Genomic DNA, 61,004 nt, shown 5'->3' with positions numbered 1-61,004 from the left:
AGAGAGAGAGAGAGAGAGAGAGAGAGAGAGAGAGAGAGAGAGAGAGAGAGAGAGAGAGAGCAAAGTGTCCACCAAGCTACATGCAGCAACATCAGCATTATTTGAACCGACCTAGAGTAGACTCTGGGCTAAGTTTGAAGAATACACTAATCATTGAATTGATATCATGAGGGACTCCCATTCCAGGCAGAGGATGTAATGGAGGCCACTGGGGACCTTGGCAACCCAGAATTTCAAACAGCCATGTGCTGCTAAATGTTTAACAAACTGGCTCACCTTTCCACCCCCTCCCTTAAGGTACTCGCAGCACGCTTTTAAGTTTCATCAGCATTATTAACATTTTTGCAGTCACTTTCTTAAAACTGGACAATCAAACAAAACAATAAATCTAACCCTGTTTTGTAGCATTTACTGATTTCTGAGATGAAAATTTTAACAATGGCCTCAAGTGCCTGTACCAGCTGACTGGTGATTAGCACACCATTAATTTCACACTTGGGGCTCCAGTTATTCATTTGTGTGAGAAGTTTCTTCTTGGGCTCCTCTTTACCTGGATGTTCCTAATAATACCTGCTAAGTAGACAAAGGAATTTGTGAACACCTGTGGCTTCCCCTCTTAACCTCATTTTTCTAAATTGACTTTTTTATTCCCTCCTCACAGTGTCTGTAACTTTTCAGTCAATGGTTGATTCTTTCCTCAACCTATGAGCACCCCTTTCTGCAGTGAGGACATTGTTGGCTTTCCCCTTCCTGAGGGAATTTCCTATTTGCCTTGTTTTCCTTAGTTCAACTCTCTTGCTTATCCACCAGCAGTATTTCTTTTCCCTTTAGTGGTGACTAAGTTCTGTCAAATAACCCAATTCCTTTTATTTTTCTCTATTAGCTCTGGACTATAATCTTGTAGCTAATCTTCTAGAAGTGCTAGGATCATTAAGTTTTTTGTCTTGTTTTTCATAGGTATGTGTTTTGTTTTTTTAAATATCTGATCTGTAATTGTGTTACAGCCAATGCTGAAATTTAACTTCATTTTGACAAGGCTATTTATCTCTTTCGGGCAGCTAGGTGGCACAGCAGATAGAGCATGGGACCCGGAGTCAAGAAGATCTGAGTGCAAATCCAGCCTTAGACTCTTCCTAGATGTGTGACCCGGGGCAAGTCACTTAACCCTGTTTGCCTCTGTTTCCTCATCTGTAAAATGAGCTGGAAAAGAAAATCACTCCAGTATCTTTGTCAAGAAAACCCCAAAAGGGGTCACAAAGTATTAGACATGATTGAAATAACTCAATAACAGCACAATCTATCTTCTTTCTCCTTTTTAAACAAATATTTTTAACACTTAAAACTTAAAAAATATCTAATTAAAATGTCCATTTCCTATATGTCTGATAATTATAACCTAGTGTAGAGCAGTGTTGAACTTGGGAGAAGGACCCCTTAGTTAGAATCCTAGCTTTAACTTTGCTAGTTTAGTCATATTTGGACAAGTCACCTAACCTATCTCTAAGCCTCAAATTCCTCATCTGTACAATGGGGACAATGATATTTGGGCTACTTTCTTTCCAGGATTATTGTGAAGATGTCCTTTGTAAACCTTTATATATATATATTCAATATGTTATTGTTATTTATAGTAACATCATTTTGGGACATTGTGACAAGCCAGGAGATGAGCTTATACACAAGGAATAATGTGGGGAGGCAATGAGTGGGTAAGGGTTTGGGGATGGAATTTAAATAGGTAATTTAAGTTATTACTCTTACCTTTTGGCTAGAAGCAGCCTCGTAACTTGATACTTAGTACAACTAATTATTGTGGGAGCTTGAGTGTGGAAAAAAGCCAGGGAAAGGTAATAATGCGTGAGCTCACTATGTTATAAAAGGATTATCCAGTCAAATTCATGCAGCCTTCCTGCCTATTGTATGTTGTGTGTTGAGAACCCACTGAGAAAAGTATACATTCAGGGGATAATTAAATGGATTAGTTCAGAGATGTGTGTGGTTAGGACTTGGCATCTCTACTTTCAAGATACCCAACATCGTATAAATTCTGTAACATCTGCTCTGATTGGCTCCAGATTGTGTAAATAAGGGCAGTGAGTGTAAGTTGAAAAGAGACAAATGAAGAGGAGGGGGAATTTTACTGTCACTAGCTCAGCTCCTGACACCAAGTGCTTAATTAATGTTTGTCCACTAATTGACTGACTAGCCCAAGAGGAATAACCCTTGATGTTTACTAAGAGCCTTTCTTTCCAGCTCTAAAATTCCAAGACTCTAATTTCAAGAGAAAGGGTATTTTTCCACGAATAACTTAGTACTGGATTCCTGGGCTGTCACATATAGAGAATACAGGAGAGAAGGAACTGCCTTGTGGCTCATCCCCTCTCAGGCCCAAAAGTGAGTAACATTAAGTTGGCAGAATGAAACAGGAAGATTAAAGAGGTTCACCTGACTTGCCCATGGTGAAATAATTTTTTTTTCTTTTTGGCAGAATTTGAAGTAGAATTCTTAGTCCCCGAGTTTGTAAGTCTAATTAAACCAAACTTTTCTATGGAAGTTTTCTGGCCCCAGAGGATATCTGTATGAGAAAGCCTGAAGCCTTGACTCTTCTAGTCTCTTTAAAAATAAAAGTGAGATGGATAGAGCACCGACCCTGAAGTCAAGAGGACCTGAGTTCAAATACGACCTCAGACACTTGACACTAGCTGAGTGACCCTAGGCAAGTCACTTAAACCCAATTACCTCACCAAAAAATAAAAAAATAAAAGTAAGAAAAACAAAGCAAATGAAACAGAGGAGATTCTGTTTTTGAATTAATTACCAATGATTTCCTAGCAAAATGAGTCACCATGGCAACACAGCATGTTATGGCTAGGAGTCAGAAACACTGAGTTTACATCTTGTCTGAGATACTTAACAGCTATGTGACTCTGGGCAAGTCAGCCTCTCTCACCCTCATCTGTTTCCTCACATGTGAAAAAAAGGAAGTTTTACTTGGTGGCCTCTAAGGTCCTTTCCAGCTCTAAATTTATGATGCTATGATTTTCAGTCATGTTTTATGGCAGGGCTGTAACTAGAAATTATGCCTGGAGCAAATTTAGTTGAGCTTAGGTAGGGGGCAGAAGGATGAAGAATGAGACCAGTAGCCTCAAAGGAAAATACTACTTTAGGTAAAGTCAAGCCAGGAGAGGGATATAACACATTGCTTTCCCCCCCACAAGGATTGGATGGGCATGTGGCCTTAGGAAAAGGGCAATGTAATGAGAGGATAAAAAGCAAGGTGGCTCAGGGGAAGCTGCATCATGTGGCAGGGAAAAGGAAACTGGCAGAGAACTGGGACATCGATCATCGAAAGACTGCAGTGTGCCCTTTCAGCTGTTGCCACCCTGGGCAGTGTCCCATTTACCCTATGCTAGTTATGACTCAGGGCTGTGGCACCCTTTGAATCTACAGCCCAGGCCGGTGGAGGCAATAGCCTGAATTTAAAATCCTCTGGGGCAGTTTCATAATTTGGTCATTTTAATTACTGTACCTAATGCAGACTGTGAGGAGAGAGTGGAACATTTCTGTTCAGCTGTCACTCTAAACCATGGTTATAATGTGAATTTGATGTCAGAAAGTCATAACAACATTTATTTAATGTAGGATAATAGGCGTAACAATGTTCTTGAGTGACAGTTGGAGTGAAAGGAAAGTTAAAATTGATATGCTTATTTGTCTCTTGAATTGTCACTTCAGTACAAGCCCTCCCTGCCTATTCAAGGTTGCTTGTCGAGTCTTTAGGGAGCTGTCCATAACCACTAAGAAATCGCTGTTGCATTTCATTAGGAAATTAGATTTGTTCTGTTTACTTCTCTTATGACAGTCTTAGAATTCTGATTTCAGAAGTCAGTTCAATTCAACGAACATTTACTATATAATATGTCTAGGGTAGAGTACTAGGTACAAGAGGAGATAAAAAAGTCAGCAAGAAATGATCCCTGACCTAAAAGTTTACGGTCTAGTAGGTAGATATAACATATATACAAATGACTATAATACAATAATAGCAAGCATTTATGTAGCACTTCAAGGTTTGCAAAGCACTTTACAAATATTTTCTCATTTTATTCTCACAACAACTTTAGGAAATAGTTGTTATCATTATGCTTATTTTATAGATGAGGAAATTGAGGCAGAGAAAGGTTAGGTGACTTGCCCAAGGTCACACTGCTAGTAAGTGTATGCAGCTAGCTTTGAACTCAGGTCTTCTTGATTCCAGGACCACTGGGCTAGCTGCCTAAAGTAGATTATGATAAGCACATAAGAAAGGGACCAAAAAAAAATGTAATGTGACTAAAAGGCCTAAGGAGAGAAAGAGTAATTCCAACTGAGGAAATGAGGGAAGATTTTATAGATCTTAGGATCAGTATAAAGTAGAACTTCAGTTGGAAGAGACCTTAAAGGTCTTCTAGGCTTAACTCCCTCATTTTGTAAATGAGCAAATGAAGTCCAGGGAGGTTGAGCTATTTGCCCAAGGTTATACAGAGTATCAGAGATAGGATTTGAACCCAGATCTCATAACTCCAAAGTTAGTGTTCTTTCAAGCTGAACCTTAAAGGATAGGTAGGATTTCAAAGAAATCTCTGAAACCTGGAATATAAATAGATAAATCAACAGAAAAAACAGTGACAACAGAAGGAAATATGAACTCCAGATCGAGTAAATGAGTTCAGGCATCTATGCATACATACTGTAAAATAAAGGAAAACTATCCAACACTTGATGAGACAAAGGACCCTGTGGAATTTGAGGAGCGCATGGAACTACATCATGTTGTTCCTGGTTAGTTTAAAAGAGAAATGAGAATTATGAAAACAGAATTTATGAAGCAAAAAGCAAAATAGAAAAACTTAAATCTGCTGTGGCAAGCCTTGTCAAAGAAACAAAAGAGAGAGCAATAGACTGGAAATGCAAATACACAGAAATAAAGGACACTCTGGAAGAAGAGAAATAAAAAATAAGAACACTAAAGGAAGATATGTTCACTATGTGTATCTCAAAGACAAAATGAGTAGAGACAACCTAAGGATCATAGATGTCCAAGAAGAACATGACAGGACAAAAAAACTTTAACACCATAATGAAGGGTAATGAAGAGAACTGCCCAGAACTTCTGAACGTAAAACATCAAATTCCAGTAAAAAAAAAAAAAAAAAAGGCATAAATTGTCTCTAGAAAAAAAAACGGTTGCAAACTGTAAGACACATAGTTGCTAAATTTAACAATTCAATTCAGAAACAAATTCTGCAACCCACAAAGAACTTCAAATAAAAAGAAAGGGCAGGGGCAGCTAGGTGGTACAGTGGATAGAGCACTGGCTGTGGAATCAGGAGGACCTGAGTTCAAATCTGATCTTAGACACATGCTACTTACTAGCTATGTGACCCTAGGCAAGTCAGTCAACCCTGATTGCAAAATTCTTTAAAAAAGGGGGGTGGGGGCATTTGAAGACTATTCCTACCCTCATTAGAAAAGGAGGAGGGAATGGAATAACGTATTTTAATTTTTTATTAACAAATTTTTTTATTTATTTTAAATTTAATTTTATTTATTTTATTTTATTATTTTATTAATGAATCTGGTGTGGTTTGTCCTAATGTTTCTTGTTGGCAGCTGCCACTTGTCCTGCAATTCTGTCCAGTTTTCTCTGTCCCTGAGGTGTTAACTTCTGGTCCCCATCCTGGTCCTTTTCCACCATTTTGAGGCCTTTCAGGGCTTGCATAATCCTTTGGGCCATGCTCTTGGAGCCTCTGCTGAAGTGACTGGGCATTACACCATTGCACTGGTACCCCCTATAGATTTTGGTCATGGATCCCACACCTGCACCACCTCAAAGGTACAGGTGACAGACCATGGAAGCAGTCCGGGTGTAGAACCACTTCTCGTCATAGGGTGCCAGCTCTTTATGTTTGGCCAACTTGACCCATTCAGGGACTTTCAACTTCCCTGGCTTTTTCAGAAAGGTGGCCAATGCCCGGATGAACTCCTGCTGGTTCACATTCTTCACTGTGGCTCCAGGTATCTGTGGGAGGAGGGAAGTGGGGGGTAGAGCTCAGGATTCAGCCCAGGGTGAGATGACCTATCCTACAAATCCTAGCTTAACCATGCAGGAATATTTTTAGAAAGAAAACCAGAACTGAGGAGATTATTTGCTTCTTGAACACCTCGAACAATGGAATTGCAAGAGGAATAAATAAATGCAGACAGCTATAGCAACAGAGTAACAACAGAAAGACTAGTAAAAGGCTTCTTTCTAAATGTAACAAGGAAAACAGGAAAAGGTGAAAATCTTGTAGAGGTAACAGTGAAGAGGAAGACAAAAGGCATTATAGACAGAATCTGGCAACACCCTTCCTGCAAGTGAATGCTTCTTTTGTGCAACTATAATGTAACATAGGAGAAAACATGAAAGAGGAGGAGAGGAATAGGGAGATAGAGAGGAGTGAGGGATGTGTTGGAGTCAAATCAAGGACTAGTAATGAGGGAAAAATGACCTCTATGGTCTCAGAAAGAGAAGAGTTTCTGAGAAGTGGATGAGGAGAAAAGAGAAAAGACTGAAAAAAGGGAGAAAGAGAGGAAGCCTTACTTTGGAGGTGGGAGGGAGTTCCACTGATGAATGATCCTCTGAGTGAAGGGAGATGAGGACTTCACACTGAATGAGGCCTGGGAGATTTGATGCCTAAAGAGATTACTTGACATAGGTGGTGAAGAGGTGGAACCCCTTGCACCACCAGCACCTGAAGGAGTGGGAAAGCATTGATACAGTGATGAGATTTCCAGGCAAATTAAAAAAAAAAAAAAGGTCAACAAGAAAGGTTCTAGATGGGGGAGTGGGGGGAGGGGGCTGGAGAGAGGTATCCTACCATGGGGCAATGTCCTCTCTGACACCTGCAATAACTGGCATTGTTCTGAAAGTGAGGCATAATGGAAAAGGGGAATCCATGGGATAAGCCCTACAAGGCAGTGACAGAAAGTGCCTACAGGGTAGAGCTTGGAATAGATGTGCCTACAGGGTAGAGCTTGGAATAGATATACTGAGAAGAAGATTTTGAGAAGATAGCAGAGTATGTCGGAAAATTCCAAGCTCTCCAGATTCCCCTCCCCCCAAAACAAGACAAAATAGCACCTCAGGGCAAACATAGAGTGCTAAAAATAAATAAGAGTTGAGGCAGAAGTGGTCCTCCTGGGACAATAGCAGAATATCTAAAGAAAAATCCCAGGATTGAGGTGTGGTCCCTGTGAAGAGTATACACTGCCAGATCAGTTTCCCTGAAATAGTAAGCAGTGAACCCTGGGGCTAGCTGGGTTGGGAGATGGCCTCAGCCCCAGCCACAAGAACTTTCACCTCCTGGACTGTGTGGGAAGCTGGCTGAGCCAGGAAGATTAAAGGAACCTCTGCTTAGCTGTGCAGCCCAAATGCAGTCCTGGGTGAGAAGGAACCAGTACACACCCAATGAGTGCAGAAGCAGTGGGGTAGGGACACCCCTGGCTATGGGTACCTACAGGTTGGCAGAATTCTGGGTTTCAGGTCCAGGCCAGAGAGGGGAACTAAAGAAGGATCTAAGGCCAGAGGCACCATCCCCCATACCACAGGACTAGATTACAAAAAATAAGCTGCCACAAATAAAGAAGAAAAAAAAAACAGGTAAAGAAGAAAAAAAATCCAACCATAGGAAGTTACTATGGGAATAGAGAAGACTGGAGTTCATCTTCAGAGGAAAATACTGAAGCAAAAAAAAGCCTCTTTTAGCCCAAAGAAAATGTTCACCTGCCCATTAGAAGAACTTTAAAAATCAAATGAGAAGGGCAGCAAGGTGGTGCAATGGATAGAGCTCTGGCCTTGGAGTCAAGAGGACATGAGTTCAAATCTGGCCTTAGACACCTGACATTTACTAGCTGAGGGACCCTGGGCAAGTCACTTAACCCTGATTGCCTCAGCAGAAAGAAAAAAAATCAAATGAGAGTGAGGAAAATTTTTTGAAAAATAAGAACAATCCAAGAAAAATAAGGAGATTATGAAAAGAAAGTCAACCAAGTAGAAAAGCAGATCCAAATCTTAAGGAAGAAACCAACTCCTTTAAAATTAGAATTGATCAAGGAGAAGCCAGTGAAGTTATGAGACCAAGAAATAATAAAACAAAATATAAAATATGAAAAAATAGAAGACAATATGAAAGATAAGAAAAACAACTGATCTAGAGAACAGATCAAGAAGAGAAAACATAAGAATAATTGGGCTACCTGAAAGTTATGATTAAAAAAAAGAATCTTGATACAATAATATAAGAGAAAGGAATTAATAGGCAAAACCCTAAAGAGAAAAAGGTAACAAGTGAGATGGGAACAGGACCACCCTAAAAAAAAAAGATTAAAATAAAACAACCAAAGGAATATAATACTATGTTTACAGCAGAAGAGGGGGAAAATCATAACTTGAAAAAAATCCACTTTTTTTTTTAACTAGGCAATGGGGTTAAGTGACTTACCTAGGGTCATACAGCTAGTAAGTGTTATGTGTCTGAGTCCAGATTTGAACTCAGGTCCTCCTGACTGCAAGGCCAGTGCTCTATCCACTGTGCTACCTAGCTGCCCCTAAAAAACCCACATTTTAAAGACAGATGGAGAATAATATAATCTTGACTCTCATAACTTTAAATGTTAAAGGATTAAACAATCCAATAAAATAAAAAAGAGGGACAGACTGGCTAAGGAAATTAAATGCTACAATCTGTGGCTTTAAAAAACACATTTAAAAAATAAAGACATAAACAAAATAAAACTGAGAGGGTGGAAAAAATTACCATGCATCAAGTGAATTGAAGAAAAGGAAGAGTCAAAAATAAAAAATAACAGAAAACACAAAAGCAATAGAGGAATACCTTCAAAAATGTAAAACATCCAAACTATCAGAAAACCAGACAGAAATTTTAAATAATCCAATTTCAGAAAAGGAAATAGATCTAGCTATAAAGGAACTATCAAAGAAAAAAAGGGAAAATGCCTCGATTTGATGGATTCATAGGAGAATTCTGTCAAACTTTGAAAGAGCATTTAAAACACATAATTCACAAATTATTCTTGAAAATTGAGGGGAAAATTGTTCTATCACAATCCTTTTATGAGACAAATGTAGTCCTAACACCTAAATCAGGGAAAGATAAAACATGGAAAGAAAAATGTAGGTCAACAGAATTACTGAACATTAACTCAAAAATTTTAAGCAAAATTCTATCAAATTAACTACAGCAATTTATCCAGGATATCATTTGTTATGATCAAGTGGGATTTATACCAAGAATGCAATGATGGTTTGATATTAGGAAAACAATCAACATAGTTATGTTAAAAACCAAAATAACCCAAACTACATGATCATCTCAATAAATGCAGAAAAAGTTTTTGACAAAGTACAACATTCTTTTATGCTACAAAACCTATAATTTATAGGCACAGAGGGACCTTTTTCAGTATCATAAAAAGCATCTACCTAAAATCAAATGCAGGCAAATAAGTCTTAGTATTATTATTAGAATTGTTTTGACCTATTGGTAACTCCCTAAAAGATCTTGGGATTTGCTAGGCATTTATAGATGACTCTTTGAGAACCAATGCTCTATAACATACTCAACAAGTGGTCAATCAGTCTTTGCTTTGTTCAGTGAGAAGAAACTATCTAGAACTAGAAAATATCTGATATTAAATTAAGCTTGCAACTGGAATTGTTGAGGTAGCCCATTGTACTTTTAGACAATTCTAGTTGTTAGAAAGTTCCTCCTTATATCAAGCTTAAATATGTCTCTCTTTAACTTAGGATGATATTTCAGACTCTGTGATTTAAAGCTAGAAGGGAACTCAGAGATCAAACTAATCTAATTTAATATCAGATATTTTCTAGTTTATTTAAAGAATCATATATTGTTATAAAGAAATAATGAACATTCATGAATAACATAAAACCATTATTGTAACATGTTCAAGTTGTCAAAGGCTAGTTTTCATAATAAGACTTTGTTTATGAGAGTTTCGCTGGTGGACTTCCCACAAAGAAGTTATATATGCAATTGTTTTGGGACATTTATCACCATATATGAGCACAGGCATAATTTTTCCACATGAGAGTTCACTTTCTTTTTATTTTCACATTTGTTAAAACCAAGCTGAGTGATTTTTTTCTGCTCTACTTACTATTTTCATGCAAGCAAGAATGTGTACATAAAAGTGGTTGCTAGGGGGGCCACAGAGACGTTATATAATTAGGAGACTAAAATGTGCATGATGCCATTTTAGATTCATTATTCTGGATGCCATTTTTCCCTGTATGTTGTTCTACATTAATATTGCCAATTAATAATGTGATCTACAAAACATTTAGATGTATATCAGACTGACTCAAGCCTTCTGCCCTGTATAAAATAAGCTTTGGACATTTGCAAATTATTGCCCCCAACTTGAATATTATTAAGATGAAAATTCATAAGAAAGCCTTTTACCCAAATGGTGGAGTTGGGATTTTTTCCTCAGGACTTCCAACCTTGTTAGTCACTTTTGAAGGTCTCTTTTTCAAAGCTCTAGGTTTAAAAAAAGATGTTTTTTGATCAAGATGGGTAATTTCATTAGCATAGTGAACACTTGGTGTAGAAATTCCCTCTAGTGATCAGATTAGCAATTTATCTGGAACTGTCAATCTGGGAAAGTTGCCTGGGAGGACTGAGAAATTAAGTAACTTGTGGATGGTCACACATCCAGTGTAAGTCATAGGCAGAATTTGAACTCGAGTGTTTCTGACCTCAAAGCCAGCTATCTCCTATACTATGCTAATTCTTTAGATTGAAGCCTGTAGATTAAAAGTGTTAAATCAGACCTTTTTTTTCTCCCATTTCATAAATATCCCTTGTTATTTATAATCTTATTTGATGATATAAGACTTCATTTTTCTCTTCTAGAATTTGCCTAGGGATGGGAGGTGGCTGACTGAAGATGGAAAATACTACTTGAATTCTACTTTTTATGGAAATTCAAAATCCAGAAATTCTATTCATTAACAAAGTTGCAAACATTAATTCCATATTCCTGTCCTAATCTTTCACATTCCAAGAGTTGCTTCAAAAGCAGGAAAGTTTGCCTACATAATACTATTTATTGCATGAATCATTATTTTGCTTATCCCATAGGGAAAGTAGAGCATAGGTGTTGAGGTTCACCTCATTTGCTATCAGTTGTTCTGTTTTACAGTAGCTTCTAAGGTAGCTGACTGATATGGACCATATTAATATGCAACTAAATTATATCAATCCACAACTTTAAAGTTGAATTTGTTGATCAATCTGTTGCACAGGCTGGAAGTGCAGTAGCCTCTCACAGTCCAGTCCCAATACTAACTGTCATGGAAGCTTTAATGTGTTTTTCCTTTCCAACCTGGCTGGTTCATTTCTCCTTAGGCAGCTTAATGGCCTCTGCTTTTGAGGGGTTCACTATATTGGGTCTGGGCCTTAGATCTGACACCCAATCAGCTTTTGCCATATTGCAGCTCAGAACTCCCAAATTCAGATGATCTCCCAGCCCAGTCTCCCTATAAGCAAGGGCTTCAGGTATATGCCACCGTGCCTGGTTTACTCTAAACAAAACGGCACTCTGTCAAATGACTTAGAATTTAATGTTTTCAAAGTGTTTACCTTTTTGTGTGTTAAGCTTCACTAACTCAGGTTCAAATAGAATAAACATTCAAGGAAGTGGGTGAAAGAATATGAGAAGTATCTTTATCCCATCCTTCCCATTATTAATGGAAGTCTCAAGACTAGCCAAAGAAGTTGTTGAAAGTGGTGAAATCATTCATATGGCACCCAAATTTCATCCCCTGATGACAGTCTATTTTATACCCCAGTGAATGGAAAGGTTGATCCAATTAAAACCAAACCTTAATAGGTGCTCAAAACTGAATTATCTTTGAGGAGACTAGGGGAAAAAAGATAAAAAGTTAAGCTACCTTTTCAATGACACAGACTACCCATATTTTTTTTAAAACCATTTTTTCATTTTGTGAAAAATCATTTCCAAAAGACAAGGGAAAATAATCCTTTATATTTTATAGCAAAAGTGTGGTCACTTTTCCTAGACTAAGTGGTTAATTAATAATTGGGACGTGTACTTTAAAACACTCACCATACTCACTAATGAAGAATAAGAGGTCTCGGAAAGCTCTTTCTATTCCTGGCAATTTTGTCATTGAGAAGATAAACAACCAGGGTAGCTCATATAAATCACTCTTGAGGAGATAAACTGCCTGACCTTTTGGGGAACCAGTTGCATTTATATAACACCCAGTCCCTAGGACCTCAAATCACTCTTAAAAATAAATTACTTCATTGACAACCATGACAGAATCCTTAGAAGGTGGGAAATTACTATTATTATCCCCATTTTCCAGTTGAGGAAACCAAGGCAAAGAGTTGTAGAAACATTAGGCTTATACTGCAAATCAGTAACAGGTCCAGGAAGAGCATTCAAATTCTCTCCACCCCCAATCCAAGTCATTTCCCTTTTTATCAAGCACAGTTGTCCTCTGCCTCATGCACTTTGGGGCAAGAAGAGAGGAAAGGTTTCAGAAAATCTATCTAGGCTTCCTTTACAGAAGAAATAGTTCTTTTTCCAGTACGGCATATCATAGTAAGAGTAATAAATGACACTCCTGTAGGGTTTGCTCATTTGATTAAATCAGTTGATTATATCAGTCATGGCACTAGTGAAACCAAGGTCATGGGTTTGATCATTTTTTAGCCTAATTAATTTAATATGAAGAAAAAAATACCCATTTCACTCCTCCTATACACACTAGCTATCTTGCAGCTACACAGCTTAATCCAGTTCCATCATCATTTCTGGAAAAGAACTCAGAGAGAATATACCCTATGGATAAAGTAGTAAGCTCTTTATTTCTTCAGGGATCAAAAGTTCCAGGTCTAGCTTTGCCACTTATTAGTGTGACCTTTGGCAAGTAATGTAACTTCGTTGGTTCTCAATATCCTCATCTCTACAAAATGCAGATATGAATGACCACTCTGTCTACTTTATAAACTTGTTGTGAAGATCAAATAAAGTAATGTATGTGAAAACACTTTCAAGACTATAAAGTAGGATATATCTGGATTTCATCAATGCAATTAATTTCATCAATGCAGAGTAATTTTGGACAAGATGGGGGGAAAAAAGTAGAATGGATGATGTTAGAGATCATTAGCAGTTAGAGACTGGCAGAGTGCTCTTTAAGAACCAGAGAGAAGAAACAGCATGGTACAGCAGATAAAGGGTGGGACTTGGGAGGCAGGAAAACCTGTGTTCAAATGTACCGCTGCATTTTTCAGATGTGTGACCGGGGTAAAATTAATGAAAATTTTCTCAGCTTCAGTTTCCTCATCTGTAAAATTAAGACAATAATACCTGTAACACCTACCATAAGAATTATTGTGAAGCTCAAAAGTGATAATGTATGTTTAAAAAAAAACAAACAAAAAATGAGATTACAAGTCTGTCAAAAGTGTCTTATCTCTTCACATCCCTGCAAATCTTAAATATATCTCTGAACAAAGCATCTGGATAAAAAGAGAAAAGTTCAGCTGGATGTTTTGTATACAAGATGCAAAAGCATATCAGATATTTTGAAACATTAATATGATTGAAGTTTTCACTTGTCACTTTACCTCTGTATCATGTAGATACAACCTTTATCATTTCCTACAGCTTCAGTATCTCAGGTAGATAAGAGTGGGATATGGGGTAAACACAAGGCATAACATTATTCAATGTGGAACATTAATATATTTATACATGCTTAATTGGTCCCAACTCAATTTTTCTTAGAGAATGAAGTCATTTCCAGCACACTGAGTCAATGGCCCTTTTCTATCTCAACTAAGTTAATTGCCATAGAGGTAAGGAGAGGAAGGAAGAATGTAGAGGGTAGTAGATTGATCCATCCATCAATCAATAACTGTTTATTTAGTATTGGTTATGTTCCAGGCACTATGCTAGGAAACTGAGAATAAGAACACAAAACAAGAAACAGTCCATACTCTCAAGGAGCTCATTATTGTGAGGGAGGTAACACGTATACATACGTAGTCGAGCCAAGAAGCATTAATTAAGCACACTGATCTATTCACCAGGAATACAAAGGTAAAAAGAGCCTTTGTCCTCTAGGAGCTCACAATCTGTTGGGAGAGACAACATCCCAAACAAATAAGACGTATGCAAGATAAATTGGAGATAATCTCAGAGAGAAGGCACTTATGTTAAGGAGACCCAAGAAAATCTCCTCGCAAAAGCTAGAATTTTAACAGAAAATTGAAGAGTGATCCACTGAAACTTTAATATTAGTACATAATCAAGAAACAGTCAATCTATGTAGAGCCAAATGAGCTTTCCAGTACATGTCTCAGACTGGAATCCTTAGTCATATGACCATTGGATATTGCAAGTTTCTGATGACATTAAAGGCTCAATTTGAAAACAAACAGTTTTCCAGTACAGATGGAGGATTGTAAAAACAAATGTACAATACCATGTTGGAGGATCTCATGTAGATTTCAGCTGCAAGTTCATATTTGCTGGTATGCTAAGCTAAAAGAGGCTCTATACCTCTGCCACCCATCAACCCTCCAAGTTGCTCAGTTGCTTTTCCCTTCCCTCAACTTCATACTTCCTTTTCAACAGAATGAAAATATTAAAAGTATAAAGAAATCAATGGCCCACAGGGACTACCAGGAATAGTAGTCATCAACATTCCACTGGGAAAAGAGCAAGAAGTAGTCTCCAATCATACTCTGTGAACAGCTCAGCATGACTCTCTTATTAAAAATTAATCAAGGGAATAAGGTCCTATGATACAAAATAGCAAAAGAAAATTAGACATCTTCCGAGGGGAGAGTACACAAGTCATAAAAAATTGAAACATAAAACTGTTTATTTACAAATATAATTTACAAATATAAAAGTGTTGGTGATTCATCCCTTTGGCAATTCTAAAAGTCCTAAAAGATTTAAAAAATCTCCTTAGCCTATAGCTTCTTTATACGACTACATGGCAGGTTGGGTGCTCTTTTAGAGTGACAAATTGTCACTTCTAATTGTACTCCACTCTTACCTATTCAAGGACTGAATTGTCAATTGTTGATTATTCAGGTACTTTGTATCTTTCCAGATTAAAATTGGAGCACTACAGGTAGAATTTAGCTCATGGTGGCCCTTGTGGGGTATGATTCTTCCAAATTACTGTTTCCTGTCCTTTGACAAGGAGATCAGATAGTTAAGAGTTATCGACTCAAACTTTTCTAGGTTGGTTACAAAACAAGCTCCTTTCACTCTGAAAAAAAACAGCAAAACATGAAAAGCTATATTAAAAAGAGAACCATGTCTTCCTGTCAGTTTAACAATTATTTCCTGTCATAGTCATTCTTATATATAAATTCAGAAAGAAACCTGAAGCTTCACCTTCCCGTATAGTCAGAGGCTTGCTGGTAAACATTTAACATTAATAACCAGTTCTTGAAAAAACAACACACAGATTGAATGAATAAGCAGCTAAGTAGTACAGTCAATAGAGCACTGGAACAGAAGTCATGAAAACCAGAGTCCAAATCTAGCCTCAGACACTTCCTAATTGTGTGACCTTGGGCAAGTCACTTCACCTCTGTCTGCCCCCACCTTCCTAATCTGTAGAATGGGGATAATAGCACCTACTTTCAAAGCAGACAGGGCTGGTGAGGATCAAATGAGATAACATTTGTAAAGCACTTTGTAAACCTTAAAGCATTATAAAATGCTAGCTAGAATTATTATTGATAGGACTGATTCTACACTTTATAAAAAGACAATAGTATAGAAAGAATATTCAAGAACTTAACTTAGGTAGGTGCCTCATCTCCATTTGGAAATGCCCCTGTTCAGCAAGACAGGATATGGTAAGTTGTATAATCTTGGGACATCTGCTGGGTCTGAGGGCTCCAGCTCCACACAAATGAGCTTTTTGATGCCCTTAGGTGGCTAGGAATCTAAGAAACTATTTCAGACTTTTAGCCTTAGCTCTGATGGCAATCAAGTTTGTGGTCTTTCAGGTAAAAACTATCCTAATTTACATGGGGAAGGTATTAGGATTTTGGTCCCACCATACCAGAGAAGCATTCCTTGAAGTGGCCTAAAGGTGTCCAATATTTCTGACTCCCCTCCCTCTGACACACATACATTCCGGCTCATATCTTAGGTCTAAAAGTCTCTCTTCAAAGTCCCTCCCTACCCCTTAGGGTTTTGAGGTGCTTACCTCAAGCACTAGAATCACTATGATTTTTAATTATTAGAAAGTTCTTCCATGTATTGTTAGATCTGCCTTCCTATAACTTCCTCTCATTGATCCTAGTATTGTTTTCCAAAGCAACAGAAAAATTTAATACTTCCCCCACTCATTTAGAATTGATCATATACTATCATGCATTGTTAATTTTTTCCTGTAAATATGTCTTTTTCCACAATTAGATTGTGTAAGATCCTTGTCCTTTGGGATTGTTTCATTCATTGTACTTGTACCCCTAGTGGGTGGTACAGTGCCAGGTACTTAGTAGGCACTTAATTCATTGCATGCATGAGGACTGTGTCACATTTCTTTTGTAACCCCCTACATTGTCTAACACAACAATAAGTATATACTAGGCACTCAGTAAACATTTGGTCATTCATTGAAACAGAAAGGGAACAGAGAGAAATGTCCAGACAAACACACAGAGGAAAAAACAGAAAGACATGCACAAAGGCGAAAAGCCCCCAGATACAAAGAAAAGAAGCAAGACAAAGAAACTGAAAGGGTGGTGGAAATGAGCCAGATGAAAAGGGTCTTAATAATTTTTTTAGCTCCTTGAGGTTCATTGGTGTTGTCATGCATGGCTGTCCACTTGGGTCCATGTGGAAATTGCCATTTCCTTCTGAAATATTGATTAGCTGGTTAACCACTATTCACAATTCAGAACTGCATAACTACAGTAGCCATTTGGGGCTAGAAATCCTCTTGCAACAAATGTATGCTACCAAGCCAAGAGCCAGATACGGACTAGAGATCACTTTCCCTTGTTCTAGTACCTTCAGAGATGCTTTATCAACCTAAAAATGTGTCTCTTCACAACTTCTACTCATTGTTCTTACTTCTGCCTTCTGGGGCCAAGAAGACCAAGATAAATCCCTTTTCTGTATGGCAGTTTTTCCACTATTTAAAGATAACCATCATGTACCACTAAGTTTTCTCTTGTCCTAGCTAAAAATGTTCAGTTCTTTCAGTCAATTACTACATGGCATGACCTTGGGGCCCTTCAGCATCCTCTGGATGGATCCTCAACTCCAACCAGGAGATTCTTTGACATGAGGATAAAAATAGATAATGGATCTGTAATTTCATTGGTCTGGGGAGCTCCAGCGATCTACAGCTGGGTGGAAACTCAGAGGCCGTTCAGTGTAAACCCTCCAATTTACAGATAAGGAAACTAAAGCAGGGAGAGATTAAGGGATTTGCTCAGGAACACACAGCTAGTATGAAGCAGGACTTGAACCCAAACATTTAATAGCTGTGTGACCCTGGCCAAACCACTTAACCACTCCCAGCCTTAGGAAACTCTTGCTAGTTCAGGGCAGCAACTTCTCTGCAACTTAAAGTTTTAGAGAGCTGCCTAGAGGAGTGGTGTTAAACTCAAATAGAAACAGGGGCCACTAATTTAAGGGATTCACTAAGGATCTCTGAGGGTAGCATAATGACTTAGTTATAAAATGTAATATCACCTATGTTTTATTATATTTTTATTTATTCCATTACTATTTCCTAGTTCCATCTTCATCTGGTTCATGCTGAATTCAGGAGTGTTGTAGCTGTGTTTGACATTCTAGCCTATAGCACTTGGCCGTTAAGTGACCTACCCAAGGTCAACCAGTCAAGCATGAATCAGAGACGGGACTCAGTCTTAAATGTAGGTCTTTCTGGCTGGCTCTCTATACATTATGCCATACTGGCTGAACAAGGTATTCTTAAAATGTGACTGGAGCTGAACACAATATTCCATTGGTGATCTGATCAGGGAAAGCGTAGTAGTATCACTACCTCCCCTACTCTTAGCACTATGCGTCTCTTATGAAGCCTAAGAATGCATTTATTTTCTTGGCCACCATGTCACATTGGTGACTCACATTGAGCTTGCTATCTGTTAAAACCCCTAATGGGGTGCAGGAGCTAGGTGGCGCAGTGGACAGAGCACTGGCCCTGAAGTCAGGAGGACCTGAGTTCAAATCCGGCCTCAGACCGAACACTTGACACTTACTAGCTGTGTAACCCTGGGCAAGTCACTTAACCCCATTGCCTCAAAAAAACAAACAACAACAACAAAAAAACCCTAATGGGAAAATAGAGTTTGGTTTTCAGTTATAAGAGTGCTGAGTTTGTTACCCTACATGTGACGGTCCATTTATATTGTTAGCAAGCCTAGGCTATAGTGACATAATGACAAAACTGGCCCCAGGCTGAACAACTAAATCAATAAACTGGCTGTTTTTTAATAAATAATGCTAAACAAATGGTCTGGCAGATTTCTTTGTGTTTGTTTTGCATTGTATAGACACAACCTCAGGGACCTGACTACTATTTATTTCTGATTGAAAACCTTGGATCTGTTACCGATTTGACTTAAGGAATTCTTGTTGGAACCTCATCTTCTATCTGAAAAATGGTGGTAGAAAAACTTAGCTTATCTACTGTGACTCATTTGAAATAGTTAATGATAGCAGAATTTTGCAAAATTTAAAATAAATGTGGATCAATTTCCATAGTATTTTATAGTTTGCAACATTCTTTCTTCCCTATAACAAACCTGTAAGGCATATAAATAAAAAAAATTAGGGGGACCAGATCTGTGATTTCATTCATACAGGGAACTCCCTCTACCAATACAGATAGACATTTGTATAATTTAATGTCTTAGAGAGTTGCCCAGGGGGCACTTGAAGATTAAGTGACTTGCTCAAGGTCACATAGCCAGTGTGTATCAGAGACAGGGCTTGAACTCAGGTCTTTCTGCCTCCTTGAGCATTGTGTTATGTTGCCTCTCTACAGTGAAGATATTATTATCTCTTTTTTACAGATAGGGAGACTGAAGCTCAGAAAAGGCAAGTGAATGATATATAGGTACACAACTAATAAGTGACCAAGCCTATACTGAAACCCTTAAATACTGTCTATAACTTCAATGTTCTGTGAACTACAGATGTTGCCTCAGAAATAGATGAAATCTCAGTTGAAAAAGTGTAGACAGAGAAGAAAAAAATGTAGAGACCTGAACCCTGGGAAACAACCATATTTGGAGCAATGGTCAAAAGGGAAGAATCAGTACAAGAGACCAAGAAGGGAGTGGTCAGAGATGGACGACTACGATAATATAGCATCATAGAATTCAATAGAGAAAGTTTTCAAGGAAGAGATGAAATTAACTATGTCAGATACTATAGAGAAGTCAAAAAGAATGAGAACTAAAAAAAAAAAAAACCAGCTACTGGATTTGGAGATTGGGAAGTTATTGGTGAGCTTTAAGGTTATAGTTTTAATAGAGTTCTAAAGAGACTTACAAAAGATTAATGAGTAAGTAGGTAGTGGAGAATTAAATGTAGTGTCTTTATTGTCAGATAATTCAATATGTTTGACAGCGAAAGGGAAGGAAAATTGTAAGATGGTAGCTAGAATAGGCAGAAGAATGTCACTTTCTGGGTTTAGACATTTGTTTGTTTTGTTTTAACCATCTTTGGATTCTGGGTGTCCTAGACCATGGAAATAGCTGAAGTTACTTCATCTTTGGTGCATAATTTCTGTTCTGAAGAGATTTGAGAGGTCATGGCTGTGAGGGTATATAGTCTACCAACTTATTGCTCACGTGATTCAGATTTGACATTATTTGCCTATTAAAATACTTTACCCTTTTCAACTACATATCTCTATAAGAACAGACTTTCTCCATATACTTCAACCAAAACAACATGTGTACTGAATACAGAAGCAGATGTGAGAATATAACTATCTTCTTTTTAGCCAGACATTAAAGAGAACTGCAAAAATATGTAAACCAATGCCACTCTTTTCATGAGTTTTTTGTTTTAGAAAATATATTTTTCATAAAAATATTATTTATGTTAGCATGTAATGAGTTTATTGTTATTTTTAAATGAGGTCAACAAATATTTTAAAAGTATCAGTTTTAATTTCTAACATGATAAATATAAATAGATCTAACCCCCCCACACAAAAGCTTTTTGGTGTCATTAAAGAGTATAAATAGGTCTTGAGAACCAAAGAGTTTGAGAACCACTGAGGGAGAGGAAGTCATATTCAGGCAGAGATTGGATTAGACAGCTTCTGAGGTTCCTTCCAGCTATAAGATACTGTGGTAGCCTCCACACAATAACGAATCCTCAGAGAATGACTTCAGTGGACATAGATGACTTTTAAAGTACTAGATTTTTAAAGGAAAGTAAGAAATTAGCTTAACAACAAGAAGCCTGGATTGAGGATGGGGTGGGGGAAGAGGTAGTGGTAGGGGAACAAGCATCAGGGAATGTCAGAACATGAGTGAAGTAAAGAGAGAGCAATACGACTCTTGCCTCTATGGGTCTTGGGGGACAAGTGGTCCCATGAGAGATGTACTATAGAAATGGGAACTTGGCAAGTGAGAAGAACTCATAAAGGATTTCAAAGCAAAAGGTGGGGATAGAAGTTGCTGTGGAGTTGGACCTCCTCTACCATGTTGGCAGTCTGTGGCAAAATCCCTCTGGTCCCATGCTAGTTATGACTTTGCTACTATTTCAGCTGTCTTTTTGCCACGGAGATCGATTACCCTTTCATAGCAAACATTTTAAGGATGGTTTCACATTAAAAATCATCACCAGCAACTTTCCTCATATGTTAATGGTTTCCCTCTCTTTTTCTGGGTTTTGTTTGCTTATGTTTGACTGTATTAGTCTTCTAGAAGAACTCGAAGATCCTTGCTGTGTTCCCTCTGACTTGCTCCTATTCTTCCTTGCCTTGTGACAAAGCAAAGGAAGAATCCTATTACATAGTTGATTTGTATATCAGCATGATCAGCCCCCTGGTTATCTTTCTCCTATATAAAGGTAATAAATTCCTCTTCCATCCAAGTACCTTTTTTTCATTCTGTCTCTCATTGCCTGCTTCCTGTTTATCACTGATTTGTATTTTGCATACATTCCGAAAGTTTAAATTTTGAAAGGCTTAGGGACACTAGTCAACAAAATGACCAACCACAATTCCAAAGGACTCATGTTGAAATAGGCTATACACCTACTGATGGAAAGGTGATGAACTCAGAATGCATATTGGGACATGTTTTGGACACGGCCAATGTGACAATTTGTTTTCCGTGACTGTGCATATTTGTTACAGCAGTTTTGTTTTTCTTGTTTTTTCAATGGGCTTGGGAAGGAGGGGGAAAAGAAGGAGGAGCTTCATGAAAATAATATAAAATTTTATTTTAAAATTCTTAAGTTCTTTCATTTAATACCTTTCTCAGCTTTATAACCTGACTGCAACTCACAGCATATTCTTTTGACACAGGGCAGCTTCCTGAAAGAATTTAGATTTATAAAATCTAATCTATACCAGATCATAACCCTTGAAAACATTAAAAGAGAACATGAGAAAAAATACCAGAACATAATTTTTTAAATAAAGTTGTTCCTCTACAAAATCTGATAAATAAATTAATGTATCTCAAACAATGATTCCTGTTTCCCTAGATGTATCCAACCTTCTGCCAAGTATCTTAATCCATAAGCTTTTGATGTGATCGTTAAAGACTCTAATATATTTTCTTATCATTATTTGTGTCTTCAGAACTTACTTCCCAGTTGCTAACCATCATGATATGTGTGCAGATAAAGTTTTTACTCTTTGTAGAAAATGGAAAATTATTGAGCAATAGCAGATATTAACTAAGGAGGAAAGGTTCACCAAGATCTTTTTAGTATGATGAAAATTTTACCCAAGTCTGTAGGTTAGATAGAGAGGTTTGATTTTGTTTTTTAAATTTTTAAATTTTATTTTCTCCAATTAAATGTAGAAACAAATTTTAACATTCATTTCTTAAAATTTTGAGTTCCAAATTTTATCTCTCCTTCCGCTTCCCGTGTCCTTAGAAGGCAAGCAATTTGAGATTGATTATACATGTGCCGTTATGCAAAACATATTTCAATATTAGCCATGTTGTGAAAGAAAACATAGATCAAAAAGAAAAAAAAAACCTCAAGTAAAATTAAGAAAGTAAAAAAAAAACATGCTTCAATCTGCATTCAGACTCCATCAATTCTTTCTCTGGAGGTGGACAGCATTTTTCATTATAAGTCCTTCAGAATTGTCCTGAATCATTGTATTGCTGAGAATAGCTAAGTCATTCACAATAGATCTTCATACAATATTACAGTTATTGTATTCACTTGGTTTTGCTCAATTTGCTTTTAATCAGTTCATATAAGTCTTCCCAGTTTTTCTGAAAGCATCCTGCTCATCATTTCTTCTAGCACAACAGTATTCTATCACAATCATATACCCAACTTGTTCAGCCATTCCCCAATTGATAGACAGCCCTTCAATTTCCAACTCTTTGCCACCACAAAAAGAGTTGCTACAAATATCTTTGTACATATAGGTCCTTTTCCTTTTTCTTTGATCTCTTTGGAATACAGACCTAGTAGTGGTATTGCTGGATCAAAGGGTATAAACACTTTTATAGCCCTTCAGACATCATTCCAAATTGCTCTCCAGAATGGTTAGATCAGTTCACAAATCTACCAACGATGCATTAGTTTCCCTATTTTTCCACATCCTCTCCACCATTTGTCATTTCCCTTTTCTGTCATATTAGCCAACCCAATAGGTATGAGGTGGTCCCTCAGAGTTGCTTTAATGTGTATTTCTCTAATCAATAGTGATTTTGAGCATTTTCATCAATGATTACAAATAGCTTTGATTTCTTCTTTTGAAAACTGCTTGTTCATATCCCTTGACCATTTATCAACTGGGGAACAACTTGTATTCTTATAGATTTGATTCTTTATTAGAGAAATTTGCTATAAAAAAATTTCCCCAAGTTTTCTGCTTTCCTTCTAATCTTGTCAACATTTGGATTTCTATGTGCAAAACCTTTTCAATTTAATGTAATCAAAATTATCCATTTTACTTCCCATAATGCTCTCTATCTCTTGTTTTATCATAAATTCTTCCCTTATCCATAGATCTGACAGGTAAGATATTCCATGCTCCCCTAATTCCCCCTTATGTCTAAATTATGTACTAATTTTGATTTTATCTTCATATAAGGTGTGAAATGTTAGTCTGTAATTAGTTTCTGACAAACTGCTTTCCAGTTTTCCCAGTAACTTTTGTCAAATATAGTGAGTTCTTGTTCTAAAAGCTTAGATCTTTAAGTTTATCAAACACTATATTATTATGATCATTCACTACTGTGTATTGTGTACCTAATCTATTCCACTTGTCTACCACCCTATTTCTTAGTACCAGATTGTTTTGATGATTACCACTTTATAATACAGTTTGAGATCTGGTACTGCTAAGACACCTTCCTTGACATTTTTTTTTCATTGATTCCCTTGATATTCTTGATCACATGAATTTTGGTTTTTTTCTAGCTCTATAAAATTTTTTTTTATAGTTTGATTGGAATGACATTGAATAAGTAAATAAATTTCTGTAGAATTCTCACTTTTATTATATTGGCTTGGCCTACCCATGAGAAATTATTTTTTTCTAGTTGTTTAGATCTGACTTTATTTGTGTGAAAAATGTTTTGTGATGGTGTTCTTACAGTTCCTGGTTTTGTCTTGGCAGATAGACAGTATAAAATATATTGTCTGCAGTTATTTTAAATGAAATTTCTCTTTCTATCTCTTCCTGCTGCACTTTGCTGACAACATCAAGAAATGCTGATGATTTATGTGCATTTATTTTATAATCTGCAACTTTGCTGAAGTTGTTAATTATTAATTGTTTTTCAGTCAATTCTTTAGAGTTCTCTAAGTGTACCATCATGTCATCTGCAAAGAGTGATAGTTTTGTTTCCTCATTGCCAATTCTAATTCCTTCAATTTTTTTCTTCTCTAATTGCTGTAACTAGCATTTCTAGTACAGTATTGAATAATAGTGGTGATAATGGGCATCCTTGTTTTCCCCCCTGATATTATTGGGAATGCTTCTAGCTTATCCCCTTACAGATAATGATTGCTGATGATTTTATATAGATACTACTTATTATTTTAAGGAAAGATCCATTTATTTTTATGCCTTCCAGTATTTTTAAATAGAAATAAGTGTTGTATTTTGTCAAAAGTTTTTTTCTACATCTATTGAAATAATCCAGCAAGAGAGTTTTGCTGCAAAAGCAATGAAATTAGATCCTGCTGTCAAGAATATGAAGAAAGCCACAAGGGCTGTAGAGGAGACTGTCAACACCATGTCTTACTGAATACAAATGAAATCAGATTGCTATTGACTGATTGTGTTGTATGTGCTCGTTTCTTTTATTTGGCATTCAACACTCATTTTAAGTTCTGACTAGGAGCACAGCACGGTACTAGACACCTCCATAACAGCCTTGCTCTTGGTTTCTGATTTAGCTTGGGAAACAACATGTCCCCCTGAAATAATGAAGAAAGAATTACAAGCAGCAAAGGAGTGCTATAAGAGCATCCTCACCATCAAACAGATATTGAATCCCTACTACATGAAAAGTGGTTCGTCTTTAAAAACTATTTCCTAATCTAATAAATGAGTTGATGTTCTATCTGTAATAGTGATTTCTATTTCCTTGTAGCTAGGGTTGCCATTTGTTCTGACGCAAAGTTACCTGAATGAAAATCCTGAATAGATCTTGAGAATTTCTTACTCTGTCAGATAGTTATTTGGGACAAATGATTGGGATACTACCTACATAGCTAAATAGGAGTTAGAAGAAAAGATGTAATCTTGTTCTAGGAATACTTTCTTTGGCTTTTTGTCACCTGGAGATGGTGGCTCATAGTTTATGGTTGTGAATAAAAAGCTGTCAGACTGACATTATCAAGTAGAGGTTTTCTAGTCACTGTGCCCTAGAAGACTAAGTAGAACTGACACGGCCTTCAGGGAGCAATGTCCAGCAGTGACCTCAACATTAGAAAAGCCCAACAATGCAAGAGAGAAGTGGAGCAGCAGAGATACAACACCCAGTAGGGAGGAGTAGACATAATTCATATCTAGATGTAGATAAAGGTACAGGTTCAACAGAGGACATCACCTCGCAAGAAACAGACCCAGAGAGAGTACATGAGGGAAAGGAATATATAGTCAGGATAGAAAGGTAAGGCAGGGCCAGGTTAGGAAAGGCTTTAAATGACAAAGGAGTTTGTACTTGAGCCTAGAATTAGCCACTGGGGTTTGAATAGGAGAGTGACATGGTCAGAACTGATATATAGGAAAATTACTTTGCCAACTATGTGGAGGGGTAGGGTTGCCTGGTCCTGACCCTTCTTTAGTCTAGACCCTAGTCTTCTCCCATTCTGGACGTGGTAGCTAGATATGGGCCCTGTCTTTTTCCAGAAATCCCTGGATTTTGACTCAGTGGCCCCACTTAAGTTTTGATCTCAGTCCCTTCTTGCATAGTGTCCAACTAGAAGTTGGTCCCTTCCCTTGCTGTAGCCTTGACAGGCCTTTATTAGATGGCCCTGTATAAGATTAGGCTGGTGACAGGCCGGTCACAAGATGTCTGGGCTTTGTTGCTCAGATGCTGTGCTAGTCCTATCTCCTGTGGTGGCTCCAGAGCCATCTGTCTGGACACTGCGGCTTCCAACTGCCTGGACTGTCTCCACTCTAAGGACCAGCAGGCTCCTGGCACCGTCTTTGTGTAGTCCTGCACCGGATGGAACAACCTGTAGCTGTATATTTGCCTTTGCCTTATATTATTGTTCTTGGTGGTGCATTCTTAGAACTTAACTGACTCCGTTATGGGGTGAGATACACTCCTCTGAGACCTTTCATGTCACCATCTTCTACTAATAGCTAATACTAATAATAGCTAACATTTTTATATAGCACCTACTATGTGCTAAGCACCATGCTGAGCACTTTACAGACGTCTCATTTGAATCTCACAATCTTGGGAGGTAGGTGCTATTTGAGAGAGAGAGAGAGAGACAGAGAGAGGGAGAGAGATGAGGGAACTGAAGATTAACTGACTTGTTCAGTGTCTCATAACTAGTCATTGTCTGAGGTCATATTTAAACTCAGGTCTTTCTGACTCCAAGTTGAGGGCTCTATCCACTGCACTACCCAGCTGCCTCTTCTAAGCCCCTAGTAACAAATATCACCCAATTAAAAAAAAAACAAAAAACCTTTTATTGAAGTTTACCCTATCCTTGCCATTTCTACTTCCTACTATCATTCCCATTCTCATACATCCAGATACTGAGATACTTCTTCACTGTTTACCCTGACTTGCTCCTAAACTAAACTTAATAACCCACCTTGTACCCTACTCACCCCCTTCCCCAAAGCCCTCATCCTCAGAAATGCCCTGGACGTTTGAACTTCTGCTGTTTTCCCCACCAATCTTCCATTGTTCCTATATCTCTGTTGATATATTTATAGCAATGCTTTTCTCTTTTTTTTTTTAATGCAATTTTAAAACCAATAAAATTGCAAAGCAGAGCACAGAAGCAAGGGAGGTATGCTGTTTGTGAAAGACCTTGTTATCACAGTGAAGAATTGATTGAAATATCTATGGTCTCCAGAAATGTTGTTTTTAAAAAATCAAAATAAAGAATCTGCTCGTAGCAAAATGAAAAAAAAATATAAAAGAGAGAAAAAGCAAGAAGAGGAAAGCTGTCAACTATTGTCTTACTGAGCATGAATTAAATTAAGTTAGTGATAATTCAAACTACTCTATTTTCTTCCTGCTCTCTAGAGACACACTTTTGGATTTTTTTCTTGATGGTTTGAACCATGTGGATTTCTGACAATCCCAAAGTATAACCTAGGATGTGAGAGGGAGCAAATAAATATATGGGTATAAGCAAATTTTTTAAAAATTGTAGGAATGCTTCTGATATTTCTCTGTTGCATATTTTATTAGTTTTAGGAGTAATGTAGATACTTTTAATTGTGCTTAGGAAAATTCCCTTTATACTTATGCTTTTTAGCATTTTAAAAAATCATAAATGAATGTTGGATTTTATCAAAGTATATTTCTGCTTCTATTGATATAATATAGATTTTAAAAGTTTATTATTGATACTTTTAATATGTAGATAATTTTGCTGATGTTGAACAAACTTGCATACCTGGTATAAACAAACTCTGCTTGGTTGTAATGAATAATTTTATCAATGTAATACAATATTTTCTGGCTAATATTTTATTTTATTTTATTTTATTATTTTGGTGAGGCAATTGGAGTTAAGTGACTTGCCCAGAGTCACACAGCTAGTAAGTGTTGTGTGTCTGAGGCCGGATTTGAACTCAGATCCTCCTGACTCCAGGGCCAGTGCTCTTAGAACTTTTGAACTAAAGGACTCATAGATCTGGACCCGCCCTTCCCTCCAATTTCTCATCTGTTTTAATTAAGGAAAATTGTCTGTCATTCTCATTTTTAATGTTATATTTATCTGATTTTAAATAAACACTATATTTGCTTTAGGTATTGGGTAATTTCCATCTTTCACCCTATTTACTAATAACCTGTGTAATAGGGATTTTTTTTAACCTTAGAAAATTTGAGGGAATTATGCTGTAACTTTATGTGGACCAAATTTGGGGTTTTGGCAGGAAGAGGATGGAGGGCATAGAAATTTTTTGATGATTCATCTTACTTTGATTTATATTATTAATTAATAATATAATTAATTAAATTATTACTATTATGGATTAATTACATTATTAATTATTAATGTTAGTTTTGGAAATTTGTTTTGTAGCAGTGGTGATGGCTCTTTGCTGAGCTGGAAAGACAAGGCTGTTAGATGCTCTTATTCTTCCCCCCCCACAATATTTTTTTTTTTTTTATAACTAGGCTACCTTCTCATGGGCTGTGACTTTCTAGCCACTCCCTTGGTCTACTGCCCTCTGGAAGACTGGCTTTCCTTTGAAACCAGACCATGATAAAGGCAGATACTTGCTTCATTAACAGCCTATCAGATAGCTGCCCAAACACTGTTGCTAGCTTATTTCCCCCTAAGGAACCCCAGTAAATACATTTTCTCTGTACTGATGAATTAGTCCAGAGAACCCTCAAGTTCCAGATTCAGGTTGCAATGGACATTCTGTCAGACCAGAATAATGCTTGTTTCATTCTTATCCTCTAAGCAGCAAGAATACACGTATATAATGCAGCCGGATAACAGTTGCAGTCAGTAGATGGACTCCCCTATTTTATTTAGTTCTCACTGTCCAGACAGGGTTTTTCCAGGCCCTAATAATAACTTGCATGAGGTGAGGGTGTCACCTGGTGGAGAAACAACGCTGCCCCTTCCTGTGATTGCTTTTATTCCCCAAAGCTCAATACTTCAGTCTCAAAGTCATTCAAACAATTCTCAGAATTATGTCTGTCTGATTTGGAGCTGCTCTCCTCTGGATTCAGTTAGTCTTCCCTATTTAATAACATTGTTTTCCTGGATTTTTTCCCCAGGCAGCCTTGCTTTTCTTCTTTGGTTAAATTCTTACTTTGCCAATAAATACCCTTAGGGTATGTACTCATTCTAACTTTACATGTAGTAACTGTATCTTAGTGGGGGGGGGGGTGGGGGGGGGGAGTAGGAAACGCAGCAGTCATAGAAGGACCTAGCCAAGGTTCGGTATACCTGGGAAGTTATAACAACAAACCAATAGCTCTCTTTTCCAGTTTTAAGCTCCCAGCCAGAAATCTCACTCTGAATATCAGAATTTTAAATCTTTTTTCTCTCCCCTCCTCAGAAGTTTCTAATTACCTTCACTCAGTGCTGCAATTCAGCATTTCATTGATTAACATTTTATCACATTTTCTGACTTAAGAAAAGAACTTTTAGCTATTTCTCTTTGATTTTCTTTATTATTTTTTCTTCTCATGCATTTAAAAAAATTGACTGAAATGCTTGTTAAAGAGCTGGGGTCCTCTAGGACCTAGGCATCTAATTTTGAGACCTGTAAAACTCTCAAGTGCTGTGAAATCAGATGAAAATGTAATTGGGAAATGCTTAACAAAATAAATAAAAGTAGAATGTAATGTAGATAATGTTGATATGTGGTTTTCTCGGACAATATGAGTCCACATGAGTTCTTATGTTTTGGTGGCCCCTTTTTCTATTTGAGTTTGACACTACCCCTGTAAGACCTTTCATGTAGCCATCTTCAAAGCTCTCATAACAAATCTCACCTTATCTATTTTTTAAAAGAAATTATATTACTATATATTAACTTAGACCAATTAGTTCTACCTTTTTCTTTCACTGCCCACTTTATATTTTTGTGCTGCTTATTAGACATTTTGTTACCTGATACATTTGGAGTTGAGATGAAAACTAATATTTGAAATGAAATGGATTCTTTACAAAAAGGAGGAAGTTAAGTATAGTGGATCAAATGCTGAATTTGGAGGCAAGAGATCTAGGGTCACCCTCCCACGCCCACCTCCACCCCCCAGACTCTTTACGGCTCTGTGACTCCAGGCAAGTTATTTGACCTCTCTGTGTTTTAGCTATAGAATAGGGATACCTACTTCATAAGGTTATTGTGAAGCTCACATGAGATGGTAGACATAAAGTGCTCTGAAAAATGTTATGATATAAATGCCAGTTACTATTTTTCACTTTAGACCAGATCTAAACCCCATTACTTCAGCGTACAAAAGGTGCTCCTAGTCTATTTCCCCCTTTGAAAATGCAAAACAAAATGTTTTTATATTCATTCTACTGCTCTAGGACACACTGCACCAAGGAACTTTCCTAGGTGTGTAGTGGACAAACTAGAGGTCACAATGTGTGTTTCTCATCGTGGAAATCCTTGGCAAATAGATGGATGAAATTTAGAAACAGTCTGTTGTTTTGTTGTTGTCCTTCACTTGTTTCAGTAACGTCCAATTCTTTGTGACCTCATTTGGGATTCTTGGCAGTGACACTGGAGTGGTTTGCTATTCATTCTCCATTGCCATTTCCACCTCCAGATGAAGAAACTGAGGCAAACAGCATTAAATGACTTGCCCAGAGTCACACAGCTAGTAAGTGTCTGAGGCCAGATTTAGACTCAGAGAGATGAGTCTTCCTGACTCCAGGCTCTGCCCTTTATCCACTTTACCACCTAATTGCCCTTAGAAACAGCCGGGATGGTCCATAATTATTGGGAATGAGAGGAGAGATAGGCATCAATCAATAAGTATTTATTAAGCATTTACTATGTGCCAGGAACTTTACTAGGCATTGAAGATATAAATACAAAGAAATGAGCAGTTCCTACTCACAATGAGCTTACATTCTAATGAAGAAGGAATAGGAAAGAAATAAGATCTGCATAAGGATGGTGAGCAGAGTTGGGTTACCCAAGATAGGGCTCAAACATTTAACTGGTTTTCTAGAGGGTTACCTGAGATCATTACGGTTGCACAGATTGCTGGGTATGATCATCCAAAGATAAGGAGCAGCACAGTAAAGAGTGCATCCAAAGTCCTGGATTCCAGTCCTGGTCTGTCACTAACTAGGTAGGTGACCTTGGGCAAGTCAATTAAACTCTTTGGGCCTCGGATTCTTCATGTGAAAAATTAAAAGCTTGGCTAGATTTCTCAGATCTCTTCTCACCCTAACTCCATAAATTTGCCATTTGAGAATACAAGAAATGGAGGGGGCACCCTAGAACCATTCTTGTCCCCTTTCAAAGGCTAAAATCCAGCAGGAGGCATTCTCTCCCTCGTTATAATTTTGTATTTCATAGATCTAGCCATCTGACTCAAATAGTTTTTTAAAGGCATCAAGTTCCATCTCACACATTCTAGGGCAGTATATTCTATCATTTTGAATGTTATTTTTTATGATAAATGAAAAGATAGTTTTCCCCATGTTGAACATGAGAAAATGGCAATGCCTAAAATGACTCATTAAGACAAATTTTGCAAAAAAAAAAAGATATAATATGAACTATGCCTTTATGAGCGAGTTTTTAGATATCTCAGGGGAAGAATAATTCATAATCTAAGAGAATAAAGCCAAATTTTGCATATCTTACCTAACAGTTACCAAATATCAGGCAGCCAAAGGACTCTGCTTGATTTTTACCTCAGAAATTAATTCTAGCAATAGGTGGAAGAACTTAGTTGTATTTATTCATTGCTATAATCATTAGGCTGCAGGTAGATGAGAGACCAATTCCAACCAAGACAAAAAGTCTTAATCAATTAGAATATCAATCTTTTATAGCACCTCTTATGAGGGGCATTGTGCTAAGTAGCACTGTTCTAGATTATATTGTATGATTCTGAGAATACAAAGATCATAGGATCCTAGATTTAGATGTGAAAAGGACATTACAGGTCATGGAGTCCAACCCCTAAATTTTTGGATGAGGCAACTGAGGACCAAAGAGGCTAAGTGACTTGCCCAGTGTCACACAGCTGATAGGCATCTAATTGCAGAATTTGAAACCAGATGACTTCCTGACTCTTAAGTCTAGCACTCTCTTCTCTATAATACTTTGTCTTTAGAGATAGATACGTAGATGGTCAGACAGACATAGACCTTGCTTTCACATAGATTATCATCAATTAAGGAATTAATCAATTAAGGAATTGTTGCTCATGAAATCACAGAAGATTCTCCTAATTAGAAGGGACCTCAGCAGCCATCTAACCCAACCTGGGCCTAAGAACATCCTTTATAATATCCTTCATCTATCCTTTCATTGGAGTGCTACCTCCATCACTCAGTAAACTCTACTCCTTTTGAAGTTCATGCAATTTATATCTACTACACAATCAAAATCCTAGTAGCTATTGTCTACAGACTCTCAGGTCACTCCCTTTCCTTCCTCAACAAATTCAGTACCTTGCTCACAGTTTTTATCTCTTCCCCATATCTTACCTTCATGCCTAAGGACTTCAACATTTTTATTGATTCTCTCTAAAATATCTTAACTACTCATTTCCTATGACCTACTTTGCCCCATTTCAGCCACACACAAAGATGGTTATACGCTTGGTCTTGCCCTCATCCACAAATACACTACCTCCATTGGTTGGTGATGATCTCTAAAACCCCCTTAACTGAACATAATTTATTGGCTTTCTACCTCTCTCTTCTCATTCTCATTCCACACCCTACTCTGTGCATACCATGACCTCCAATCTCTCCCCTCCTTGCTTCTTTCACAGGCCATCTCCCTATGCACTTACCACTCTCTCTTCATTTCCCTGTCTTTATGCCTTGAAGATCCAGTTCAATTCTACACTATCCTCTTCTCTTGAGTCCCTAATTCCCTTATCGTATCTCTGATTATGCCCTACCAAGTCTCAGCCTTGGATGATTCCCACTATCCACTGCCTTCACCCCTATGCACATGCTGCTGTACAAAGCTGAGAAAATCACATAATCATTCTCATTGGGTCCATTACAAATTTATGTTACAAAACCTCAACTAGGCTCTCACTGCTGCTAGGGTCCCTTATCAAATCACTCTCCTACATCTCACACATCTCCCAGAGAATACGGAAGCTATTGTGAACCCAGTTGTAAGAAATACAGTTTGAATTTGTTTATTTACCATCAGCAACTCCCCTACGAACAGGCATTCAGTGAGGACAATACAACATAGTTTCTAAAGGAAGTCTGACTCACATTTCCAGTAAGACTGGTCTTTAGATGATGACACAGAAATTCTGGACTAAGTATCTTGGTTCAGCCCAATGTGTGGATCTCAGGAACTGATGTGAGTTAAAACTCAAGAAAATTAGTGTTTCTCCCAGTCTCACTTATCTGGTCACTGGCAGGGAGCTCTGACTCTCTCTGGCTTTGGCTAACCAATCATAGAGCAGGGTAAATGGACTTAGCAACCAGGCTCAACAAGGAGTAGCCCCTCATCACCTTTCCTTCTGACATTTGAGCATGGTGCAGTATTTTGTGTCACTTTTCTATTATAACCCTTCTTTCACTCCCATACTAGGGTAAAAGTCCCATCAGTTTGTGATAACATATAGGATGGTAACTGCAACATTTGAGAATGATCATTCAAGAACATAAACAAGTATTGTTAACTCCCTCATTTGAATTTGACTAGAGTCAATGGCAACAATACCTTCTTCCCATACCTACTGATTAGTGCTCTACAGATGAATAATAAAGGAATCACTCATGAATTAGTTCACTTTAGGCAATTTTGAACTTCAAGAATTGATAATGTAGGTTAATATTTTCTTTCATAGGCTCTTAATCACTGAACTTAATCCATTCGCCATCTGAAATACATTATGTGTTAGACTGTTGGGCAAACAATGATATCCAGCTCTTTCAGACATTGTAAATAAACACGTACCACTTCCCTGTATATAATATTTTAAAAGGAACATGAATCTAAGTCTGGATGCTATGAGAGAGGAGCCGGGGATATGAAACAAGCCAGTGCCTTAGAAAACAATGGGAAAGTAAGCAAAGGTCATAATACAGGAGACATATTATTGTCTAAAAAGTGTGTCAAAATTCAGAAAGTGCTATAACAGCTATAACAACCACAACACTTGGCATTTACCTGGTGTTTACAAAGCACCTTACATATGTTATTTTATTTGATACTTAAAACAAATCTGTGGCATGCATGCTATCATCTCCAGTTTTCAGATGAGGAAATTGAGGCTCGGGAAGGGTAAGTGATTTGCCCAAAGTTACTAAGTGTTAGATCCAGGATTTGACGTCAAGTCTTCCTGACTCCTGATTCATAACACCTGGTTAGTCACAGTCTTAGTCATTTCTTTGCTGAAAGTTTTCGATTCAATTTTGAGCATACCTTTCTCCTTTATAGGAGAAAAATAAACTATTTCCAGTATTATAATAGCTGGTGTTCATAGAATGCTTTAATGTTTGCAAAGAATTTTATGTACTTTATCTCCTTCCTGTGATTCTCATTATCCCTGTTTTTCACAGAAGCTCCAAGGTCACACAGCTAATAAATGCTGAAGGCGTGATTCAAACCCCACCTCCTCTTAACTCCAAGTCCATTGCATCCTGCTGTCTCTCAATAATGCAAGCCAGTTGATCAGTCAGTTACCCAGCATTGATTAAACATTTATTATGTGCCCTGCAAGTACTGTACTAAGCAAAGAAAGACAAAAACATGGTCCATGCCAGCCAGGACCAGACATTAAAATGAGACAACATTCAAATAACTGGGTACACACGAGACATATACAGAGTAGATGAAGGTAATCTAAAAGGGGAAGGCATTAGGGGATAAGGGGTCCAGAAAAGGATTCCTACCTAAAGTGGAATTTAATTTGAATCTTGAAGAAAGCTCAGGAAACTCAGAAGCAGAGGCAAGAGGGCACAGTCTTCCAAGCATGGGAATAACCAACACAAAGGCATAGAGATGGAAGACAGAGTGTCAAAGGTTCAAGGAACCACAAGTAGGCAAGTATATCTGAATCCTAGAGTGCATGGAAGGAAGTAAAGTTTAAGAAGGCTGGAAAGGTAGAAAGGTTTATGAAAAGCTTTAAAGGTCAAACAGAAGAGTTTGTATTTGATCTTGGAGATATTAGGGAACCACTGGAACTCTGGGCAGGGAGTGACAAGATTAGAACGACACTTTGGAAAAATCACCATGACGGCTGAATGGAAGATAGTTTGGAGAGGGGAGAGATATGAGACAGGAAAACCAATTAGAAAGCTATTTGTATCTGTAGGAGTAAAGATAAGGAGATGTAAGAGAGATGTCATAAAAACAGAAATGAAAAGATTTGGCAAGGAATCTGATATGTAAGGTGAGTGACAATGAGGAATTGAGAATGGATACTGAGGTTTCAGGCTTGAGTGACTGGGGTACTTGTGGAGCCCTCAAATAGGAGCGTTCATAAGGGAAGGAGGGCATAGGGGAAAGATAATGAGTTCTGTTCAACACATGCTGAATTTGAGATGCTCACAGGGCATCTAGTTTGTCCAAGGAGCAGTTGTAGATGCATAGCTATAGCTCAGCAGAGAGATTAGGACTGGATATATAGATCTGGGAATCATCTGAGATAGTAACTCAACTCATGAAAGCCGATGAGTGCACTAAATATACTGTAAGGTGAAAAGGGAAGGAGGCCCAAGATAGAACCTTAGGGCACCCATGTATAATGGGCACGAAATGGATGAATGACTAGAAAAGGAGACTAAAAGAGTGGTCAGACAGGTAGGTGGATAACCAAGAGAAAGTAGTATTATGAAAGCATACAGAGGAGAGCATATCTAGAAGAAGAGGGTGATTGACAGTGTCGTTGGTTGCAGAAAGTTCAAGAAGGGCCAAAATTGAGAAAAGGGTAGTAGGTATAGTAATTGCAAGATTATAATTTAGTGTGTGTGTGTGTGTGTGTGTGTGTGTATGTGTGTGTGTGTGTGTGTGTGTGTGTAGTGTTATAGTAATTATGAGATCATTGGTAAATTTGGAGAGGGTAGTTTCAGTTAAATGATGAGAGCAGAAACAAGACTGCAGAGGGTTTATAAGAAGAGAGGAGGTGGAGGCACCAGTTGTAGATGGCTTTCTTCAGCAGTTTAGCCACAAAGGAGAGGGAGATATAAACCAATGGGAAAATATAATTCATTTTATAAAAAGTTGTTTTCAGGCAATGGATGTTGATTTTTAAAGGAAGAATGCTGATAGACATAGTGTTAGAAACACATAAACAGTTACTTTAAAATGTTATAGTCTGTGTAGCTGTTATGGCTACTGTCTTCATACCCATACAATGTTCCTACAGCATATAATACAATAAAAAGAGTAATTTCACATATTTTTAAAGTTCCAAAATAAATGTGAATCCTCACAAGGAAAAATTACTGCTGTTATCAAACACAGTGATAAACTGCCCAGAACTCTTGCATATTTAATTTGTTCAGGAGAAGTCTATTGGTTTTATTCTCTTTCTAATTAGGCTTTATTCATTTTGAAAAATCACCCTTGACAACTTTAGCATTTCAAAAGACTGGCTTCATGTTAATCATTTGTGAATAGTGACAGATATTTTTGATTCCTTTATTATATTGTATGACATCTTCCTCTATGAGAGGCAGTTTAGTATAGTGGATAGATAGAGAGCTGGCCTTGGAGTCATGAAGGGTGGGATTCAAGTCTCATTTTAACACATCTTGGCTTTGTGACCATGTATAAGTCACTCAACCTCTTAATACCTCAAGTACATATCCAGGATTATTAATTACAGAGCAAATATTAATCTGCATTGGTAGAGGAAGTTGTTCACCATGAACTTCACTAATGAAAGCAAAGGGCCCGTTTTTAAAAATGTTCTCTCAAGAAGGCTGTGTGATAAAGGAAGTGAAAACTATCTCCATAGGGACCCATTGGTTCAGTCCATGCTTGATCTACTCCAAATCCACAACTCAGAAAGTCCTAAAGCCAGACCCTCTGAGCAAAATTTCCATTAGAATTTATCTTCTGGGACTAATGGTGTCATGTCACTTATGGGTAAACCAAACATGGAACTTGGTATGCCATGGGGGTCTATATCTGACTTCTTTTCCTTCTTTATTACATTGATAATTTTATCAAAGTCTTATGGCCACAACAGAGAACAAGTGACTTGATCTTTGTTAGAAAAGCTGGTTAAGGTTCATTCCATATGTTTGACCAATAAACTTCTTCATGGTGATTTTATACAAGTGATTAAAAGCCTCTAAATATCTTTCCCAATGCATTTATTTTTAATAGGAATGTACTGTTGCTAGATATAGTTAGTGATAACAAAAATTGATGACACTATAACAATGGATAAATGGGCTGATTTTCCCAGTTGGTCTTTTTTCTTGATTTTGTTTTTTTGGCCAGACTTCTGATAGCATGACGACATCATTATGACATCATAGTACAGGCTTCACAGTCAAAGTACCTGGGCTTAAATACTATCTCTAATGCTTACCACTTATGGGACTTTGGGCACGACACTTAAACTCCCTGCGTCTTAGTTTCCTCATCTGTAAAACAAGGGAGTTTTAGATTGCCTCTGAAGATCTTTCCAGTTCTAGATCGATGATCCCATGAGATTAAGAACAGGAAGAATTCGGAAAGAAGGAAAGACATCATCCTCTCTGAAATGGGAGGAAAATAATAATGATAATAAATATTTATATTGCATTTTTATTTTGGTCCATAACTATAATTTCATTGTTTTAGAGAGCTCCCAGTGAGGAAACTCCCTCTATCAATTCTGATTGGCAACCATTCTGCAGCTTATCATCTCAGAAAGTTGCCTGGGACACTGAGAGATTAAACGACAAGGTCAAGCTATTGCCAGTATGTGTGAGAGGTGGTATTTGAAAACAAGTCTTCCTGACTCTGAGGCCATCTCTCTATCGCACTATGCAGCTTCCACTTATAGAACTTTACAAACATATTTTTGTATCCTCACAACCACCTGTGGAGTACAGACATTGTTATCTCCGTTTTATAGATGAAGAAACAAACTCAGTGGTTATTTAACTTTTCCAAATTCACAGAGTAAGTGTCAGGGAAATCCAGGATGCTTGTGAATAGCTAGCGTGGAGTGGAGATAAAGGTCAGTAGAATTGAGGAGAGTAAAGGATTCTGAGTATGTAATAGTAAGTATTCTTGTCTGTAACAATGGGCATTGAACGAATAGGAAGTATGTGCTGTGCATCAAGGAGCTGACACATTATATTAGAAACCATGAAGCAATAGACATATAGCAGTTAAAAGTTCACTTATGTTCTTACTATTTAAGATCCTGATGAACTAGGACATCTCTTTAAGTAGAGAAATTCTGATTCTGAAACCCTAACTCAATTTGTCTTTATCTTCAATTTCTTCAGCCTGATCTACTTTGGCCATGAAGATCAATTTCCTTCTTTTAGCTCTTTTCCTCTTTGTCTTGATACCTTTCTCAGGTAAGATTTGATGATATTAAATAAGGTATTTAAGTTTTTGAGAAAGAAAAGACCTTCTCTATCCAGACCAAAAAACAATTTTGATTATAACTATGAATCCTACACATCATTTTATCCGATGAAAGGGAAGAAACACTGGACCTGGAGCTAGAAGAGATCAGAGTTCAATACCAATTTCAGAAACTTATGAGCTGTGTGAACATTGGCAAGTCACTTACCTTCTCTGATCTTTGGTTTCCTCATTTATTCCTCATAATTTCCTCCCTATTCCTCATAATATAAGGACAATGATGATACCCGTTATAACAGCCTTGTGTTTGTGGAAATGTTGGAAATAGAAAGACAAAAATGAAACCGTGAGGTGCTATGGAGGTGCGTGCTTGATTTGGCATCAGATGATCTACATTCAAAAACTGGCTCAATAATTTATTACCTGTACACTCTCGGGCAAGTTAATTAACCTCCCTGGGCCTTAGTTTCCTCATCTATAAAATTAAGGGGTTGGACTAAATGTCCTCTGAAACCCTATCCAGTTCTAAGTCTGTGATCTTATGAACAATGTACAAACTTTGAAGTAAAAGAAGTCTTTCCCAGTTTCTTTAATCCTTGTGCTTTTCCTCTATTATCTCCAATTTATCCTGTCTCTATCTTGTTTGTATAGGGATTATTTACATGTTGTCTCCCCCCATTAGACTGTGAGCTCCTTGAGAAAGGGGACTGTTTTTTTGCCTTTTTATATAGTAAGTGCCTGGTATATAGTAAGTGCTTAATAAAGACTTTTTGACTTGACTTGCTATGTAATGATCAACTAGTCTTAATGAAAGAAACGTTTGTTAAATGAGCACTAGATGCAAGACACTGTGCTAGGTGCCTAAATATACAAAAATGAAAAGAAAAAACTTCACAGCTCTTGCCCTCAAAGAGCTTACAGTCAGGTAAGGGTGAGACAATGCCATCAAAAATGATTAGATTTGTTGGAAAAGTCAAGCAGAATGGTCTGAGAAAATTAAAAAAGGGAAGGATCATTTCTAAGGGAAAGGAAGTATTTGAGGGGAAGGAAAAAATAGGAGGAGGAGAAGAGAAAGATGGGTATTCATGATGAATATAGTACATGAGGCAAGCCTTAAAGAAAAGGAAGTATGGGATTTGCAATAGTAAAGATGTAGAAGTTGAATAAGATGGGATGAAATCTGGGAATTGTGAATAGTTCTGTTTGGCTGGAGCAGAAAATACATAAAAAGATAATGTTTATTTCTATAGCAAACTTTATATATGGGTATGCAACCTCCTTTGCCCAGTTCAGATAACAATGAGACTATACGAGATACCCATTCCCTCTACTCTCGCCTCTATTTGTATATACTTTTTTTTCTTGTGTACTCCAATTATGAGAAATAGTAGGATGATGAAAGGAAGACACTGGGGGATATTGTAGAGGTATAGATTACTTTGATCAGATCCCTACAACTTGCATATGAAATTCTGGTCTTATGCACATGCCTTTCAGGTGAATGTGGAGGAATTAAACTGTCCTTATCTCCTTCCCTTTTTCTCCCTTCAGCTGGGTGTGTTGCTTTATTCTACTGTAAGTTTACTTTTTACTGACCAAGTTTTATGTCTCAAAAACATCTGTGGTCAACTCAGACATGTATGTTCTTGTGTACATTTGTTTGCAGCATGAGTGTGCAGTAAGAAAGCTCTGGGTGTTCAGTCAATTGACTAGGAAGCTTTTTTAGTTCAGGTCTGGGGTCCCAGTCCTTGGCTCATGTTAGAGAATCTCTAACTGGGGACTTGTTTTATGAGATATCTATCATCTATTTGTGTTACAACTCTATAAGCTCTGAGAAGCAGAACTCAACAAGGGAATTTGAGACCTTTTACTACCTAAGACTAAAACAGCCAAACTTTTACTGCTGATTCACTGCTTCTAAAGGAGCTATGGGACCTTGGAGCTAAACCATTGGGGTAGGGGAAAGAAAGGAGAAAAGAGGGGAAAGAAGGACTAAAGAAAAAATTCCAGTCTCAGAGTTGTAGTGGGGATTTTGACCCCACCCTTTCCTGGTTTATATCTGGAAGTGAAGAGTGGGTCAACCAGGTTAATTTGCTCTCAACAGTACCACTTCCTGCTACAGCAAAATAAATGTTAGCTAATTTTTTAACTTTGATAGGCCTCAGTTTCTTTATATGCAAAATTAAGGGGATTGGGCTAGCTAACCTACAAGGTCCCTTCCCTGCTCTGAATCTATGATCTAATATTGTGAGGTGTCTCACAACAAAGATTCAGTATCTCTGGAAACCTACTCTACCCTTAGGTTTTGTAATTCTCTTTCAATAACCTATTGCTTTCCATTAAGAATGTTATCAATCCAAATGTTGGAGGGTATATGAGAAAAAAATGAAACATTAATGCATTGTTGGTGGAGTTGTGAACTGATTCAACCATTCTGTACAGCATTTTGGAACTATAGGCTATAAAACCATATATACTCTTTGACCTAACAATACCACTACTAGTTCTATATCCCAAAAGAGATTTAAAAAGGACCTATATGTACAAAAATATTTTTAGCTGCTTTTTCCTGGGGACAAAGAATTAGACATTAAGGGGGTGCCCATCAATCAGGGAATGGCTGAACAAATTGTGGCATGTGATTCTGATGGAATAATATTGTACTATAAGAAATGATGAGCAGGATGCTCTCAGAAAAACCTGGAAAGATGTACATGAGCTGATGCAAAGTGAAATGTACTGTGTATGAATTAACAACAATATTGTAAGATGATCAGCTGTGAATGACAACTATTTTCAACAATATAATGATCCAAGACAACTCTGAAGGACTTACAATGAAAATGCTCTCCATCCCCAGAGAAAGAACTGATGGTGTCTGAATACAGATTGAAGTATCCTTTTTTTACTTTATTTTTCTTGAGGATTTTTTTCTTTTTTTGGTCTCTGTTTCCTTTTACAACTATTATGGAAATGTTTTGCATGACTACACATGAATAGCCCATATAGAATTGCTTGCCTTCTCAATGAGGGAGATTAGGGAGGGAAGAAGAGAGAATTTGAAACTCAAAGTTTTAAAAACAAATGTTGAAATTTGTTTTTACATGTAATTGTAAAAAAAAATAAAATGATAAATAAATAAAAAAATTTAAATCAAAAGAAAAAAAAGAATGTTGTCAATTAAGTCTGGTGCAAAGATAAAAATTGTAAAGTTGTTAAAGTTTGTCCTTAACACCTCCAGTCTTTGCTTTCTGTGTCCTTTGCACCTGGTGCCACGCTGTCCTTCCCATCTCCATCCTTACCAAAACCTCAGAAAAGTATCTGGTGTCAGTTTTCATACCTTATTATAAATCTGAGGTGTACAGCTTATGCTATATCTTTCAGGGGCATTATTACTTTTAAACTTATCTCTGATTGTAAGATGAAAGGCATTGCCCCCTGTTAAAGGAATTTCAAGCATTAACCAGTATGTGGGAGAGCTAAGGGGATAAGGGACCCTTCCCAAAGTTCTCGAAATCATACCACTGAAGGTGGCTAAGTACTGCTTTGATGAGAACAGAAACTGTCTCATTTTTATCTTTGTACTCCTAGCACCTAACACAGCACTTCAAAGTTCAGGCCAACCACGTCCAACTCCAAGGGCTAGTGTCTCTTCTCAAATTAACTTGCATTTATTTTGTACTTAAATATTGTACCTACCACGACAGACTATAAGATCTCTGAAGGTGGAGACTATTTCATTTTCGTCTTTGTATCCCCAGCATTTAAAAATACTTGCTTGATGCTTATTAAATATTTGTTGAATTGAATGATGAAAAATGACTGATATTCAAATAAGTATTAAACTGATGTGGATAAAATAAGCTCTGTTCTCAACCTGGAATTATCAGAAACAATATCCAAGGTTACTAGGAGTCACCCCAGGTACCACAACTGGTTCTCTAGAATGGAATATTGAAAAGCAAGAATAGGAGTCAGGAGACCTGAGTTCTAGTCCTGATTATACCACTAATTAAATGTGTAACTTTGGAAAAGTCACTTAGTTCTCTGGGCCCTCAGTATTCTCATTTTTTTTTAATTAAAAACAAAAAGCAGGGTGGAAGGGAATGTTGTTGAACAGGGTAGGGTTGTTAATGCCCCTTTAGTTCTAAAATACTTTTGAGTCTATAAGCCCCGGACAACTTCATATTTCACATCAGTACAGGGAGAAGTAGTGGAATGGAGGCAGGCGGGGGAAATATTCCCTCTCCTGACTCATAGTAGGATTTTAAAGATCAGCATATTATTAGCCTTCCTTATTGCTTATGTTTTCTCCCACACTAGCTTTTCATGGTAGAACCATATGCAGGATAAGCCTTATTCATCAGGGAACAGTTTCTGAGTTAATGTGAATTCCAGAGATTACAAGAGGCATGTATGTAGACCCTTCATAGGGCATTTGGTCCCTGGAAATTATCCTTCGTGTTTTCAGCAAACTGATCAATATGTGAACTACCTCATATGACCTTTCTGTCTTTTAAAAAGTAGGCAAATGGCACTGAAATGGAATGAGCAACATGCTATGTGATAAGGTGAAGATGGATTATATAATTAGGCTAGCAATCACCTCCATGGCTAATCCTCACAAATTAGCAAATGTTTACCAGCCATGACCTCTCTCCTGAGTTGCAAAGAAATCATGTAATGTATGAAATTATTTATTGTATAAATTCTGGTTAGGAAAGCATGGTAACTATGCACCAACCTCAGTGACCTGGAAAGGACTTTGTTGTACAGAAATGACAGTATTGGGATTTTACCTGTAATTAACTACTACAAAATGGGCTGGTGGATTATAGCAGCTCTCAAAATTTTGACAAATAAACTTGCCATCCTACTTGGTTGATAAGAGCAATAATTTGGTGGTTCCATTTAGAAATATCACAAAAATTCCTCAAGAAAATATAAGCAAGTGTGTGTTTCTCACAGAACTAAAGCAAGTGTAGGGAAAAGGAGACATTCAAAATCAAAGTAAAAGTAAAATCATTTGGCTTTCTTGGGTTTATTTCATTCATACTTGGTGGATAGCTTACAAAACTTGAGTGTAAGTTCCAAGATTGATGGTACAATGCTTCTAGGCTGGGGGTTCTTAATTTTTTCGTGTGTCATGAATGCCTTTGGCAGTGTGATGAAGCCTATGAACCCCTTCTCAGAATACTGTTTTGTTGCTATATTCATATTTGAAGAAAGTGCTTAATTTTAGTTAGAGGTTAATGAAAATGAAGATACAGGGTTTTTCCCCCATCCAGATATGGTGTCCCTCAAATATAAGCATGGATCCCTTATGTGTCTATGAACCCCAGTGAGTTCTATTCCAATAATAAATTGTGTTAGTTTATAAAAGCCCATATGATTACAATGAATGTATATTAAAAGATTAGGCCTTGTGGACTTGAGACCACCATGACAGTCTCCCCTTAAGGGAGGTTGTATTTTACAGAATCTATACATGAAAACCATTGATATAATATTAATACTGTTGGTCTTGAGGCCATCGTGATGGTATCTCCTTAAGGGAGACTTTAAGCTTTATAGAACATACTCTTGGGAAAGTACTGACAATAATATTTTTTTTTCAAATATTAGATGTGTGTTCCAAATAATAATTTGTCTACCATCAGCTTGTTTTTTCTTCCTGATAACAAACCTCCAAAATAAGATTTTGCCCTGATACTTGATATGCAAATAGATCAGTTCCAGGGGGCCACCCAAAATCAGAGTATAAGAACCCTGCTCTCAGAAGGTTACTTTGGAACTCACACTTCCCTTCCATGGGAGCACATCTTCTCATTGGAGCACACCGTTCCTTCTAAATGGACCTATGTCTCTGTGCTTCTCAATGTAACTCTGCTCTCAAGTGAGTTGTACATGTTTGTGTGTGTGTGTGTGTGTGTGTGTGTGTGTGTGAAAAACAGAGAGAGAGAGAGAGAGTTGTAAAATAACTCCCCTTTTATCTCTTCCCTTACCCCTCTTTTTCATTGCTTTCAAGCTTTGCATTGAACTGATTTCCATTGTTTTACATGTTTTCCTCAGCATCCAAATTCGTTATAGGGTTGTTTTCCTGGACCTCTAGAGATAAACTTGGTACCTGAACAAGGGCTTAACCTATTTACAGCCACATCCACACTGGGGGAGTATGGTACTATAAGCCCACTTGTAGAAAGTAAGGTTAACAAGGTTTGATCACCCCAGGAGAGACTCCCCTGTGCAGAGGACTGTCACACAATATCACACAATTTTTCTATCACACAATCCTTTCATAGTATAGCAGAAGTAATACTGGAGTTGTAGTTAGGATAGTTGGGGTTTATATCCTAACTCCAACTAACTCTTACTAGCTGTGTACTTTTGGTTAAGTCACAAACTCCCCGAGCCTCAGTTTCCCTATCTCTGAAATGAGAATAATATATCTGTGGTACATACCTCATGGGGTTGTTGTAAGGCTCAAATAACTTACTGCATTTAAAGCATTTTGCAAATGTTAAAGTGCTATTTAAATGCCAATAATGTCATATAAATATTGTTTATAGCAAATACCTAGTAAATGATCCTTATCTTTATTTTCATGCTCCTTTTCCTCAAAATGACCAAAAGAGGGGAGAAAATATGTAGGAAAAACCTAGTATCTATGCACTGGGTTAGAGGGACTTCTATATCAAGTTCCACATAAGATTTTTGGTGATTCACTTCTTCAAAATTGAACAATGAAATTACATCTAACCATCAGTTGAGCATTGTCATTGTAGTACATTTTTGACTTGAGGATAACTAACGTTTTGCCACAAATCTTCTTTCAAATCAGTAGAAATATTTATCATAAAAATCAGGGAAGAACTTCCTTCTCCCCAGGCCTCATCAATGACTTGGGTGGAATGTATGGAGAGGAGGAGAAAAAGGAAGTGGAAGCTGGAGTCAGGTTCTCTGACTTGAGATATAGCACAGAAGTGGCAAAAACACAGAAGGCTACATACAGCCTATAACACTCCTGAGGGCAGCCAGAACCAGATTAAAATGTAATGGGGAAATATTAAAAAAAAACAAAAATACAATTAAATACAGATAATATGTGATTTTCTAAGTCAATATGCCATAGCAAGGATCCTTATACACGGTTTAGTGGCCCCATATTTATTTGAGTTTGACACTACTACAGTTCTGTCACAACAGAAATTAGGGTAAACTGAGGCACAAAATTCTAAGCATATTCATTTTATCGGTAAGACTAGCAATTATCAACAAAATGGTTCTCTTGGCTCTGCAGTCAGCCAAAGGACCATGAGGTAGGCTTACTAGCCTTTATATAGTTTTGGGAAGGACAAGAGAAGAAAGAACAGAAAGCATAAAATGGTATGATTGATTACAAAGTCTGAAGCATCACAGATGAAAGAAAACAATACAATTGGATGGAATTTGGAATGCAGAGTTAGCAATCTTGTTGCTATGAAAACTTAATTGGTGGTGTCCACCTGCATGGCTAGTTAACGTCACAGTGACAGCAGACCAGACTTTTTTAAAGAACAGCCAGCATTGCAGAGATAACAGACTTCCTTGAGCCAGATTTGTTAGTAAGATAACTGATCTCCCTTAATTGTACAAGGGTGTGCAAGACTGGTTAGTACCAACTGTAACAGATCTCCTTTAATTGTGCATGGCAAATAAGATGTGTAAAGATAATATTTTTTTTTAATTGAGGTGATTTATGGGACAACTTAGAGCAGCTAGATGGCACAGTGGATAAGAGAGCCAGGCCTGGAATCAGGAAGACTCATCTTCCTGAGTTCAAATCTAACCTCAGACACTTACTAGCTATGTGACCCTGGGCAAGTCACTTTACCCTGTTTGCCTCAGTTTTCTCATCTGTAAAATGAGCTAGAGAAGGAAATGGTGAACCACTCCAATACCTCTGCCAAGCAAGCACCAAATGGGGTCACAGAGAGTCAGACATGATTGAAACAACTGAACAACAACAACAATGGAACAACTTAGGTCAAAGAGGAAAGCTGAATGTAACTCAGAGACAAAGAAATTTGAGTCAGGCAGTTACAGAATAGAATCAACTATAGAACAGAATCAAATAGAAAATTGAAAATCAATATTTCATTTTCTCAGTATAGTATAAGGGAATAGAACTAACATTTATTAAGCACCTACTGTGTGCCAGGAACTAGGCTAAGCAATTTTTACCAGTATTATCTCATGTGATCCTCACAACCTCTGGGAGGTCGCTGCTATTGTTATCCCAATTTTACAATTGAGGAAACTGAGGCAGACAACAGTAAAGTGACTTGCCCAGGGTTATACAACTAGTAAGTATCTAAGGCAGGATCTGAACTCAGATCTTCCTGATTCTAGGCCCAGGGCTCTATCTACTATGTCATCTAGCTGCCTCAATCAAGCATCGGATAAAAAGCACTGATCCTTGGGGTCAGGAGACCTGGCTTTGTAGTTGCTTCTGCCACGTATCAGCTATGTGATTGTGGGTAATTGACAATGTCTTTGTTCTTCATCTGTAAAATGGATGTACAAATATTTGTGCTACCTACCTCACAGAACTGTTGTAAAAGAAGGTACTTTATAATCTTGAAGTGCTATATGTGTGTGGAATTGTTTTTATTAAAGGGTTTTTTTTTATCTTTTTTAGCCTCTCTAAAACTCACTTCCTACGTGGTTTGCAAACCTTTTAATAAAAACTGCACTGCTGTTGATGGAAAAAACTGTACTGGTGGTGAAAAGACCTGCATCTTACATCTTAGAAAGTGCTGTAAGACTGAGAAATAAAGCTCTTGGGAAATGAAGAAATTCAGAAGTGATGGAGAAGAGATCATCAACTGTTTAGTCTTATTCAGAGTAAAAACATTGTTTTCTTCTTCTAATGTCTTCCTTTTAATGATTATTTGCAATTTATCTGGTATATAGCTTATTCGCTCACTATTATCTAGAGGTTTTCACTGATTGGACTACAAGAGAGCAGAGCCTGTCATCTCTCTTTGTATCCCCAGAACTTAGCACAGTGCCTGGCATTTAATAAATGTTTATTGACTGACTGACTGACTGACTGACTGATCTAAAGTTGCTGATTTCTCGAGAGCTTTAGCCAAGATGAGTTAAGAAGTTTTCTATCATACAGCATTGAGGTGAAGCAATAGTGTGAGCAAATCCTTTCAAGTTTAATTGAGCTAACTGGTCTAGTGGATAGAACCCTAGACTTGTAGTAAGAAAGATATAAATTCTAATTCAGCCTCAGAAGTTTAATAGCTATGTAACCCTGGACAGTCATTAAACTGCTGTCTCCCTCAAAGTCCTAATTTGTACAATTGGGGGAAATATTACAGTACCTACCTCCAGGGTTGTTGTGAGGATAAAGTGAGATATTTATAAATCTGCTTATTTATATATTTATTTATATATAAATCTTTGCTTAATAAAAATTTATAAATATTTATAAATCTTATGCTTTACAAATCTTTAAACACTACATAAATATTAGCTACTATTATGATGATTATTCTCCATTGTACCAGCCTTCCTCTGATTGTTCACTGTGGCATATAGGCAGCCATGGGCTCTTGAAATGTATGTCAGTGGAGACCATTTGAATTTGAATTGAAATATTGAACTCTCCCTTGTGACAAAGAAAAAACAATTAGGCAAAGACATTTCTAAGCTAGAAAGGCTTTAAGGATTGATTTGGGGCTAGTCTACTATTAGAGGACCAGCCTACCTAAGGATGCAGATGGAAAATTTTTTTAACATTTGTATTTCAAAATTTTGAGTTCCAAATTATATTCTTCCCTCCCTCCCCTCCCCCTTCATTGAGAAAGCAAGTAATTTGATATAGGTTATACATGTGTAATCATGCAAAATATTTCCATATCAGTCATGCATTAATGTTTTTTAAAAAGAAAACAATCAATCTATAGGATTTGCTCATATTTCCTTTTTCTGGCCTTTACAATCCAAATGAGTCTACTTTGTCCTAGACACAGCCTATGAAGTAAATGACACGCATTACGGGATCCCTTCTATTTCCCTTTATTTGGTGCTCTTCTATCTCCTAAGAATTTTCCTCCACAGACTGAAAGTAGTCCTGTGGCTACAGAAATACCCTTACTGGGTGTTCAATATCTTTTCTCCCCTGGGTGTTCCATGTTTCAAAATCACCACCTTTACCTCCGTCAGATTTCTCTTTCTCCTAGTTTCTCCCGATGTAAGGCAATAGTCAGAATTCAACTCATTTACTCTAGCATGAAAGGGGCTGACATTCTGCCTGAAAGAATTTTAAAAGGAGAACTTGTTAACCTAAATGATTCAATAGTGGGATTTCAAATAATAAAACAAAGTGAAGTGAAAATTTTGTTATTCAGTCATTTTCAACTCTTTGTGACCCTTTTTGGGGTTCTCTTGGCAAAGGTACTGGAGTGGTTTGTGATTTCTATTTCCTTCTCCAGTTCATTTTAAAGATGAGGAAACTGAGGCAAACAGGGTTAAGTGACTTGCCCAGGGTCACACAGCTGTGAATGTCAGGGACCAGATTTGAAGTCACAAAGATGAATCTTACTGACTTCTGGCCCAGTACTCTATCCACTGAACCACCCAGCTGCTGCTGTGAAAAATTGGAGGGGATGTAAAAGAAATGCTTGGGGTTGGGAATTCTCATTACACACTGTCACAGTGACGCTACCTGGTCTATAAGATGTATTCTGCTATAAGATGTACTAGAACTTGACAACAGCCCAAAATTCTGACCAAAAGATTCAATTAAATTCAACAAGCAATTATTGATAAATATTGAATTGAATTGAACAGATCAGATGTTTTGCTATTTGACAAATGCAATAATGTAGTTCAGTGGTGTTAAACCAAAATAGAAATGGAGGCCACAAGTCCATATATAAGGATCCCTATGGATTGCATATTGTCTTAGTTTCAAAATGTAACATAATCTAGGTATTATTGTATTTATATTTACTTCAAAAAATATTTCCCACATACATTTAAATCTTGTTCTGGCTGTATTTCAGAGTGTTATTGTCATGGGCTGCATGTTTGACATCTCTGATGTCATTGATTTCCTTTAGTAGAAATATGATGAAATGTGCAGAAAATAAAAGCAAATGTGTGGCTGTCATTGAATTATTTTTCTGTAATCAATAGAGTTGTCATTTTTCCCACATTGAGTATGTTAGAATGATTTACTAAGCTGTTTATCATAACAACATTACTTCACGCCACAGGGGCAGTATAGTATAGTAGAAAGCATAGTATAGAATAGTATAATATAGTATAGTAGAAAGTATAGTAGAAACATCATAAGAATAGAGATCAGAAGACCTGTGTCTTGTATATAATAAATATTTATTAAACAGTTTTTAAAACATATACTCTATTGATGTCTTTTGTCTTTACTTCAGTCATTTCCTACCTGTCTTTCATATTGAACTTTCCCTTGGGACAAAAAAAAAACAATCAGGCAGGGGCAGCTAGGTGGTGCAGTAGATAGAGCACCGGCCCTGAAGTCAGGAGGACCTGAGTTCAAATCAGGCCTCAGACCAAACACTTGACATTTACTAGCTGTGTGACTCTGGGCAAGTCACTTAACCCCAATTGTCTAAAAAAAAAAAAGAAAGAAAAGAAAAAAACAATCAGGCAAAGATGTCTGATAGAGACACCATATCTGGCAAGGTATACGTGAAGAGATCTGAGGAGGATGTTTCATTATCTACTCTTCAGGACCTTCTCTGGTTTTTTTAGGTTTTTAGAGTTTGACTTCCTGATCTAACTGCCATGCCAATACCCTTTGGCCAACACAACACGGGGCTTATAGCTCTAGGAAGCCAAAGACAGGAATAAAAAGATTTAATGTATGCCAGACTATTCATTCATTGTGGTAGCAAAGAACTGGAAACAAAATGTGTACCCATTGATTGGGAAATGACCATAGAAACTAATGCATTGTAATATTATTGTGCAATAAGAAATGATGGACATGAGAATTTCAGAAAAACATGGGAATATTGGCATGAACTTTTACATGATGAAAATAAGCTGAACCAAGAGAACAATATCCATAACTATTTCAGTAACACAAATTAAAAGATCATTTAACAAACATTTATGAACTAATAGATAAGTGAGTTCTGACTCTGCTATTTGCTAGTTTTATGAGTGTACAAGTCACTGAATTTATCTCAGTTTCATCATCTGAAAATGGGCATAATAATGCTTATTACCTCACTGGGCTATTGTGAGGATCAAATGAAGTAATACTCATAGAAATTACTTTTAATGTATGAAATGCTGTATACATGTAAGCTTTTATTATTCCCAGGAGAACTTAGCTTTAATATATATACCAAATGATGAATAATTCATTTTGAAAGGAAGAAAAGCTAAGCTTCTTACACTTTTGCTATTATTAAAAAAAAAAATCAGGCAGCAAGAGCCCTGCAGTTAGTGCTTATATTGGGTATACTTGTGTCCAGAGAATTAATTTTGGCAAACGGTAGAGAAGTAAGGTTATAACTGCTAGCCCGATAAACTAATAGCAACTTTTTTTTAAAGACAATCTTTTCTACCAAAGGAAAAGGAAAAGTAATAAGAATTTACATAGCTCCTATTATGTACCAGACACTGCTAAATATTTCTTAAAAATATTATCTCACTTGATCCTCACATCAACCCTGTGAGGTAGGCGTTATTCTTATGTCCATTTTAAAGCTGAAAAAACTGAGGCAAACAGGGGTGACTTGCCCAGAGTCACAGAGCTAGTAAGTGAAGTCAAATTTGAACCAGGTCTTGCTGACTCCAGGCCCTGCTTCATTATCCGCTGTATCCACTTCATTACCAGCTGCCTATGCCAAGCTGGTGCTACTAAAATACAGTCTTGTTTACTATGGTTATAGCTGGGTGGAGAAAACATTTTAAATAGATTTTAAATAAAGTCAGAGGTAAAATGACTAGGGTGTTGGATTGGGAGTCAGGAAGACCTAATTTCAAATCTGAGCTCTGACACTTGCTAGTTTTATGACCATGGATAAATCATTTAACCTCTTAATCTCAGGCAGGTCTCTAAATAGCAGTCTAGTAGAAGGCGTTCCCATACTGAGGAAATCACAGGGCAGTGAACTAATTGATGCTTGAAATTGACATCATAAATATTTTAGTCATTGGACATAAATGACCATAATAAATATTTATTAAATACCTACTATAATCTGGGCACTGTATTAGGCTCTGGGGTTACATAGATAAAAATGGAACACTCCCTGCCTTCAGATAGCTTGTATTTTATCTGGGGAGAGCATGGAAGCATACACATATGTAAGCACACACAAAATATATACAAGGTTCCGATAGGAAGGGGAATTTACTTCTCCATAGCAACCTAATGAGAGAGAGGTAATTGTCAGAATTTTATTGAATTACTTATTAATTTATGGAATTGTTAATTAATTTATTGTGACCCAAATAAAGGAAAAATTCCCTTGGGAGGGGACACAAGGTGCAGCTATCCACCATTGCTTTCTACCCATGAAATCATTGCACCATGGTTGTTCCCAGTTATGTGTGGCTATGAGTAATGTATAGTCTTAATATTGCTGCTCTCGGTTCATTACTAAAGGAATGGGATCACCATGGAGTTTTCTTTGGGTCCAGGTGGGAGCAGGTACACAGAGTTTTGTTGGGTTTTTTCCAGTACTCATGTGAAAAGACCACAAAGGCAGCAAAGGAGAGTAATGCATCAATCACACTTTAATAAGATGAAGAGAGTATAGATGCAAAAAGCACAGAGGGAAACAGCATAGGGGTGTGGAGATAGACTTCATGGGGATTGGGTGTGGAGGGAAGAGAATGAGGAAGAGAAGGGGCACAGAGAATCACTTAGGCAACCGCAGATTGGAGTTGGGAGTGTTTGAGCAGCATGGATCTGTAGCAGATGGAGGAGGCCTGGGAGCGGGGCAGGAGTTTGGGGGTCTTATTTTTATAGGCTTTTGGTGATGGGGACAGACTAACATCATCTTCACCACCTCAGGCTTAGTTCATTAGCATATCCACGCCATTTCAAAATTATCAGCAACACCTATGGGGTAGTTCATTAGCATAACACTTTGCTGGTATAAGTATTTATCAGTATATGTAAGAAATGCTTTAGTCACTGCAATGTTGTGTTAAACCACTTTACCTTTCCTTAGATTGTCTTCTCCTAATGCATTAGGCTGGAACCTGACAATCAGACAAAATAAAATGTAGCAGGAGTTTCAAGTTCTGAGTAACCATTTCAAAGGACAATAAGGATACTTCTAAAAATTTCCCATTTCAGTTTTTCCAGTATTTTGTTTTTTCAAGAAAATTATTTTCTAGCTATTCACTAGAATCCCCTTTGTAATGAACATTGAAAAGATATTGGCCCTATCTTGCCTAATGAAGAGCAATGCTCAGATATATAAACTAATTTGTTTTGGAGAGAAAAAGAAAAATAATAAAGTGAAGGTCAGATCTCCTTGCAATAAATACTACCATAAATGAACATAGATAGATAACATAGTAGATAGCTAAAAGAATTCCATACCCAGCCATACCTCCACTTATTTCAAACCATATTCCACAGAACAAAATTCTACTACAAAAAACTCCCAAAACTGAGATCCTTTGCAACAGGATTTATGAGTTCCCAAAGTAGAGACATCAAATATGCCCTCTTTCCGGGAAAGTAAGAGAAAGGTCAACAGCCACTCTGGGAATTCTTTTACCAGCACAATAGTTGCTATTTGCATATAACAGAGGGACTTCTGGGTAGAGGTGGGGTGGCTAAAAATGGTTTTCTTATCACATTGTCTCTACCTTTTTTTCTGTTCAAAGAAATGGAGGCCTGGGGAGACATCAGCAAAGGGATATGCTAAATGCTAAAATGAATTTTCTAATCATAATTGTGGTGAAAGTTAACAGAAACTCAGGGGAGGGCAATAAAAAGTTTAGTTCAGCAGAGTAGAGTTCAGAAGAAGGGGGACAGTTAACAGAAGAGTGCCACAAAAAGGCCAAAAAGAAAAGCCAATCTCAACATAGGCTTCCTGGCACAGATTGGCTGAAGAGAAGAAAGATTTACACCCTTTGGCTGAGTCAAGAGGGAGAAAAAATAGATTTCTATTAATGAAGAAAAATTAAACAAAAAGAGTACATAGACCTTTATAGCCATTATCTGAGAGAAACCTTGTTAAGAAGACAAGAGATGACAATGAAGCATGTTACCCAGGTCAATTACAGAAGAGAATCAATTATTAAATGATTCCGAATAATTTTAATATCCTCACTACTAAGAACTTCAAAGTGCCACTGGATGAAAGAAAGCTGATTGAAAATACTGTGGAGATCTTCATAGTCATTGGCTTTAAGAAATCTGGTTGAAAAACTACAGAAATCTCAGTGGATAAAGCACCGGCCCTGAAGTCAGGAGGACCTGAGTTCAAATCCGGCCTCAGACCAAACACTTGACACGTACTAGCTGTGTGACCTTGGGCAAGTCACTTAACCCCAATTGCCTTACCAAAAAAAAAAAACAAAAAAAAACCCTACAGAAATCTTGACAACTATTGGTTGAGAAGCCTAACTGAAAATGATGGGGTTGGAATCTGGGCCCCAGAAAGAAAAAACCCTGGACTCTATAATCCCATCAACTGGACTTTCATTGTGGCTACACCCAATCTCCCCTCCATTGTCTTACCTCCTATGGCCCCTGGCCATTTCCCACCCTTAATCCTACCTAGGCTCCATTCTCCCTTGGTCACAAATCCAGGTCCCAGGAGTTCTGTTCACCCCAGTTTACTGGCCACTCCCATCCAGATCTCCTTAGCCCCCTCCTCCAGTTGCCCCAAGCTACTTGGCCACACCTAGATCCCTCCCACAGTCTTTCTGTATATAAGGTCCATCTTGTCTCCATTAAGATGCTGAGATTCTTAAAATCTAGCAAGGCTGAGATTCTTAAAATCCAGCCACTGCTCAGATTCTTAAAATCTAGCCACTGCTTAGATTCTTATAATCTAACCACTGCTTACCCATGTTCAGACTCCTTAAGAGTCTGTCCAATATGATGGATGTTCTAATTAACCTTGTTTTTGACTGAAAGAAGGCTTGGGTCGAATTCTTTTGGGCAGGACCCGTATGTTGTGATTTTGGGATCCCAGCACCCCTGAACCCCTAAACTGCATCAAAAAGACTGAAAACATATTGATTGAGAATGCTGTTTGGGGAGAATTGTAATCTTCTACTGAGTTGGAGAACTTCACAGCTACTTGCTGAGAATGATGGCTAGGGGGCTTCCTGTATTCTTCTCCTCGAGAGGATCTCAGTAAGTCCAGTGAATGGAATGGAAAAGGAGGTGGCACTGAAGAAGTCCCTCGGTTGAGGACTATATTCCTTCTTCAGTCGAGGAAGCTGAAAAAGGAGGCCAAAAGAAGAAACTGAAAAAGAAGGCTTTTTAACCACAGCTTTCCCTGCTAGATAGTGGAAGCAGCTAGAAAAGTTGATACGGGAGCTACAGTAACCACAGCAAGTATAGCGAATGTTGCTTTTAGGTAATAGTCAACAAGTATTTATTAAGCACCTACTATATTCTAGGCATTGTGCTAAGTACTGGGAACACAAAGGAAAGCAAAAACAAAAAAACAAAAACAAACAAACAAAAAAACAAAAACAAACAAACAAAAAAACAGTCCCTACCCTCAAGAAACTCACATTCCAGTGGGGGAGATAACATGCAAACAACTAAGTAAAAATAAGATACATAGAAGATAAATTGGACATAATCTACAGAGGGAAGGCACTAATATTAAGGGGACTTGGGAGAGACTTCTTGCAGAAGATTGGGATTTTTACTGAAATCTGAAGGAAGAGGGAAATCAGAAGGCAGGTCTAGGAGAGAAAGAATTTCAGGGATGGAGACCAACCAGTGAAAATCCAGTGTTGGGATATTTACTGTATTATGCAAGGAACATCAAGGAGGCCAGTGGTGTTGGATTGAATAGGTAACTCTGAAAGCATCTAGAGATGACTAGCTGGAAAGCAGTGCCTAGAACCTAGAACCTAGAGCAGGTCCAGGAGAGAACAGTGACATTAATAGAAGATATCAACCTCTTTATAGCGCTGGGGGGTACGAATTGCTCCTGTCTATTCATGTGCCTTATTCTCCCGTGTTCCCTTTCATCAAGATGCCCTGCCCAAATGGCATTACTGTCTATGAAGGTGAACTTTTCCTGCTGAGTATGTACATGTTTGTGAGGGATTACTCTCAAAGTTTACAGGGGAAATGTTCTATTATTACTTTATTTACATTGCTATCTAATTAAAAAGCCTTTGTTATGAACTGAGTATATCATTTGGTTTACTGGTAAAAATTAAAACTTGTGAACAAATAAACATATAGTTTCTGAGCTACAAGTTTAGAGAGGGTTCTGACCCACAAAATAATTAGAACCTACAATAGATAACTGGTAGGGGAGGGAGGAGATGCAGCAGAGCTAGATGCAATTCTTACTAACTAGTATGTTCTCTTAGCAAAAGTAGAAACAGTAGATGAAACAGGACTTTCTCCAAGTGCTGCATGAAAAGCGAATGAGCAATGTATGTTACCTTTGAAAAGGAATAATATTTCTGTTCCTTGGATAAAACAAAAGAGAATTCATTTAATGGATAGCATCAGGGTGGAAAAAAGCAACGTCAAAAGACGTGTTTTATTCTTGGCTATGCCATGAATTGTCTGTGATCAGATCCTGAGCAATTTATTGCATCACTCTGAGCCTCAGTTTCCTCATCTGTAAACTGAGGTACTAAACTAGAAGAGTTTTCAGGTCTCTTTCAGCTCTAGAATTCTCAGAGCCTGTAAATCTTTCTTTGTAATACTTGACGGTTGTATAAGTTTTGCTACAAGAAAAAAAATCACCCAATGATGAATTTCTTTGAATTTAACTAGGCTGCTGCTGGGATGACAGTTCACCCCTGCTTGTGTTTAGCGCTCTCTCTCTTTCTCTGTCTGTCTGTCTCTCTCTCTCTCTGTCTCTCTCTGACTGTCTCTGTCTCTCTCTCTGGTCAGTGTTTGTGTTCTGTCATAACCTTTAAGAAAGCAGAGTTTTGCAGTGGAAAGAGCACTAAAGATCACTAAGTCACTGCTATTTATGACCTATTTAACTTTGATTAACCTGGAGCAGTTTCCGCACCTATAAAATGAAGGTGTGAGATCATTTAGGTCCCTTTAACTCTAAATCCTATGAAGTATATAAATAAGTGATGAAACTAGTTAGATGAGGCAGAATGAAAAGATCAGCTCCATATCCCAGAGGCATTGGGGCAGGACTTTAGTGAAGGAATGAGACTTACTATTATTTTCATTAATAACAACAGCTAATGCATATAAAATGCTTTGTTAAACCTTAAACCTTTTATTATATGACACTTTACAATTACAATACATCACACTTTTATATTACCTGACATGATCTTCACAACAGCTCCTTGAGAGAAGAAGTTCAAATATTGTTAGTTTTATTTTGGAAAAGAGGAAATTAAGGTTCATTATCCAAACTCACATATCTAGCAAATGGCTTCGACTGAGGATGAAATCTAGGTTTCCTGGCTCCAAGTAAGGATTAACTTGGCTGAAATTCTTAACAGGATGACCTGAGTTCTAGCCTAAATTCAGTGAAGAATGAATGAATAAGAAAGTGAAAATGAAAAGTGAAATAAGTGAATAGAAATATGTATAAAATGGAAACCGAGAATCAGAATGATTGTGATTTACTTAGGATCACACAGATAAGAGGCAACAGAACCAAGACTGGACCTTAGGTCCTCTAATTCCTCTTTCCCCAGTTAATAAAGAAGCTGGAAAGTTAAAATGAAATTAAATTTTGCCAAAGGCTTTATTATGTAAAAAGACTTTATCAAGTAGTTGGAAAGTCATAAAAATAGGAACAGATCTAGAATTGTAAAGGGATTTAGAAGTCATCTAACTCCTCCACCCACCTATCACTAGCTTCCAGTTGAGGAAATTGAGGCGTAGAGCAGCTGCTGCAAGTATGGAGAGACAGAGCTAGACTTAGAGCTCAGGTCATGACTCCAAATACAGCGCTCGTCTTACTGCACCAACCGTGCGCCTCCTGTTATCACAGAAGTGAATGGCGGATGTCATTTGAACTGATCTGGGTAGGATAAGTAGGATGGTGTCTTTGATTTGTCCGACGCTTATTTGAGCGGCTTCCTCTAGCCTTCTGGGGCTCTTCCCTGGGTCACGTTTTAAAAGTCTGCACATGGCCGCGCCCCTCGGCACTGCTCCAGGCCATCTCCTCGCTTTATCCCCGCCCGGTTCCAAACCCACTGTGACACAGCGGGCATGCTTAGCTCCAGAGCCCACCCAGGGGCAGGCGCATTTGAGGGAGAGCAGAAGAATCTTCTGGTAGCTCAATGTTCCAGTCTCAATAGTAACCCTTCCTCCATTTCAAAACCATGGCATCCTTCACCTGCCCAGGCCAGGCTTTTCCGTCGCCCCAGTCCCGGGCCCTATCGCCATCTGCTTCGCCATCCTTTCCCTCCTTCTTGCATCGCGTCGAGAAAACAGTGATGTCTGCCCCTTCGACGACTTTGGCTCATCTTCCGGTAGTAAAGCCTTGAGCAAAGCCATAGCCAGTGAGCAAACCAAGTCCTGGTTAAAGGTAATGTGCAAATGGTGCAGACCTCCATTAAGATCTTTGACTCCTCCTCCAGATCCTTGTCCTGGCCCTTGTCCTCCTCCTTCCCTCTCTTCATCTCCTCTCCCCTTTTTTTCTCTCCCCTCTATCCTCCTTCCTCCTTTGTACCCTGCACTTGCCCCTGTCTATCTCCTCCTCCGACTCCGCCTCCTCCTTCTTCCTCCCCCTCCCCCACGACCTCCTTCTCCCTCTTCCTCCAACTTTTCCTTCACCTCTTCTCCTATTCCTCCACCTCTTCTCTTCCCCTTCCATCTCTTCTCTTCCTTCTCTTTTCTTCTATCTCTTCTTCCTCCACCTTTTCTTTTCTTTCTTCCTCTTTATCTCTCTCCCATTTCCCCCTCTTACCTTCTCCCCCCTCTTCCCTTTTCTCCCCCCTCTTCCCCTTTCTCCCCCTATGATCCTCTTCTTCCTCCCTCTTCTCTTCCTCCAAACTCTCCTCTTTTTCCTCTCTTTTACCTTCTTCCCCTTTCCCCCTCCTTTCTCTTCCTGCATCTCTTCTCCTTATCCTGCTCATCTTTCTCTACCTCTTCCTCCTCCTTGTCACCTTCCAACTTTTCCTTCACTTCTGTCTCCTGCTCTAGTCCAGGAAAACATAAATGCTAGTGGTTGCAGGATGCCCAGAAGCTTTTCTTCTGGGTTGACCAGATAGGAAAAAAAATTTGCTGTGTTAGACCTAGGAGGAAATTTTAAGATCCTTTTATTTAATAGGGACCAAATTCTAGTGTTACACACAAAGCATATCCATCTCAGTCTTTCCATGTGGTTGGTCACTACATGTGTCCTGAATGGATTCTTCTCATGTGGTACGATGGTCCTACCCTTAGCACCTATTATTAATTAGTGTGTATATAAAAGATTTTTTTCTACTATAAACCTATATTGCCTGAATTGAAGTCGTTCTCCAAAGCTTCATCATAGTGTGGAAATGACTATTCCCTTTTTACAGGGAAAAAACTGAGGACCCTAGAGAAGTGACTGGCCAAGGGGGTCACCCAGAGTAATGGCACAGATAAATTTAGAGCCCAGTCAAGTCTTCTGACTTTCAGTCCCCTATTCCATCCATTTTGAAATCTTATGCTCTTTGGGGAAAATGGCATAAACATACAATACATAATTATTAATAACATACTACCTTTTCAAATATAGTGGAAAACAACAGTTTTCCACCTTTCTTTTGCACCTGTATATTGATGAGTTGCACATCTTTTATCTACTCAAGCACACATGTGCCTACCATGTGCAATGTGTATATTGTGCCACATTCAGTTTTTGAAAGTCAGCAGCCACGCTTTATGGTATTGCATGACAAGTCAAGGCCATCAATAGTGAGGTCCACTGGTGTGAAGCCTTTGCTGTTACAACTTTTTTCAATGGGTCAGACAGGTTGGGTGACAGTGTTCCCTACCTCGGCAACTGTTGAATGCTGAGCTGAAGTAATATGAACTACAAAGTAAGCTGCAAAGCTTCAGAAAAAAAAAAAAACAATGGAAACACATATTGAAGTCTGAGGAGGCGAGATAGCACTGTTAACTCTTGAGAAATGACAGCAGCTGAGAGCAAGTACTAAGAGAGATGATTTAATATAAACAGAAGTATTAATGCATGCCTTCAAGTGGAGAAACAAGATGCTAGAAGAAGCAACATGCAGCTAACAAACAGTTACCAACCACATTAAATGTGTAGCAGGTGTGGGAAAATGATCCTTTCTGCCACAGTTAAGTACGTGGACATTGTTTAATGAAAACAGCTACGACTGCAAATGTAGTATCTGATGAGGCTTCATCTTGAAGTAAATAGTACTATGTATTAGCACATACACATGAACATTAACTAAAGTGGAAATACATTTTCACCTTAATGCAGTTATGCTGAAAAGCATTGTGCTTGCCTATTTTAAATTCAGTTGTAATTCAATGAAAGAAGATGCAAAACATTTGTATTTTTAAATGATATGCATAAATGCAAATTTCTGCTTAGCAGCTTACAAATATAAATATGTGGATATTTTATGAATAATGTCCAAAAGTAAAATACTTTAAAACACCCAACAAAACTTATGAAAGTTCACTAATAGTCCTCTTTCATCCTTAGCCTGTCCACATTTAATATTTCAATCAGTCTTTCAAAGGACAGTGCAAATTTTAGTTAAATATTGCAGTCAGAATGTATCTCTGGAATTAAACTGAATTTATACGTACTTGGCCTTTTTTCTCGAAGAGATTGGAACCAAGAAGAATCTCATGGCAAGATGAGATGGGAAAGGACAGGGATATGGTTCCATTTATTAGAGCTGCACAGATTAATCTCCACATAGACCAGCAAGTTGAAGGGCTTAGCCCAATGACACCCTCCACTGGCACCTGCCACCCATTCCCCCAAATGTTATTTTACTCATCTTTGCCCAAGGTGCTGGGGGAAGAGGATACAAGCTGTGTTACTCTCTCTCTGTTCTACTCTTTGAAACTAGGATATAAACTCCTTTAGGTTTTGTAAGGACTTTTATTGTAAATCACCACCATCTTTCCAGTCACTCAAGTTTACAACCTCAGGTCATCTTTGACTCTTGATTGTCTCTTTTACCCTTTGAATGATTTCCCACATGCTTGGAATGCATTCCTTCCTCATTTCCTTCCCCATGTCTTAGAATCTCTGGAGGCCTTACTTAATCCCCCCAGTAGGGCTCTCCTTTCAAATGATGTTGTATTGACTCAGCTACTTACATGTTGTATCTTTAAGTAGGATCTAAACTTCTTGAGGGTAGAGACTATTTTTTAAACTCTTGGTAAACCTAGAACCTGGGACAGTGCCTTGCATGGCACATGGTAGGTACTTAAATACTTTAAAAAATTGAATCACTACAAGGAAACATACTTTAATACCTATTCCATAATTTCATTGGTATAGACGGTATCCTCAGAGATACAGTTTGCAACACTTCTGGGTCAGAACTTTCTTCCAAATATTTTTTTCTTCATTCAGCAGGCCCAATCCAGTCTGGGCTG

At 37.7% G+C, this 61,004-nt stretch overlaps 1 pseudogene; it reads right to left on the bottom strand.

Annotated features, from left to right (window-relative positions):
- Positions 1-5,632: 5,632 nt before the first annotated feature.
- Positions 5,633-25,149, bottom strand: LOC114025437 (annotated as a pseudogene).
- Positions 25,150-61,004: the final 35,855 nt, after the last annotated feature.

Source organism: Vombatus ursinus, unplaced genomic scaffold (assembly GCF_900497805.2).
Source record: "Vombatus ursinus unplaced genomic scaffold, bare-nosed wombat genome assembly UNPS02014830.1, whole genome shotgun sequence".
Classification (NCBI taxonomy): Eukaryota; Metazoa; Chordata; class Mammalia; order Diprotodontia; family Vombatidae; genus Vombatus; species Vombatus ursinus.
Note: the sequence above shows the minus strand (reverse complement) of the source record. Positions and strands in the feature narration are given on the sequence as shown.